Source organism: Cervus canadensis, chromosome 13 (genome assembly GCF_019320065.1).
Source record: "Cervus canadensis isolate Bull #8, Minnesota chromosome 13, ASM1932006v1, whole genome shotgun sequence".
NCBI classification, from domain to species: domain Eukaryota; kingdom Metazoa; phylum Chordata; class Mammalia; order Artiodactyla; family Cervidae; genus Cervus; species Cervus canadensis.
In genome coordinates this window covers 15,116,016-15,188,104 of record NC_057398.1, presented here as the reverse complement: position 1 = coordinate 15,188,104, position 72,089 = coordinate 15,116,016, and the positions used below count along the sequence as shown (strand labels likewise).

Sequence of the window (72,089 nt, the reverse complement as noted above, 5' to 3'; positions counted from 1 at the left end):
CATCTCCTGTGGTTCCTGCACTGCAGGCGGATTCTTTACCACTCACCCACTGGGGAAGCTCAATCAGGATGCAGGGGGAGCTAAAGTAGCGAATTTGCTGACATAATACTCAAAGGTTAACGACACATACTTATTTCCCAACTGGAGAGGGTTTAACTGTAAGTCACACAGGTTGATACATACATGGTTGGATAGGATGAACATGAACTTGGGCAAACTCCAGGAGATAGTGAGGGACAGTGAGGCCTGGCATGTCACAGTCCAAATGGTCGCAAAGAGTCAGACATGATTTAGCGACTGAACAACACATAGGTTGCTAAGCATTAAAAACATTATACTATTGTTGATGATATTGCAAACCGATCATATTCCCCCCCCCCAAAAAAAGAATGGGATGCCGTTTAGACAGCAAATCTGACAAAAGTCCAAAACAGATCAACCGATCAGCCTTCTTTTCCTCCAACAAGTATAACCTTTCTCTGATTTAGGAACCTGACTGGCTCCCCCTTTTCTTCTCCAGTCCTACCCTCTCGATAAGGTGGTTCCTTCTCATATTCAGGGCGTGGCTCAGATAGCACCCCCTCAAAAAGCCCTTCTCTGACCACCTTATACATGAAGCACTCTCCTACCCAACCACTTCATCCATACCCTATTATTCTGTTTTACTTTCTCCTTAACGCATCTTTTAAAAGCATCTGGTTTGTTTTTGTTGTTGTTTTTCTTTGCTCTCCCCTAGTATAGGCTCCATGGACCCAGGGTCTATTTCTGTACACAGCATTTCAAAAAATGACAAAGCTGATGTTCTTAGACTTGTAGGTCAGTTTAGGACATTTGCACTTGGAATTTCACATGGCCTTATAAACAGATGTCACCCAAAAGCTGGACTGGGCTGAAAAATTGACTACCTGGAGGATCCTTCACATGGCAGCAAGCCAATGCTAGCTGTTGGTTGCAGGCCTTAATTCCTCTCGATGTGGACTTCTCCTTGGGACCGCTTCAATGACCTCATGGCATGGGGGGTAGCCCCCAGGGCAAGCAATCCACATGACAATAGCAAAAATTGCTACGCCTTTTATGATCTGACCTCTAAAGCCACATACTCTCACTTCCACCCATTCCACTGGCCATGGGGGACAGCGTGGGAGGAGACTGGTATCAACCACCAACTGGCACTTGACTAGAGAATCTGCCAGCGCAGAACAACAACAACAAGGGCATTTGCCATCTGCCTCTGCAGAGATTGAACTCCGCGCTGCTGCAGCTGACAACCTTCAACACCCCCTAGGGGGATTCAGGGTAGTGAACGAGGCCCTCTGTGCTCCAGGGAAACTGGTAGGACAGGTCTTTAGACAGTTAGATATTTTCTGGATTCATGATCCTAATGCTTGCATCTCTTCATAATTAGAAAAGCTCCTCATGACTAGCAGAAAACCTTCAGTCAAGTAAGTGCTTGATTGCATTGAACTCCCCCTTCACCAAAATCTTATATATTGACCTTGCCCCCACTACCTCTTTGGAGCAGTGTCTCAGAGCTCTCTGAGATGCTGTCTCCTGGGCTGCAGTCCTCATTTTGCCCCGAAATAAAACGTCACTTGCAACTCACACATTGTATATCTTTTTAGTAGACACTGGGAAGTAGTGGGCACCAGGAATGAGGCATGGATCATGGGGAACCACCATGGAGGTCAGTCACCACACTGCTGGTTATAGTCAGTTCACTATTGAAATAGCAGGCCTTTAAGGTAAGGCAAGCAAATATCCATACACCTCATATTTTTACATATTACTTCAATATTTGTGTGTGTATGTGTGTGTGTGTGCATGCTCAGTCATGTCTGATTCTTTGTGACCCCATGGAGTGTAGCCCACCAAGTTCCTCCATCCATGGGATTTCCCAGGCAAGAACAATGGAGTGGGTTGCCATTTCCTTTTCCAGGGGATCTTCCCAACCCAAGGATAGAATCTGCGTTTCCTTGTCTTCCTGCACTGGCAGGCAGATTCCTTATTTAAAACACTTTAAAAGAAATAAAATTTTCTACTTTTCTATGGAGCCTGAAAAAAACACATGAATTTCTTCTTAGTAAAAGAATTAGATGTAAAGAATCATAAAATGGCTACTGTTGTCTCTTTCATTTTTGGTTTAATAATAGGTTGCTGGATTTATTTTACTATCTACTTAGTTGGGGATGTGCAGTACTCAAGTTCTTTGAAGTGTAAAAGTGAGATTAAAGGCCAAGTTCAAACTGAACCGGGAGTTCAAACAGTATTTGAAGCAGGTCCCCAGACAGGATCTGTAGCCCATGTGTCTTTTGAGACAATGATATATGCAATTCTTCCACCAAAAATGACCTCACTTGTTACCAGTTGATTTTTCAGGGGTCTGGAAACCACAGTGTATTATTTTACCACCCAGGGTGAAATTAACAACAGACTGTAGCCATGTGTAACCTTGATCTTCTCAGGGATCAAGGCCAAGGAAGGTAAATATAGTTGTGTGTTGTTTTTTTTTTTTTTATGTTGCTGAAAACAAGAATTACCTGTCTGGATTTTTTAAATTCATAATCATTTTTTACAAGCTGATGTGAAGAATAGCTTCTCCTAATTATTTCAGATAAGACTCTTGCATTTCTAATATTGCTAATTCTATATGAATAAACTGATCAATCTATCAATAAATTAACCAAAACTACCTAGAAAAATGCTACTTTAAAAAAAATGAAAAGCAAAGGGTTGGAAAAGAGAAAATGGAGCCAAATACAAGATGTTAATAAGACTAGTAAGTAGAAGTAGTGAGATTTAACTAGAATGAGAACCCCAAAAATCTGCTATGGAGAAATGATTTCAGAAAGTAAAACATAGACTATGTTTTTTTTCATCTGCTGCCCCTTTGGACAACCAAAAGATAGAGCATTCTTTTTAGAGAAACTATTTGCTTTCTAGCTCAAAGTTATAGAATGTCAACGCAACTTGTTATCTAAAACTTGACAGCTGATACACAGGTTAGATGTGGGGTGGGGGTCAGTCATGTCCAGCTCTTTGCAACCCCATGGACTGTAGCCCACCATTCTCCTCTGTCCATGAAATTCTCCAGGCAAGAATACTGGAGTGAGTTGCCATTCCTTTTTCTAGGGGATCCTCCCAACCCAGGGATCAAACCCGGGTCTCCCAAATTGTGGGCAGATTCTTTACCATCTGAGCCACAAAACCACACCTATTAGGGGAAGCCACACCAAATGTCAGATACCTAATTACAGAGAAGAGAGGAAAAACTTCAAACTCCACTTCACTTCAGGGCAGAAACTTACCCTCTGTGCCTTAAGTCACATTTACTGTTATACTAGAAGAAAAACTCATTAGCACATTTTATGCTACCACACATGAATCCCAGTGTAACAAAGGCATCCTAGAAAATTCTTTCTCTAAAAACTCAAAACAGCTGGTGCTAGATGGTTGAGAATGCAGGCAGCTAGCTAACGGTTTGAGAGTATCAGCTGAGTAGCCAAGATCAGAGAGAGCTGAGAGAGGCAGCCAGAGAGTAGGGCTTTCTCAAGATCGTTCTGGTTCAGCAGACGGACTGCTTTTTCACTCAGTTCAAAAAAGGAAGAGTTTCATTTTAGACTGAACCCCAGGAATGTAAGTCCAAGAGTCACCAATGAGAACTCTCTCTGGAAAAGAAAACTGTTGCCTTCCTGATTTGATCTTTCTATAGTCCAGACATGAAAAAACCAACCTCTGCTTCTATGTTAAAGCATCGGCAAGGGTAGTCACAGCTCCAACTAGCTCCATGTTACAAGGACCTTTCACAGGCACTCATGCCTCTGGTCTTTGGAGGTGTCAGCGGAGACCGATCTTCAGCATCTCCAAATGACGCCGCTGTGAAGTAAAGCCTCTCTCTGGGGAGGCGCTATCACTTCAGCGTAATAGCCCATTAGCCTGGTGACACTTGACTTGCATTTCCAGGTTCTCCTAACCCCAAAGTGCACATGCAAGCTAATTCCCTCACACGGTAGACTGAGCAAAAGGCACAGGCCTGCACATTAGCCGGCAGCTTTTGCAAAGAACAAACATGTATATTGTTTCCCATCACAATGGCAAATGCCAAACTCCTACTTCTGCCTTTTCAAAAAAGGAAAAGGTTGGGGGGAAGGGGTACACCTTCTAAGGAAAACCTTCACTTACTTATTTTGCACGCATGAGAAAAGTCAATATATACACTCATGCCACAACTATTTCACCCCAGATGTCCACAGCAATGGTTTTCCCAGCTTTCAGATCTGGAACTATCTCTTCTGACATAATTCTCTGGGTTCTTTTTCTTCTCAGCACAGCCCTTCTTTCGGCTGTTGTTCATGAAACAGATGGCACTTTTTTTTCAGGATAGAGGTTATACTAGTCAAGGTTCTCCAGGGGAATGGAACCAATAGATAGCTGGAGAGTCAGAGAGAGAAAGAAGTAGGGAGTAGGGGGAGACAAAATACATATAATATATACCTCTATATAATATGTTTACTTCCTATCTATCTGTTGCAGGGGGGATATTAAGGAACTGGCTCATGCAGTCATGGATATTGGCAAGTTCAGAACTTGTAGGGTAGGCCAGCAGACTGGAGACTGAGGGAAGAGTCAGTGTTGCAGTTCACGTCCAGCGGCAGCCTGATGGCATATTTCCTTCTTGCTGGAGGAGCGCAGTTTTCTGTGTTGTTCATGCCTTCAACTGACGAAATGATGCCCACCAACATTATGGAAGGCTTTACTCAAAGGCCACTGATCTAAATATAAATCTCAGCTAAAAGCACCCTCAAGAAACATCCAGAATAATGCCTGACCACATATCCAGGCACCACTGACACATAAAATTAACCATCCCAAAGGGCAAACAAATTTTATAATTTGTTATAGATATGAACCATCAGTCTATTAAGCAATGATATGAGACAAGGCTAAATCAAAAGTACTGAAAAGTTATATCTAAGTACAAATTTTGAAAAAGGCCCAAAAAGCATCTTAAATAATGTGGCGACAGATTAAAGGTGTTTTATTTTTCATGGTATCAGTCGGGGAACTACAAATTCACAGCATGCTGTGGCTAGAAAGGTCTTTAAAAATCAGCCTGCCTGGCACTGGGCATAGATGAAGAGACCAAGGCAAGGTGGACAGTTCAAGAAAATCTGAGAATGGGGTGGTGCATGGCATAGTTGACGCAAAAGAGCAAACAGCTAAGAAACCAGATAAAACTCACACTGGAATGCCTTATGTGGAATGTTTCTGAGATCAATATCACTCTCCACTGCCTAAAGATACAACTTCTGGGCAACACCAAGATAGAGAGAGAGACAGCTGAGCAGGGTGCTGGATGATTGGACCAAGCTGACCTGTTATCAAAAGCTGGCCTCTGTGTATCCAAAAGACAGGCCATCCAGGCATGGATAACTAAGAGTTCAATTACTGCCTTTATTTTGATAAGCTCCATGGGAAAATGAGGCTTTGGCCACCACCATGCCAACATCAGCAAAGGCTGGCTAGTGGATCTGAGGTTTCTGTGCTTCCCAGAGGGACACTTAATAATCTGTCTCTCATGGGGTAGGGGTGGGGGTGAGATTCAGCAAATATTAGTAAGTTACTCTCCCTTCCTCCTCAGATAGATGCCAGCAGTGGGTCCCTTTAGTTCACGAGCATTTGCACAGGCCTTGAAAAAAGGTTATTAAGATTCAGCACCATTATGAAAGGGGCCTTGGCAGAATCTAATCTCTGGGAGACAGCAAACTGGCCCAGAAGTGGGGCTGTGACCTTCAGTCACCTGCTGGCCTTGCTGCAATCTGATGCCTAAGAAATGGGGATTCAGTACATCTTTGATGCCCAGTCAAGGCTTTGAAGTTGTGTCAAGACCACAGGACAAAGGCAGCACTGTTTATGCAAATCTAGAAACAAAAGAAGCTAGACTCCAAAGCCATTAAAAGCAACATCAGAAATGCAATCCCCAGGGGTGATTAGAGGCCCTGCACCAGTGTGAAACAGAATGCCTGAAAGTGAGGCTGGGCAGCACACCAAAACACACACTGGGAAGGAATCCTGGGCAGCCACAGTCTGCCTGAATGTGCTTTGAGGCCTTGATGTCCACAGTTCCTTGGCCAAGGGGCAGCCTCTGTGTGCCGCAGGAAGGAAGCCCGGGCCACCACTGCTCTCCACCTGGGGCACACAGGCCCGTCCCGAGAAGTTCCAGTTTGTGCTCTCAAGGCCAGCCCTCTTGCTGCCACGTCCCCTTGGCAGTTCAGTCATCATGTGGCACAGGCCTTCTGCAGGAGACAGCTCTTCAGGGGAACATCTTTGGGCACCATATACAACAGGGTGAATGCTGGTGATAAAGAACCCTCCTGCCAATGCAGGAAACTTAAGAGGCAACAGGGCAATCTCTGGTTCAGGAAGACCCCCTGGAAGAGGACATGGCAACTCACTCCAGTGTTCTTGCCTGGATAATCTCAGGGACAGAGGAGCTTGGTGGGCTATAGTCCATAGGATGGCAAAGAGTCGGACACAACTAAAGCAACTTTCATGCACACAACAGTGTGAAATAAAAATGAGCTTCTGAGAAAACTTAAGACTTTTTTTTTAGGCCACTCCCCAGAAGATCGAAAATTCAGCCGAGGGTCCAGGAAACATCAATCGTGCAGTGTTACGTTTCATGAAAATTCTTTAGATTTCATTACTTCCATGAAGGGGCTTCCCAGGTTGCTCACCTGCCAATGCAGAAGATGAAAGAGACACAGGTTCGATCCCTGGGTCAGGAAGATCCCCTGGAGGAGGGCATGGCAACCCACTCCAGTGTTCTTGCCTGGAGAATCCCATGGACAGAGGAGCCTGCTGGGCTACAGTCCATGGGTCACAAAGAGTCAGACACGACTGAGTGACTAAGCACTTCCATGAAGGGGCTACTGACATCAGATCAGGAAGGGACCCCAGAGAACATCTGTCTCATCCAGGGGTTCTCAAGTTTGGCCACACAGTCCCATTCTCTGGGAACTTTTCAAAATAGGTCACTTGCCCTGATCCTAGCGCAGAGATTCAGACCTAAGTGATGCCTAGGTGGGGCCTAGGTATCAGTATTTTATATATATATATATATATATTTTAATCAAATGATTCTAATAAGCAGCCACATTTTAAAGCCACAGTTCTGGCACTTCTCCCTTTTGTTATGGAGCAGAAACTGAGGTCCAGAGAGAATAAGGGCTTGTTCAAAGTGACACAAGTGAACAGTACCTCCCTGTCCACTCACAGAATTGAAGTGAAAGTCGCTCAGTCGTGTCCGATTCCTTGTGACCCTGTAGACTATACAGTCGATGGACTTCTCCAGGCCAGGATACTGGAGAGGGTAGCCGTTCCCTTCTTCAGGGAATCTTCCCAACTCAGGGACGGAGCCCAGGTCTCCCACATTGCAGATGGATTCTTTACCAGCTGAGCCACCAGGGAAACCCACAAGACAACATAAATTAGAAAACGAGGACATCTGCACACTGGGGGAGGGGTGGGAATGAACGAGGCTGCTTTGGGCTGGAGGCCACGGTCCTGGAGACCCCCAGTGCACTGGGCCTCACCTTCCTTCCCAGGTGATCATGATCTTCTTGGCAGGAGGCACTGAGCTGTGGGAGGCAGCTCACATTTCAGAGAAGGGGAAGGACTTGAAAAGAAAGTGGGACACATACACTTGAGGACATTTACAGTGTTACCTAAAGGACATGATAAAACAAGGGTGTAAACAGTATGAGATGTAGCAACTGAGTTGTGATCGTCCCCAGAGATGGCTGCCTGTGGGTGAGGTTGTAATAACGATACCATACCAACCCTGAACATACCATTGTGCAGCAGTGGCAAACTCAGAAAAATCTTTGGTATCGCGGACTCGAATAGCGTGAATTTCCGAAAAGTTCTATTTTGGTTTCATAACCAGTGCAGATGCCAGGTTAGGGACTTTTTAATGTCATAATATTAAGGCTGAACTTCAACTCAACTGGGCTTTCCTGGTGGCTCAGACGGTAAAGAAGTCGCCTGCAATGCAGGAGACCTGGGTTCAGTCTCTGGGTTGGGAAGATCCCCTGGAGAAGGGCATGGCAACCTACTCCAGTATTCTTGCCTGGGAAATCCCATGGACAGAGGGACCTGGCGGGCTATAGTCCACAGTGTTGCAAAGAGTCAGACATGACTGAGGGACTAACACTTTTCACTTTTCAACTAAACTTATTTAATAGACTGTTTATTCTTTTCACACATGAGTTTTAATGGCATGCCAAAGAGAAAATCAAAGGTAAGAAAATTAAATACCAGCACAAAAGAAACAAGATAAGGGGATATGGGTCCTGAAGTGGGTCACATGACTACCACTCATTAGAAAGAAACACACTGGTTTGATTTCCCTCTAGACTATTAAGAGATGTTCATCAGTAGACAGCTTTTCTTCTATAAACCTAAATACTTCATGAGCTCATGATGTGAGATAAGTGAAGTTGCTCAGTCGTGTCTGACTCTTTGCAACCCCATGGACTGTAGCCTACCAGGCTCCTCAGTCCATGGAATTTTCCAGGCAAGAATACCGGAGTGGGTTGCCATTTCCTTCTCCAGCATGATGTGAGATAACTGAGCAAATAAGAGGGTTGGAGGGAGTGTCATTTTACATCAATTCCCAGTGCAAGGCACTTCATATAATGGGCAATCTGAGGCACTCCCTTAAATTAAAAAAAAAAATTTTTTTTTTAAATAGCCACTATTGGAAGGAGGGAGGACATGTGCTTGACTCTGTAAGAAACACAAATGATGCTTCCTGGCAGAGCCTCTTCTTCGTAATCCTGTACATTACAATTTCTCTTAATAAGAAAACCCCTTGGCCTTCCTGATTGCTTAAGCATCTGGAACCTGGGGTTTAGAAGAGTCCAGCGTGTGCCAACTTTCCAAGCTTTGAAAATCCAATGGCCTGTACTTTGGATGCATATACAGCCCTCAGTCCCTCCATGAGGGCCCCTTATTCTTCACAGGGCCTTCAAGGCACTCATCTCCTATAGTTCCCAGACCCAGAGGTGCATATAAATCACTTGTGCACATGTTTAAGATACAGACTCCAGGCCTGAGGCTGGGAGAGATTAAGGGCAAGAGGAGAAGGGGGTAACAGAGGATGAGATGGTTGGATGGCATCACTGACTCAATGGACATGAGTTTGAGCAAGCTCCAGGAGCTTGTGAAGGACAGGTGTGCTGCAGTTTATGAAACTGCAAAGAGTTGGACACAACTTGGTGACCGAACACAGAGTCTAACAAGATTGATGAAAGGCAGAGGGGAGACTTGTGATTTTCTAAAATATTTTAGCATCCTGGCTGTTCTGAGCCAATTCTACAAAATGTATCTGAAATGCAAGACACGGTCTGACTGTCTGAATGCACTTCCACCCCACCTGCTTCCAGCAGAGGGAATGCAGCCCTGGGAGAGCTGCATATAAGCTTACTGTTCTGTGGTACAGTGATGACATGAAAAATCCTGATTCCACTTGGCAGCAACTTTCCACTATCTTGGCGGGTCTCAGCCATAATCACTGTGGTGTGTGGAGCTTGGACAAATTATGGGGCTGGCTGGAAACCAAGAAACGAAAAAGCAGTCCAGCAGTCCAGCAAGGGATTCTGTGTTGGAAATGCCATGGCTCCAAATGTCCATGACCATATTTCTCACGGATAGCCCAGAAATTTAAGTTCCACTGTTGGAGCTTGTTGGAAATCCTACCTTTCCCAAAACCCTGAAAAGTGGCAATTTCTCACTCAACATGACTTTTAGGGAGAATGTCAATCAACACACAACCACACATTCCTCTTTCTCACAGAATCATTTCTTTCCCTGTAAGAACAGGAAAGTTGGACATGGTCCACTGTCCTCCCCACCTCCAAAATGTATACAATTGCTCTCAGAAAGCAAAGCAGCTGGGGAGTAAGAGTTCTACTTCTTTGTTGTCTAAAATGGAGGCACTGTGGGCTACCTCCGTGGTTTTCCTGGGCTTGACAGCTATCTGAGCCTATCTGGGCTGCTCTAACTAAATACTACAGACTGGGCAGCGCATATACAGCAGAAATTTATTTCTCATAGTTCTGGAAGCTGGAAGTCCAGGACGAGGATGGCAGTATGTTCGGGTTCTGGTGAAGGCCGTCTTCAGCGCTGTAGACTTCTTGCGGTGTCCTCACGTGGCGGGAGAGAGGAGGGAGCTCTCTGGAGACCTTGTATGACAGCACTAATCCCATTCTTGCTTCACCCCCATAACTGAAGCACCCCCCAAAACTCCCCACTGCCTAACACAGTCATCTCTAGGGGTTAGGGTTTCAACATATGAACTTTGTGGTCCATACAGATGTTCAGATCATGGCAGTGGTCAAAATGGGGAAAACTCCATTTAAGGAATTTCCTCTCTCTAGCCTGATATGTCCCTCAATAGACTTTGAAGTGATCCATCCTAGGAGGTAAGAAGAATACTTCCAACATAGCCAATTTATCCCTTAAACTAAGTACTCAGGAGACTGCTTCATTAGGGCGGCCTGCCCCCCACCCCTGGCCACAGCCTTCTGCCATCTTCTTAGGGGTGTGCAGCCTAGGATCATTACTTATGCTATCATTTACACTTTTTTTTTGAAATGTACATCTTCTAAGTGGTTTTGAAACATCAATCAAAAATATTGGGGCAAAGGACTTTGCATTATGTTTGCAGAGGAACAAAACCTCATCAGCCAAACCAGTTAAGTCAGGGGAGAGGCATCAACTTGCTAAACCTGACAAACAACTAAAATAATTACAGTTACTGCCTCAACTAAATGAGAAGTGTTACAAAATAATAAATTTAGCCTTGGCAGGATGTCATGAAGCCATTATGGGAAGTCTGAGTCTGACAGGATTTCTGTACAGTGCTCCTAGGGAGGAAAAGAAATGCCCTCCAGCCAAATCTAAGGTTTAATTCATGCAGGAGACTTGGCTAATGTCACCGACCACAAATGCTCTGTTTTCATGGCTCTGAATGGCAGCAAGTTCCAGGGAATTAATTACAGCCACTCCTATTTATATTCTGCATGGCTTTTCAATTACCACCTATAACGAAATGCTTTTTTACCTTTATGAACATTCACACACAGCATTCCAACCATGGGAATGGAGAGCCAAGGGAAAAGTAACGCAATCCTGATCATTTTACCACTAGGTCACTCGCTGGCAGCTTGCCAAGCCTTCTGGTTCTAGAAAGCGCCACTACTTGAGCCCTAGGGATCCTGAGAAGCCTGAGCAGAGAGCAGTGGTCACCACCCAATTGCCTACAGGGGTCAGGCAAGCCACATTCAAGAGTCAGACAGCAGGAGCCAATCACAAGTGCACACAGGGTGGGCCTGATGGGGACATGACTGCCTGGACAAAGTCCAGGGGACAGGGGCTAGCCAGTCCCACAGTTGTTGCTGTGTACAATTTTCAGGGGGATTCCCCAGTGGTCCAGTGGTTAGGACCCTGCGATTCCACTGCAGGGGGCACAGGTTCGAACCCTGGTCAAGGAACTAGGATCCTGCATGCCATGTGGTGCAGACAGAAAAATAAAAATATAAAAAACAAATTTAAAAATTAAATGAAAGAGAAACAGTCTGGAAAGAAAATGCTTGAAAACATTAAGTGTCAGTCGCTCAAATGTGTCCAATTCTTGCAACCCAGTGGACTGTAGCCCGCCAGGCTCCTCTGTCCATGGGATTCTCCAGGCAAGAATATGGGAGTGGGTTGCCATTTCCTCCTCCAGGGATTGAACCCAGGTCTCCCACATTTCAGGTAGATTCTTTACCATCTGAGCCACCTACGTGGGCCCTAACAGATTTAACTTAAAAAAAAAATCAGCAATTTGATATGCTGAGAACATGAATGCAATTAAATGAACAAGTCACTCCTTTGAGAATAAAAATGTCAAGACATATACAGCATACACATTTTGTAATTCCTGATGAAATAACAGCCATGATTTAAACACTTACAGTGCAACCTCTTCATGGTAACTGGTAACCTCAGATGGCATCTGGGGAATAGAACTAACAACCGGGCTATGGGCTGATCATTTTCTCTCAAACTTTAACTCTACTGTATATTGTTACATGATTTGAAGAAATGTGCAGAACTGAGCCTTATAATAGTTCTACTATACTCCCTAGATAAGCCTTATAATGGACCTACTATAGTGTGTCTTAGACTTGAAGACAGTGCCTCACAATCATAGGACCCATGAGGACATGTAAGTCCTGGGAAAAGGACCGAGGCACAACCAATAGCCTTTCTGATTACAAAGCTTTCATTGTTCATTCCTCTGACCACCGAGACAGTCAAGAGAGAGGGCCACGGGGAGCGTGCTTATATACCTGGAGTTGCAAAGAAACTCAGCAGTAGAATCACAGGGAGAACCGAGTTGAAGACAGATACGTGAAACCAAACCCTGCCTAGAAAAATCGAATGCTCCTTTAAACCAGGAGCAATACTGACTATAAAACATTCAGCATTATAAAATACTCAACCACTGAGCAACAAAGGGCTTAAAAATCTAGAAATCTGTTATTGCATCCCAACACTTATTCATTATATAGTATACTGGGGGAGCATCCCTTAACTACTCTGTGCTTTGGTTTCTGCACCTGTGGAAGTCAATTAATAAAACAGATCCAGGACAATCTAGGCATCCATTTTAACTCTGCAAGCAATTTGTCTGAACTTGAGCAAAAGGATAGGTGACTTCAGTTTTTACCCAAAGGAAACATGTAATTCTGAGGTCCAATCCTGTTTTGAAATTGTAGGATGGGAGGAGGATTGATAGTTTTCTCCAACTATTTGGAAGAAACTTGAGTTTATGTGTCAATCAAATCCAAGACCACTAATGAAAAAGGCTGAAAAGCTGACCCTCTGTCTTACCAAAATACTGCCATCACCATGCATATGAATAATGCTGTCTTATTCATTTGTCACGAAAAATCCTTGATAAATTTTTCTGTTGCTAAATAGCTGAGATCCTAGCAAGTGACCTGTATATTTATGTACGACCCATATATTTAGTCTCATTCTATTCCTATAAAATCTACCAACACAGAACAGAGTTTAGTAACTATAAAGTGCCTAAGCTAACTGATGAAATTAACAAGACAGCGGAAGGGAACCACCGAGTCCTTGTGTCATTCAAGCAGAAGGGGCCATTCTTCTTTGGAAGAAACACTGGCACTCTTATCTTTCTAAGTTGGGTCAACTGACAGAAGCAAAAACTAGAACTAATTGGTCCTTTCTTGATCTTAAACAGACCATCTGTACTCAGTCTGAGACATTAACTGCCTGAATCGCATCCTGGCTCCACCATGCACTAGCCTTGTGAGCCCAGACAAGTTTAAATTCTCTGTGCCTCAGTCTCCTCCTGTGTAAAGTGAAGACGATGATGACACTTCGTAGCTGGCTTGCTTTCAGGAGTATATCAGTTATCATACCAAAGTGTTTAGAACAGCCCTTCCATAAATGTTAATTTCCATCATGCTGATAATTTTTCTTGTAAGGAGGAAAATAAACAGAGCTTGAACATATTTTCCTCTTTAAAATTTTTAAAGAAAAGAGAAAGGAAGAGAAATGTAATGGCAATGAGACCAAAAGGAAAAGACGTATAGGAAATAGCAACTATTATCTATTTAGTAGCATAAGTGTAAAAAACATTGTACTACATTACCTCATCTGCTTGCTACAATAACTCTTTGCAAGCATGCTAAGTTGTTTCAATCAAGTCTGACTCTTTCTGGCCCTATGGACAGTAGCCAGCCAGGCTTCTCTGTCCATGGGATTCTCCAGGTAAGAATACTGGAGTGGGTAGGCATTCCCTTCTCCAGGGGATCTTCCCAACCCAGGGATCGAACACTTGTCGCCTGTGTCTCTGGCATTGGCAGGTGGGTTCTTTACCACTAGTCCCACCAGGGAAGCCCAATAACTCTTTGAGGAATGTATAATTATTAGTCATTTCCAGATGAGGCAGCTAGGCTTAGAGCTTCATTGATGTGCCCATGATCATAGAGGAGATTTGAGCCCTAGTCTATCTGACTCTAATTTTCATACTCTCCCCTCCAAACTAAACTACCAGGCTTGGGGGGAAAAGGGCGGGGGGAGGAGGCAAGGGTAAGGTGAGGAAAATAAACTAATGGATAGAAGTGGATTCAAGTACCATATATGTTTTCAGCCATGAGCTGAAACTTCCATCTAGAAGTAAAACAAAAACACTAAATGTCAAGACGGTAATGAAAAAAATATGACATCATTCTCACTGCTGATGAAAACTAGCATTAGTAGTAGTTTGGAACATTTTATAAACCACACTTAATATTTGTATATCAAGTTCAACATTCAACAAAATGCTACTGGTTGGGCATTAAAATGTAGATATAAATCCAAGCTAATCCCCAAACACTGAACAGATAAAACTGCATGCAAAACGTCAGGCTCAGTACCCTGAACAAGTAGAAGTTTGTCACTGTCAGTGTTTATGTCAACAGCAATATCTCTTTTTTTAAAAGCCATATGACGGTTTCCAAGTTAGCATACATATTACTTTTCAAAACTCCACCAAATGAAATGCCCAAATTGTTCTGTAATTACACGATGGTTACTGCCTTGTGACTGCAGACTGTGAATCCCAACTGTCTTCCCACAGGGAGCAGTAGGCTCTTCAAAACACAAACGAATGTATCTTCTGGGTCTAATGTCTTTCCTTGGGCCCAGCTCCATTTTTCATCATCATATTACTGGGCACTGTCCCCCTTAATCATAGGTTTGGGAAGGAGGGGATGAGGTCAGCCTTCCCTCTACTGCTAAGGCCACTATTCATGGCTCCACTGAACTGAAGAGAACCCACTCATGTGCACTGACTCAGGTCACAATGCCGACCAGTCCCCTTCATCTCAGCAGAGCAGTGATCTCCATTAGCCCAGGGCAGGTTTTAATTAGGGCACAAGGATTATCTTAGTTATCACACAATTGTGATATCCGAAGGAAAACAGTTTGGTGGGGTTTTGAGATCAGACAGGTAAATGATGTGACAAGTTCTCCCTTTCACTGGTACAAAGTATCTCTAAAATATAAACTTTCCTTAATTCAGTTGAATACAAATAAAGTTGATGCTGAGATAACTGCACTCATCCTCTGAAGAACTTTTCAGGTCAATTTGTTGGTTCTCAGTGCAGATCTGGTCAAGAACTTTAGCTGAGAGAAAAACATCACACTACTGGGAAATCTGGATATGATCATTGAACCAGGCTCTTAAGTACTCATACAGGAAAGAAATCTCATCAGATACTCCTCCCGCCATTGTTAAAGGTAAGCAGAAGAAGGAAAAGAGTGAATCTGCATAGAGTTACTAAAATAAGATGTATTTGAAGCTGGCAACCCAGTCCCTACACTCAACATGGTTGTGTTTTATAAAGTTCTGGCCATTTTTGACGCTGCCTATTTTTGACATCAGCATGTGTTGGCTCTGCAGAGTGGATACTAGTCAATTTGCCATCTCAGAATTTTGAGTAGTGTGTGGGACTGGGACTGGAGTAAGTAATTGGTAGAAGCCCCTCAAAGCTGCAGCAACCTAAACTGAGTTACTGCCTCTCTGGAGGGTCATTACCCATCACCTTCCCAGTCAAATAATCTTCTAGTGCTAGCCATGAAGTCAGCAGCTCCAGGGTACAATGCAACGAGTTTGGAGATTTGCAAAACTTAGACCTGCCACTCACTTTATCTCCCCTGACAGGAGGCTCTGGTTAATGTCCCAGCGCCTTTTTCTTTTACTTGCTGCTCCCTCTTTCTGGAACCCTCCTTCCTTCCCAGGTTTTTTGTGGATTCCTATTTGACCTTCAAAACTGAATTCAAACTGTCAACTATCCTAAGAAAAAACAATCTTCCATGACACACAACTGCCCTAATCTGATTTAGAAGTCTTTTGTCACTCTCCCAATAGCTACAGAAGCCATTCAGATCACCTTACACTGCCTAGGATTAAAAAAAAACAAAAAACAATATTTATCTGTGAGGAGCCACATCTTACTCAACCTTTTCCTGCTTGAATAGGGCATGGTGTCTGGTTCTCACAAAAGCAGGTGATTAGGAGCACATATTTACATGCTTGTACAACCTCTTTTGTATCTCGGTTTTCTCATCTGTAAAAAGGTATAATAATAAGACATGCCTGATGGGGTTATTGTGAAAATGAAACCAGAAAATGAATTGTAAAGTGCTCAGAAGAACTGTGAGCTCTTATTATTAAATATCTGTGAAATTAACAAGCCAATATAATCTTCACTAAGTTAGTTACTTTAGACACAATATCTTCTATGAAGTGGAGATAATCTTATTTCTCCATAGGATGGTAGCAAACCTCAAAGGAGATAACACAGCTGGTGACAGTACTTTGAAAGCTGTAAAGGACTATTTAAAAACTGGCATTTTATTATTTTTACTTAATAAATGATATAACATCCTAAGCCAGAACTCAAAGAAGAGTCTTCAGTGGCTGGCTAATGCAGGGGTTGCCCAAGGCCTTACCCAAGTTGTGGGTTTCTTTCTTAACTTTCCAACATTGACCATAAAGGTACAGTCCCATAAACCACGAACAAGGGTAAGGGAAAAGAGATCCCTAAGGTCTACGCAGAACTGGAATGCTCTCTATCTAAGGAGAACACCAACATCCATAGAATCTGGAACATCCAAGGAACTGAGGATGTACAATCACTGCTCAATGATTCTCATCATATCACACAATCTATGGAATTTAAGAGCCAGAAAAAAATTCTGAAATCACTTATTCTAATTCCCTCATTTTACTGATGAGGAAACTGATATCTGTGAATTCCAAGCAACTGGCCCCAAATCAAGGTCAAGCTAGTGACAAATCAAGTCTCTTAATGTGTAGCTTATAGGTTTATACACATTTTGTTTATGTCATATTCCCTTTGTCCTTTTGGAGGTGGTCTTTATAAACAAACTAGGGTTAAAATTCCCATTTTAATCATTTATTAATTCTGTGAGTGAGTTACTAAACTGATCCAAATCTCAGTTTCTTTGTTTGTAAAATAAGGATCATAGTACCTCTTAAAAGTCTGCATGTCTGTGTGCTCAGTCACTCAGTCGTGTCTGATACCCTGTGATCCCAAAGACTGTAGCCCTCCAGGCTCCTCTGTTTGTGAAATTTTCCAGGCAAGAATACTAGAGTGGGTTGCCATTCCTGCTCCAGGGGATCTTCCTAACCCAGGGATCAAACCTGCATCTCTTGCATCTCCTGCACTGGCAGGCAGATTCTTTACCACTGTGCCAAGTTTACTATATGATAAAAGGGGTAATTTCTGTACATTGGATAGCAAAACCTGTGCCTCATACTCACTTCCGCACTCACTAATTTCCTAGTAACTATTGGGATGTTCTTCAAAATTAAACAATGCATAAAGACAGGCCATACTGTAAAACATCTCTTTTGAAGAAAGCATCTGAGAACTGACACTTGCAAAATTTTCCTTTGGTACTGAAATGGTTAAAAAAAATCCTCTGGTTTAAAACCTGGCTGCAACCAATGTTCCCACTTTGCACATAGCATGCCCTCCTCCGTGGCGGCCGGCACGTATACTGGGGTGTATAGTGAGGCAGTGTATAGCACAGTGCGGTACTATATCTCATGTTTGCTTTCTCACCTCTGCCCTTGCCCACCAGGTACCCTTGGGCTGCCGGTTCCAGCGACTGCTTTATCCTTCCTTCTCCCTTTTTGATCCACCAAGGCTTTAAGGATATCTTGTCTGTGGACAGCTCCCTTTATCAACACAAGACTGAAACCGTTCCCCAGTGACCAGGGCTCTTATCTTTCTCCGGAGACCAAAGGCCTCTTGCCCATGTATCTGGTGGCTTATCTCCTCTGGTCAGCGTCCACTTCCTCCTCCACAGGCTCCTTAGCGGCTCACCTGGGCACCAAATTCTCACCCTCCGATACCTGCTTTTATACAAAGATGTGGGGACAGGGCCAAGTTCTAAAGTTGAGTTGGGCAGCCACCCCCACTGATGCCCTGACCCTCCCCGCAGCAAGCACCGGGACCAGGCCCGGGTCGCTATTCTACGAGCATCAAAACTTAGCTGTTTGCCTTCCTGAGGCTGCTCAGTTCCCAGGACGCAGTACCCCAAGGCCCCCCGGCGATGTTTGCGTCTGCGACGGGATTGGGCCCAGGCAGGAAGGCAGGATGCGGGGACTGGACAGCTTGGAGCGCTCGGAGGAGACAGCATCCACGGTGGTGGAGTGGTTAGAACGCAGCGGGTTCCACCTAGCCTTAACCTCTGGTTCCTGACCGCTTCTCCCCTTTCCCCTCACACCCGGGGAGAACCCAGAGCCACTTTTCCAGCCTCAGAGATGAGAGCCCGGCACCTGGAAGCCAGGGCGGCGAACCCCAGCCACTCCGGAGTCCCCCGTTGCCAGCCGCAGTGACGGACCACGTCGCGTCCCAAGCAGTCGGTGGCGACGACAGGCGCCTTTATTCCCTCACTCCCGGACGAGGAATGAGAGGTGGGGAAAAAGGAATCTTCGCGAGTGCAAAGGCGGAGAAGCTAGCAGTTTTGCGGCGTCTCCCCAGCCCTATCTGGGAGAGGCACGAGGTCACCCCGATTCCTACCGTCCCCGGGGGAGCTCCGGGCGGGCTGCTTCTCCCCAGTAGCACCCGTTGCGCACACAGACGCGCGCGTCCTTCCCGACCGCAACCGCTGATCCGGCCAGGACCCGGGCAGGCAGCGAGGGGTGTGCGCACCAAGTCTCCCGCGCGTCGCGAGCGGTCTCCCGGCCCCCCAGCCCGGCGCGGCCGGCTCACCAGATGGCCATCCTGCTCTTGGGGTAGTCCAGGCGCTCCAGGCAGCCGAGGAAGTGAGGCAGCGTGTGCGCAGCGTTGCGCGCGAGGACGACCACCAGCACGGTGGGTCTCTGCAGGGGCGACTCGGGGAAAACCACCGCCTCCTCTTCGTCGTCCTCGGAGTCCGCCTCGGCGGCGAAGCGCCCCCGGCAGCCGCCCCGCAGCAGAGTCCAGGAGAGGAGCAGCAGCGCCCAGGCCAGGGGGGCGGCGGGGCGCGCGGCCATGTTCCGGGCCGAGGCGGGCGGCGGGACGACCCGGCGCGGATGCCCGAGGCCGGCGGCGAGAGGCGGAGGGGAGGCGGCTGGCGCGCGCGCACTGGCACGGCCTCGGCCGCCGGGACCCTCCCGCTGCAGCCGCCGCCGCACCGCCCAGGCCCCGCCGCGGGCGCTCCGGGGTACCTGCGGCCGCGGGCGCTCGCCTGGACTCAGGCTTGCAGACAGTCGTGTCGGTGCGGCTGTTTGTCCCGAGTACGGCGGAAAGTTCCTCTAGTTCAGGTTCAGCTTGTACTGAGGTCTGTGGCTTTCCCCAGGGCTGTGAGGTGTGGCCGTGTCTGCCAATGGGCGTGTGAATGCGTGTGTGTGTGTGTGTGTGTGTGTGTGCGCGCGCGCGCGCGCGCGAGCGAGCGTGTGTACATAACGGTACGACTCCAAGAAAATTTATTCTGCTTTTGCAAACCGCAGTCTAAAGTCCTTCACAGTGATGCAATGTACCCAGTTTTTCATAATGCACCTATTGACTAAATGGGTAGAGTTCTAAAATGGAAAGTCACCCAGTGATTCATTACTATGATAAACAGGTTTTGTTTTGTTTTTTTAAAACTTCCACGAAGGCAGAATATTTGTATTTCCTCACCCTCAAGTGCTCTTTAAATTCATTTTTGACTGAGTAGTCTCCCCAGTAAGATCTAGTTGGAAGACCTGGAGAATTTTAGAGCCAGACCGAACCCTTCAAATTAAAGGAAAGCTCTTCATGGGTCTGTCCTTTACCTGACAACTCAGGGTCCTGAACTTCTGAAAGGGTGTCAGGTTAAGGACCAGATTCACTTAAGATGGTTTTCTCTTTCTTTAATGACCCAAACTGACAAATTGTGACAGACAGGGAAAATCTGTACAGGTTGGAAGAGAAGGGAGGATAAGGAAGAAAGAAGGAAGGGTAGAAGAAGAACACAATTAGCAGGTAAAGTGAAAATGCTAGGAAATATACCATCAAAGGATATTTAATTTTGAACACAATGGAGGAAAGCTAGTAAAGAAGTTCTTTACTGGATATCTTTTTGTGTGGAATTCTTTTTTGGAAGTTCTTTGTGTGTGGAAGTTGGAGCTAAATTTTTGTCTCACACGTGTCACTTATTCTTTGTGTGATCTTGGAGACTTGACCTCTCTGGACATCAATTTCTTCCTATGTAAAAGCCTTTTAAGTTCCTGCCTTATTTTCTCATTTGACAACCATTTATGAAATTACTAATTGTCAATCATTCAGATGTTGAGTGTTTGAATCTTTCTTCTCCAGAGAAAGGGGCAGAAGGTGTGAATCCTTCTTCTCCAGAAAAAGGCGCAGAAGGTGTCCTGCCATTTTTATCTGTCTGGATCAGAGTTGGAGGAGAGAGTCTTGGCTGAATCAACAAGGCTAGTTTTTCCTGCACCAAAATACCTTTTGGGGGCTTCCCAGGTTGGTCAGTAGTTAAGAATCCACCTGCCAATGCTTGCCAATTGCAGGAGGCATGGGTTCAAACCTGGGTCAAGAAGATCTCCTGGAGGAGGAAATGGCAACCCACTCCAGTATTCTTACCTGGGAAATCCCATGGACAAAAGAGCTTGGTGGGCTATAATCCATGGGGTTGCAAAGAGTAGGACATGACTGAGCACACACACACATTGTTTTTTTCACTACTTGGATTTTTTTATTCCCTTGTCTTAGCCAGCCTAAAATCCTACAACATAAATGTTCATTCAAATTGACAAGTATGCCAATTTTAACACTAAAACACTTGAGAGAAGAATATTAGGCAATAGCTTTGGTATTCCTACATTTGTGTGAATTAAATCAGAGTTCCTAATCTCAATACCTAAACTGAGGTACACTATAGGAAGCTTTAATGAAGGGAACAGAATGGGATCCTTATATGGAGTATGGCACCCTTAATGACAAAGCAAGTTCTGTCGATTTCTGATATGTGGGCTTGAGCACTTCAAGTCCAAGTGGGAAAAGGATATGGAGGGTAGCGTGAGAAAAAGAGCAGTGGCTGAAATGGGAAGGGATAAAATTAAACTGTGCCACTTTCAAAGTTTTTTCTAAGCTCTGGCCCGTATCCAAGAACTACATAATAGTTACCATAGAAAAATGATTTTCAGTTCCAAACACATTTATACAAATTTAAAATACATTCTTTTATCTCATTTAAAAAGACTAGATATGTTTCCTAAATTGTCTTCACTTATTTGTTCCAACATTTTCTCAGTGCCTACTGTCCCAAGGCATGGGTGCTGGAAATCAATGGATAAGTAAGATATATTGAATGAATGAATAAATACCATAAACTGGTAGGAAAAGAGGATAAGGAAGGGAGTGAGGATGGTTAGGAAATGCCTCATTAAAGAAATGCCTTTGAACCGAGTATTGAAAAATGAGAGGCATGTTTTAGGAAAATGATAGAGGGTTGGGAGAGGTTGGAATTTCAGGCTGATGGAATTATAAAAGCCAAAGAATGAGAGAGAGCACAGAGCATGAGGAATGGCAATGAGAAGAGCATGACTGGCGGGCAGGGTAGGAAGTGGGAAGAGAGAAGTCTGGACTACCACATGACTTTTATATAATTACATATATAAGCTTTTACAGAAAAGCTAAAAACTTGGTTAAAATGGAAAAAAAATGGGCTAAATATCTGATGTATAGTTGGCTTACACAGTGCTTTCAAATGTCACATAGAATATATGAATATATGATATTGAATGGTCACAACCATATGGCAGAGTTGCAGACTCCAGGTGATTAAAGTCTCAAAAGCAAAATTTTAGTTTAAATATACAGATTTTCAAACTCAATAATTTTGAATTTATATGGTTAAATATCTTATTTTAAACTGATAAAAACCATGCTATTTTATAAACATATAAAAACACACTAAGGACATATAAAAGCATATAGTTCTTCCCAGGTGGTGCTAGTGGTAAAGAACCCACCTGCCTATGCAGGAGACATAAGACACGTGGGTTTGATCCCTGTGTCGGGAAGATCCTCTGGAGGAGGAAATGGTACCCCACTCCAGTATCCTTGCCTAGAGAACTCCATGGGCAGAGGAGCCTGGTGGGCTACAGTCTGTGGGGTCGCAAAGAGCTGGACATGACTGAGTGATTAACACACACACACACACACACACACACACACACACAACTTAATATCAAAGAAAAAAAACTAACCTGGTTAAAAAATGGGCAGAAGACCTGAATAGACATTTTTCCAAAAAAAGACACACAAATGGCCAATAGGCACATGAAAATGTGCTCAACATTGCTGGTTATCAGAGAAGTGCAAAGCAAAATCACAGAGATATCATCATGAGATGGCTGGATGGCATCACTGACTCGATGGACATGAGTGTGAGTAAACTCTGGGAGTTGGTGATGGACAGGGAGGCCTGGTGTGCTGCGATTCATGGGGTTGCAAAGAGTCGGACACGACTGAGCGACTGAACTGAACTGATCATCTCATACCTGTCAGCATGGCTATCAGAAAGTCTGCAAATTACAAATATTGGTGAGGATGTGGAGAAATGGGAACCCTAGTACATTTTTTGTGGAAATGTAAATTGGTGTAGCCTTCGTGGAAAACAGTATGGAGGTTTCTCAAAAAACTAAGAACTACCATATAATGAAGCAATCTGACTCAAGGGTACATATCTGAAGAAAATGAAAACACTAATTCAAAAACATACATTTACTCCAATGTTCACAGCACCATTATTTACAATAGCCGAGATATGAAAGCAACATAAGCATGCATCCACAGATGAATGGATAAAGGAGATGTGGTATGTATATATACAATGGAATATTACTCAGCCATATAGAAGATAATAGTTTGCCATTTGCAACAACATGGATGGACTGGGACAGTATTATGCTTAGTGAAATAAACCAGACAGAGAAAGACAAATATTGTATGTGATCACTTATATGTGGAATATAAATGAACATAACAAAATGGAAACAGACTCACAGATAAAGAAAACTAACTATAGATTACCAGTGGGGAGAGGGAAGGGGGGAGGGCAAGATAGGGATATGAGATTAAGAGGTTCAAACTACTATGTATGAAATAAATAAGATATAAGTATATACTGTACAGAACAAGGAAATATATCCATTATTTTATAACAATTTTAAATAGAACATAATGTATAAAAATATTGAATCACTATATTGTACATCTGAAACTAATATAAAATTGTAAATCAGCTATAATTTTAAGAGGGACAAAAAGAAGAAATTAGACTTTATGGTGCAATTAGTGATCCAGTTTCTCTTTATACCTACATGTGTATATGTGTACATACATATACATATACACATATTTGTTGCCTCAACTCTGCATTACATCTGTAATGTCATCTCTGTCCATATGTGCATGACTTGCTACTTGATTCCATTGGCTTATTTATCTACCCTTGTAGAAATATCACATACTCTTAATTATAGACCTTTATAATAAGTTCTCTCAGTTTGTTCATCAGAAGGGTCTTGGTTATTTTTGGCCCTTTGGGCTGCCGTCTATGGGGTCGCACAGAGTCAGACATGACTGAAGCAATTTAGCAGCAGCAGCAGCAGCAGCATGCTCACATTTCGGAATCAGTTTATCAAGCATTAGGCAAACCCCTATTGAGACTGTGATTGAAATAACTAGAACTTACAGATCAGTATTGTAAAGTTGGCAGTTTCCTCCAAACTGATCTATAAATGCTATTAAAGATCATTAGAGAAGACCTAAATTAATGGACAGACATACTTCTCTAATGAGCTTCAGGAACATTTATTATGTTCTCCATAAAGGGTTTGCTCATCTTTATTCTAGGTACCTTATTTTTGTTGTTTTGTTCCAAATGTAAGCGGTATTTTTAAAAATTAAATATACTATAGCCTGATTCTTAAAATGGGGAATTTGGATTGCATTCTTAAATTTATGAGAAATGGAGAGAAGATATTTTGATTATTCTAATTTCTTTTCTATATGTATGAGGTTCTTCAAACAAACTCATGCATATGAATAGTAAAATATCATAGCATCTTAAATATTTTACTAAAAGTATAAACATCTTACCTATTCTCTGGGAAACAGAGAATGGGAAATTACATGCTTTGTGTACAAAGAAAGGAACAACATACATATGAACATTCCTACAACCAATGAATTAAAGCTGATCCAGAATGCTAGCCTGCATTTTTCAGCTTGAGATCACTGTTGTATATAACACTGTGTAAAAACGTTTTCTTTTTAACACATTAAACATTCACATCACAATCAAAAGTTCGGTTTTCCTCTGGAGACTAACTGAATTAATGTCTCGGCCTGGACTTTATAGACTTTTTTGCAGGAACTAAATGGTCTGGCTCAGATATCAAGACGGGAAATCAGTAGAGCAAGTGCCAGATTACACAGAATTTGATATCACCCAGTATACTCAGGAAGAATTTTATTTGTTGTTACTTATCTAAGCTTTTTTCCTAAGCACTTTGGTTCTCTGATATATTAAACCATGGAAGCATTTATAAAAGGAGAAATTCCTCAGTCTATGAGAGGTTGAAACTCTAACCTGCTCTTGGGTGTATTTTACTCTGGATTACCACAGTAGTAGACATTGTTCAGTTCAGTTCAGTTCAGTTCAGTCACTCAGTTGTGTCCGACTCTTTGCGACCCCATGGACTGCAGCAAGCCAGGCTTCCCTGCCCATCACCAACTCCTGGAGCCTACTCAAACTCATGTCCATTGCGTCGGTGATGCCATCCAACCATTTCATTCTGTTGTCTCCTTCTCCTACCAGGCTATTTAAGTATTCCCAGATCTTTTTCTTTCTTTCTTAGCTACTCCAAATCACCAAGATTTATTTATAAATAAGTTTCCATTGCTTAGTATGGAAGCCAAGGGACAATCTATTCTCATTCTTCAACTCTCTGTAACAGACAGTGACATTAAAAGTCAGAAACATTTAATATTCAGCTTAAATAGATCACATTTTTTCTAACAGAACTTCATTTATTTGCCAAAGGATAGCATTAACCTGTTGCTTTTTTTTTTCCAGTTGATATATCTTTCTGTATACTTTTGGGATTCTCTAACCTCTCTGCCCCATACATCTTTTTTTTTTTTCTTCCCCTTAAGTTTAAAATCTTCCCCTGAAGATGTCTGAACCTGTTCACATAATACCTAGTTCCATTGGATCTCCTTATTTATAAAATTTCCCCTTTCCTCATATGAGCAATAGAATGCTCCTAAATGCTTCTAAATACCATCACCTGAACTGATTGGGATCTTTAGAGGAGAGAGAGAGAGAAAAATCTACTTACATCTAATTACTTGAATTACTGTCAAGGAACCTACTAATTTCAGAGTTATTTGCTTCTTTAGGGCTTAGCAGCTATTTGAAGAGGTAAAGGTTAATAAGTTCATTCAAATGTAATACATTCTAGGGCAATTTATGAATCTTCATGTGTGGTTTTATATCACAGGATACACTTCTCTCTATACATAATACATTTTTTAATGCATTCAAGCTTTTTATCTGGCTTTCAACAGTTTGACTTCAGCATGGACTTCACTGTGTCTATTTTACCTGGTATTCATTTAGTATTTTGTACCTGTAAATTTCTTTCATCAAACTTGGGGAATTATTAACTTCTTTATTTTTTTCTATTCCATTCTCTTTCTTTTCTCCTTCTAGTATTTCATTTACATATATGTTGGATTGTCTGATATCACGTAGCAGTTCTCTGAACTCTGTTTATTTTTTTTTTAAAAAATCATCTTCTCTTTGTTGTTCACTTTGGATGATGTCTTGGATGATTGCTGTACCTTCAATTCATTTAATTTTTCCTCTGTAATTTCCATTTGGCTGTTAAATTCACCCAGTGAATTTTGTATTTCTGAAATTTTAATTTTTAGTTTCAGAATTTCCATTTGATCCCTTTTTTCATTTTCTCTAATGAGGTTTATTTGTTTGCTTGTCTCCTGAGAGTTTTATTCACTGAAAACATGTTGTGTTTTACTTCACTGAGGATAGTTAAAATAATTAAAGTTTTCATCTGTCAGTCTCAACATCTGATTCATCTTAGGGTCAGATTCCAGAAAATGTGATCCACTTTCTTGATTTTCATATGTCACTAGTTTTGAATTGTATCTTGGACTTTATGAATGGTGAATTGTGGATGTTCTGGATTGCATTATTTTGCTATGATGAGTATTATTTTCTTTTCATTAGCAGGTGATTCTCTTGACTAAATATAAACCATAAACTCTCTTTCTTGGGGGACAACTCTAGTCTCAGTTCAGATCTTTTGTTTTTAACTGAACTGCTGGGATTTTGTTCTAGGTGGTTCAGGATCTGTCAGAGATGAAAGCAGAGTTAGGGGGTCCTTTCTCTCTGGCTCCTATCCTTTGGGGATTTCTTGATCTCTTCAGCTTTCAAAGTTTCCTGGCTTCACTTTTTTGGTTCTCCAGATAAGAAAAACGGAGAGTTTCCCCACATGTGCCCCTGCTGCTGAAGAACCTGCCTCCTGGACTGTACTTTGTTGTTGTTGTTCTGTCACTAAGTCCTGTTGGACCCTTTGCAATGCCATGGACTGCAGCACACTAAGCTTCCCTATCCTCCACTATTTCCCAGAGTTTGCTTAAACTCATGTCCATGATGCTATCTAACCATCTCATCCTCTGCCACCCTCTTCTCCTTTTGCCTTCAATCTTTCCCAGCACCAGGGGCTTTTCCAATGAGTCGCTCATCCACACTTAGCTCAAGCTAAACTCTAAGGAAAGGGAAACCTCCCTTGTTGTGCTTCATCACCCTCCAAGCAAGCTTGCTCTCCTGACTAGGCTCAGGAGGCTCTGTTCGCATTCCAAGGTATTCTGGAATACCTATTTTTGTATTACGTCCTTTTAGGTATTTGACCTAATACCTGTTTTCTATTTTTGTATTATGCCCGATTTTTATAGATGTTTTCTTCTGGGGGTACAGTCTCAGCCTGTCATATTTGGAAGCAGAAGTTCTATCCCTGTCTGGTACTTTGACTCTTGAGAGAGTCATTTCTTGCCTTGATTAACGCAATACCTCCTAGGCAGTCCTGCTTCCACCCTTGACCCCTAAGATCTAGTCTCAGCACTTCAGGCAGAGGGACACAGGAAAAATAACAGGAACTTCTGGCGTCCCCCTGTTTCACTCATAGTAAATCCATAAAAGCTTAAAATGTCCTGCCCTGCCTGTCTGAAACTCCTCAGCCTTCTTGACTTCCACGTCACACGCTTATGCTGGTTTGCATCCTCCTTTTCTGACGACTCGTGTTTATGTTCAACAACTCGTGTTTATTCTTGCTCCTCCAATCCTAAAAGGTCGGTTCACCCTAAATATATGGTTCTTGACACTCCGGTCTCTCTCCTTTCCACTTTCTTCTCTGGAGATCTCATCCACTTCCACACTTTGAGCAGCTGTAAACGGCGCTGATGTAAGGAGAATTAAGAGCTCCTGGACCTTCTCCACGCTAGCACCTACCCAGATCCGAATAAGCTCACACGGAGACTGGAGCGCGTTCGTTCAGGTTCTAGTTGTGTTGGTCTGAAGGTGGGGCTGATCCTCGCAGCACCTGAGTTCTGCGCCGGCGCAACACACGACGCGGAGGCGGAACCGAGACGCGTGAGTCTCTGCTTCTGGCCGGGCGCGGAGAGCACGGCGCGGTGCACCACGGGCGCGCCGCACGGCAGGGCATGGAGGAGCGCGGGGAGTCCCAGCCGACTGCGGGTTGCGGCGATGTGCGCTCCGGCGACGATCGCGGCGGCGGCAGCGCCCACCCGTGGGCCCCCGAGGACGCCTGGATGGGCACGCACCCTAAGGTCAGCAGGCGCGAGAGGAGCAGGGCGCCCTGTCCAGGCCTGCACCCAAGGCGGGACCCCCGGGCCGTGCTCCCCCTTGGGCCCTTGACTCCCCACCCGATGGGATCACAGAGTTTCCGTGCGAACCTCACTGAAGGGGATTCTTTTTGCTCACTGATCGCTGCTGGCAACATTGTTTTTGTTTGTTTCAATGAGTTAAACTATTGTTCTGACACCGCCCCCTTCCGCCTCGCCTCCCTCCGACCATTCTTAACTGGAGGGAACATCGTTAGCTACATTGCCTCTGGAGCCAGATAACAGCCACACCAGTAATCTGAGTTTTGCTGCTTAGGGTCGTTCTTGGGGATGGTCTCATTTAATCCTCATAGTAACCAAGCGGAACCGTTTGTGAGCCTTGAATAAGCTGTAGTAGTCTACCATGGTCAAGGTTTTAGGCCCAGTCCCCCTTTGTCTCTGTTGGCAAATTGCTGCCCTGGACCAGCTATGGCCCAAGCAATGAATGGATATGAGTTTTGCAAGAATCTCAGGGACTACATACTTTGGTCTAGTAGCTTGAATAGAATTGCAGTCTTCTGCTGGAGAGCAGTATTTCATACATAGTGACCTAAAAAACATTCCAGAAAAGGAAAAATTTGAAGATCTTTTCATCTTCTCTTGCTTGATTTTATCCTTCTGCTCTGATCCCCTTACACCCTCTCAGGGTGAGAAAAACAAACGCTAACATGGAGATATTATTAAGTGCCATCAAAGAACCAAAATATGGAGAGGGAGCATGGTGGTCAGGAGCATGAGTTCAGACTGCCTGAGTCTGAATCCTAGTTCTGTCATCAGCTTTGTGATTATTATTAATTTTTTTTTGCGGGGGTGGGGGGACGCAAAAAAAAAAAAAAGTTTTATCTCATTGTTCCTCAGTTTTCTCTTCTGTAAAATGGAGATAAGAATAGTATTAACCTTATCAAGTTGTTAGAGGATTAAGACAGTTAATATTAGTAAAGCACTTAACACACAGCAGCCACTACCTAAATATTTAAAGTAAAACACCAGTAATAAGTTTTAAAAGCTACTTCTAGATTTGATGTTACTGTTTAATTTTCATACTTGCAGGGTTTTGTTTTTTTTTTTTTTCTTTCTTTAAAGTCAAACACTTTATAGGCTCAAACAATCAAATACTTTCTTTTGGTTTTTCTTCTTGAAGGATCTAACTGATCTTAAAAAAAAAAAAGAAAAGATATTAATTGTTTGATTTTCAGTTCTGCATTTGCATTATTCAGTTTGAAAATTACTTAGGTCAATCCAATAACATAGGATCAGATTTATCATCCTCAAACACCACTTTGGTTATGTAATTCTCATGTTTAGAGAATTTCCTGAAGGGTAAAATTCATACTTTTACGTTGGCCATCAAGACCTCGCTACCTGGTCCCCAGTTGCCTTTTCAGTGTCATTTCCAAACTCATTTGAGGTTGAGGAGGACAGTTAACAGCACTCCTCTTTTCCTGCACCTGTACACACTTTGTTGCATGCTGATGGGAAGTGTGACTTTAGTGCACCCAGGTGGGTCTGCAGATGCCTCACCTCTGCATTGACCCTGCTCCCCACCTGCCTAGTCATTGACAGAGCTGGAATACCTCAGGCTTCTCCTGCAGGGGCAGGCCCTGAATAATATTCCTTCTGTGCTGACCAACAAGTCTGAAAGCCGCAGCAGCTTGCTTGATCCTTCCTTTGAAACTCAACAGTTAATGAACTCCCTGCTCTTGAGTGAGCAGGGGCGGGGAGAGAGGCCAGGAGTGCTCTTCTAGCACACCTTCTCCACCTGCAAATGAGACCAGGGAAACAGAGGCTCCCACTAACCTGCCCTGACAAAAGTCCTGTTAAGATGTCTCTACTCCCGGCAGATAGGTTTCTTTCTAGGCCTTTGAATCCATGGTGCTTATTTCCACTTTCGTGTGATTACTCACACTGTCACTCTTTCTCTGTTTATTCAATTCACACATGTCCTTCAGGGCCCAGTTTGCATCCCACTTCTGCCAGGAAACATTCACCAGCCAAGCCACCTGAGTGCAGCTCCTTTGACCTCTTGTCATTTTTTTTTTTTTTCCATTCACTTGGTTTTTAGTCACTTACTGTAATGTATTATTATTTATCTGCAATTGCAAGTGTGTATGTGTTTACCCTAGCAATCCATAAGTTTTTTTAAGAGTTAGGGATCAGGGCTTAATTGCCAAGAAACTCCCACTATATCTTTAGGAGAGCCTTATACATTATCTGTTGACTAGTTGTTAATTGAAAGAAAATGCTGAGAGATTCTTCCTTCTCTTTTTGACAATTACATTTTGATTTTCAGTATTTAGAAATGATGGAATTAGATATAGGAGATGCCACCCAAGTTTATATAGCGTTCTTGGTTTACCTGGACCTCATGGAGAGTAAGTAACTTGTTTATTATTGTTTTGTTATTGGGGCTATTGGTGGGGGAATGAGGAGTTGTGTTGGGATATAGCGTTTATGCATTTGCTGTTAATTTTGTCAGTGTTGTGATTTCTTTATTCATTAGCACTGGGAATTATGAGTAACAGAAAATACTAGAAAGATAAAGGGACATAGCATTATAAGTGATGTTTGCTCAGCTGAGTATTAGGTAGATTTTAGACCTTTTATCTTTTATTTTTGATAAATATTGTTGTCCATTCAATGATGCACTTTCAGGTAAAAGCTGGCATGAAGTAAACTGTGTGGGATTACCAGATCTCCAGCTCATCTGCCTTCTCGGTACTGAAATAGAAGGAGAAGGGTTACAGACTGTGGTACCTACGCCCATCAGTGCTTCCCTCAGCCATAACAGGTGGGCAGCTGATTTTGATCTTTGTTTAGCAGGTTAGTTCCTTTCCTGCATAAAGCACTAGGAATCCTTAAATTAGAGGTAGTAATATATTTTAAAGGCTTCCTGGTAGATCAGGGGTTAAGTATCTGCCTGCAACACAGGAGACACGGGTTCCATCCCTGGGTCAGGAAGATACTCTGGAGAATGAAATGGCAACCCACTCCATTATTCTTGCCTGGAAAATCCCATGGACAGAGAATCCTGGTAGGCTATAGTCCATGGGGTTGCAAAGAGTCGGACACGACTTAGCAACTGAACAACAGCAACAGTATATTTTAAAAGGGATTTGGGGTATAGGAATCATGGCTTTATTCTTGGTTATTTGAGAACTAAGTTAAATATGAGTGTTGAACAAGTGTTTATTTACTGTAAAATGTTACTGTATTTTTCATGCTCATTGGGAGTGGTTTCATTTTAGATATTTTTAACTTTATAAAAAGGCATGTAATATTTTGGGGCTTGCTTTATAATGTTAAGGTTATATTATAGTGTCTTTTGGCCAGGAGGGTGGGCCGCCGTATAGCATTCCATCGTGTGATTATACCATAGTGTTCACGTCTCTTCTGATGATGGAGTGTTGCTCATGTTCGACTTTAGGGGATAGTTTCAAACTATTTTCCAAAGTGGTTGCCTCAGTTTACTTTCCCCTGCACAGTAAATAAGATCTTTGGAAGCTATATGGTCTCTGACATTTAGTATTCTCTGACTCTTAAATTTTTGCCAGTTGAATGGCTTGTGTAACTATGGTCTTAATGTGCAGGTCTCTGATGCTGAACATTTATTTATATTTTTATTATTTCCTTGCTTGAAAAATGCATCTTCACATCCTTTACCTGTTGGATTATTTGCAGTTTCCTCACTGACCCCTAGGACTTCTTTATATATTCTTGATATTAATCCTTTTGGTTGTGTTTCCCAGATTTAAAAATCTGTCTTTCAGGTATCTTTTGATGAATAACAGCTTTTAATTTGAATATAATCATACTTACTAATTTTAATAATCAATATCTTTATGTCTAATATAAGAGCTATTTCCTAAGTAAAGATTTAAAAAACGACGGTCGCCTGTATCTTCACTAAGAGTTTTGAAGTTGCTTTTTTTAACGTTATGAGAGGAAGGCTAGGGACCCTGTTTTCAGTTGTTTTCAGTTGGATGACTATTTTTCTCTGCCCCCAATTACTGAATATTCCCTCCTTTCCTTATTATATGACATACATCTTTGTGCAGCTTTGATTTGCTTCTGGCCTCTCTTTATATTCTATTTGTCAATATATTTATTCTTAATGCCAGTACCAGGTTTTCCTAATTGCTTGCTTCATAAGAAGACCTGGTATCCTGGTAAAAAGTCTCCTTTTCTGTTCTTCTTGAGAAGCTGTGACAGTTAGCTTCTGAGATGGCTTCTTGTGATCCAGCCTTCTGATGGTCACACTTGTGTAATTCCCTTCCCTGGAGTGTGGGCTGGAAGTAGTGACTTGCTTTTTTGTTGGGGGGTAGTTGTTGTGCACTGAGCAGCTTATGGGATTTAGTTCCCCAACCAGCGATCAAACCCGGGTCCTCGGCGGTGAAAGCATAGAGTCCTAACCCTTGGAGCACCAGGGAATTCCCAGTGTCTTACTGTTAATAAATAAAATTTGGCAAAAATGATGAGATGCTACTTCTAAGGTCAGATTATAGAAGACATAAGGCTATTTGGGGTCTTTTGTGTTTCCATACAAATTTGAAAGTTTTTTGTTACTAGTTCTGTGAAAAATTGTTCAGTTGCTGAGTCATATCCGATTCTTTGTAACCCCATGGACTACAGCTTGCCAGGCTCACCTGTCCTTCACTGTCTCCCAGAGTTTGTTCAAACTCATTTCTATTGAGTTGGTGATGCTATCTAACCATCTCATCTTCTGCCGCCCCCTTCTCCTTTTGCTTTCAGTCTTGGCCAGCATCAGTGTCTTTTCCAATGTAAAAAATACTCTTGACAATTTGATAGAGATTGCACTAAATCTATGAATTGCCTTGGATCATATGGTCATTTTAACAGTATTGATTTTTCCTATCCAAGGGCATGGTATATTTTTCTTTCTGTCTGTGTCATTTTCAATTTCTTTCATCAGTGTCTTATAGTTCAACTGACAAGAGCATATCTATCTATATGTGTGTGTGTGTGTGTGTGTGTGTGTATATACACACATATATACATGTGTGCTTAGTCTCTTCAGTCATGTCTGACTCTTTGCAACCCAAAGACTTTAGCCCACCAGGCTCCTCTGTCCATGGGATTCTCCAGGCAAGAATACTGGAGTGGGTTGCCATGCCCTCCTCCAGGGGATCTTCCCGACTCAGGGACTGAATGCAGCTTCTCCTGTGTCTCCTGCATTGCAGGCGGATTCTTTATCGCTGAGCCACGGGGAAAGCCTACACACACGCGCGCACACACACACACACACATGCACACACGCACACACACGTGCACGTGCACTGTGTACCTGAAATATTGTAAATCAATGATACTTTGAGAAAAAAACAGTGACTTCTGTTGGGCACTCTCTCTCTGACTTGTTTGTTCTGAGGTAAGCCAGCTGCACTGAGAACTGTCCTAGAGAAAGGCTGAACGTAACTAGTAATGGAGCCAAGTTTCTGCTAGGTGGGAAGGGGAGGATTCAAGAAACTCCTGGAAGAGAGTAATCTTGAGCTGGAAGAGGAGCACCCAAACCTCGGAGGCTGTGGGGCAGGTAGAAAGGACAGATAAAGACATAGGTATATTTTAGTGGGTGTATAAGTAGGGAAGAGGGCTTGGAGCTGTTGTTCAGCCACTAAGTAATGTCCGACTCTTTGTGACCCTATGAACTGCAACATGCCAGGCTCCTCTGTCCTCCAGTATCTCCCAGAGTTTGCTCAGATTCCTGTCCATTGAGTCAGTGATGCTATCTAACTATCTCATCCTTGGCTGCCCCCTTCTCCTTGGCCTTCAGTTTTTCCCAGCGTCAGGGTCTTTTCTAGTAAGTCAGCTCTTCACATCAGGTGGCCAAAGTACTGGAGTTTCAGCTTCAGCATCAGTCCTTCCAGTGAACACCCAGGACTGATGTCCTTCAGGATGGACTGGTTGGATCTCCTTGCAGTCCAAGGGACTCTCAAGAGTCTTCTCCAACACCACAGTTCAAAGGGGAAGAAGGCAGAGCACCTTAAGTTCCAATATGAAGCACTTTGATGAATACTTATTTTTTTCTTAATTCTCTATGAATGCATATAGAATTAATGCATATTGATTTAGGAGAAAGACCGTGGACTAAAGCCAAAAGACCTGGATTCTGGTCTTGGCACAGATACTTAACATTTTGTTTGATGATTGGAGACAGACAATTCTTGAGTTTCACTTTGTCTTTTATTGAAGGTTACAGGTTATCAGTAGATAATATGTGAGATCCCTTCCAAATCAAAGCTACCATAATTGGTTTACATAAAATTGTATTAAGCTAATTTTTAGATTTCTATTAAATATTTTTGGTATGTGTGATTTGTTATTAGAATTATCTTTTGATATTTCAGGCTATTCATACTATTCTTTGAGAGGCTTCTTACTATGAGATTTTTCTATGTGTTTTGAGAATCAATACACAACAATTTAACTAGCTTTATTTCTAATAATGCTTCTGTCTAAGAGATGTAATAATTCACTCCTTCAGACTCTCCCTTTGTGTCTTTAAATTACTGTAACAATGTCATCCTAGCTAGTATTATTGTTATATTATTTATTTGGACAAGGAACTATCATTTAGAATTAACATACATTTAATCCTAAAAAGCAAAATGAATATAGTCTGTTTGAATCAAAATCATTTCCTAAATCTAGAACTATAAATTTGCCCAATTAATTTCTAGTTTTTCCCTACTTATGACTATTGCTTTTCTAGCTTTTTAAGCTTGTTTTCTTCTTTAAGTAGAATTAGTTGGAAGGGTAACTTAGTAATCCATTTTTGCGCTCTATAAATAAAGCAGAGGGCTTAGTCTGTGTGTCTTATTTTTATATAAATATTCATGATTATATTAGGCAGTGGAATGATAATACAGAAAATAGCACAAATGGGACCCAATACACATTAGATTTATTATGCTTTTTATGGCATAAAATGTTCTCAACTCAAAGAGTGCAAATAACCTTTAACAAATAAAGATTTGTGTGTTTGATTTCATTCCTCAGTTTTTAACAGGAGTGATATTTTTGGGTAATAGGCAAACTTTAATCTGTTTTTACTCCCATGTGTACTTTCTGTATAAAATGTTACATGTATAACAGCAATGGTGCAATTTCAGACAGTTGTGGTTAATGTAGGAATTTTCCTTCATTAGTAACACAAAGAAAATTATTGACTTTGACTCTCTGGCCGCCTTGTATAGGGAGGAAGCTCATTAAGACAAGTTCTGAAAGTATTTGGGTAGGAATTTATGAAGGCAACTCACCTTAAAAAAATGCGTTTTTTTGAATTTAAGAGAATAAACAGTTCTTTATTTGATAATAAACCACCTATAAAAATAAATCACTGGGTTCACTTTAAAAATTATTATTGTCAGATAATATTGCTTGAACTTTTTAGTCTTTACCTAGCAAATACTTATTGACTGTTAGGTCAGGAGGTGGTCTGTGTTAGAGATACTGTGCTGATCAAGACAACCTATTTCTTTTTTTGAGGCATAATTGATTTGCAACATTGTATTAGCTTCAGGTGTACAACATAATGATTTGATATTTGTATATATTGCAAAAGAAATCACTGTATATAATTACAGAGTTTTTTTTTTCTTGTGATATGAACCCTTAAGATCTACTTTCTTAGCCACTTTCAAATAATTCAATATGGTATTATTAACTGTAGTTACCATGCTGTACATTACATACCCATAACTTATTTATTTTATAACCGGAAGTTTGTACTTTTTAACTCTTTTCACCTGTTTTACCCACTGCCTCTGGCAACCTCCAATCTGTTTTCTGTGTCTATGAACTTTCGTGTGGGTGTAATTCCACAAATGCATGTGATCATATGGTATTTAAGACTTTCTCTTGAAAGTAACATTCTGGCTCTAGTTGTTGGCTTGGAAAATAAATTTTATTTCATTTTTTGGTAATTGTTAGATGAGATCTAGGAAAAAAATTGTCCTTCGTTCAGAGATTTAATTAACAGTAATTTGGGACCGCCTCCACTTATTTTATTGTTAGGTAATTGAATAACAGGGCTTCCTTATTGGCTCAGTGGTAAAGAATCCACCTGCAATGCAAGAGACATGGGTTTGATCCCTGGGTCAGGAAGATACCCTGGAGAAGGAAATAGCAACCCTCTCCAGTATTCTTGCCTGGGAAATCCCATTGACAGAGGAGCCTGGTGGCCTACAGTCCATGAGGTCCCAAAAGAATCAGACACAACTTAGTGACTAAACAACAACAACAAATTGAGTAACAGGAGTAGTGGAGTACTGATGAACATTTTACATAAGGCTGTCTCAGGACCCAGAAGGACAGGAAAGGCCTCCTCAAAGTGCTAAGAGACCATGTTTCAGCAAGACAAGTGGAAGTAGTGACTGCCTGCCTATTATGGAATCTGGTTCAGAGTAGGTGCTTAATGGCATGGGCCAAGGCCACTAATGAACAAATGAATATCTAGAACTTATGAGAAAAGAAGGGATGGGTGGGAAATGAGGGAAGAAGGGTTACATACATCTGGAAGGACATCACTGTTTACACTTTTTTGCTGTTATGAATTATACTGTAATGAATAGCCCTGTAAGTATATCTTTGTTCTCATGTGTGAGAGTCTCTCTAAGGTAGAAACTTGGAGGTGAAACGGCTGGGACATACAGCATTTACACCTTCATCTTTACTACTTATTACTAACCTGCTCTCCAGAAGGTTATCAGTTTATAGTCCCACTGACAGTATAGAAGTTTCCATAGACTAGGAGAAGAGATTTACTGATGTAGAGCCAACAAAGATTCAATCAGAATATGTACATAACTTCTGTGACTCGAGGGAAAAAGCAACCCAGATGAAAAACATGGGCAAAGAATATGAACAGCAGTTCACAGAAGAGGAATTAATCAGGGAAATACAGATGTAAGATGTGCTTGTTCATGTTTTAGCTTAATGATGCAGAAGCTTTTCAAACAGTTTATGATGTTAAATTTGACAAAAGAAAGATCTGGGAGGATGTTTGAACAGGCCTACAGCTAGCTCATGACTTGCTTTGGAGTGAATTAGAAAAAAGGGACTCTCTTGGGCATACAGAAAAAGTCTTCACCAGGATTCAGGTTTGGAAAGCTCCATCAACCAGATTTCAGACACCCTTGTACCTGGTACCTTTGTGCAAGGTACAGTCTGTACAATATACATGATTCCCTAGCCCTGAAGCATGTCTGTTGAGCCCCAGGTTTCCAGAAGGCTCTCTTAAAAATTACTGCTACATGGATGGTGTTGTGGAAGGACTTTATGCAGGTGAGTGATGCAGTAGCTTATTCCGTGTGGTTATAAGAATATTTTGCATTGGTAGAGAATGTTACAGAATTTCAGAGTACCTTCACTTGTTTCATTAGCTCTAGAACCTGTAGTGGTATACAGGCATATATAAATTATAAAATAGAGGTATATAAGGTATATATAAATTTCATATATAAAAAGCTGAGATTGAAAAGATGTTTTTATTTATGCTCTACTGTCTCCAAAGATAATAAAGGATTCAGTGTGTTGCACCAGGATCTCCAGGTAGATAACAAAGTCTCATAGCTATCATTCTTCTTACTGAAAGGTGTTGCTGAACCATGTAAAGGCATGGGATTCTTGGCCTCCAGAGGAGAAGAATTCAATCCGGGGCCAGAAACGAGGCTGGATCGCTCAGGGCTTTTGTGCGATAAAGTTTTATTAAGGTATAAGGGAGATAGAGAAAGCTTCTGACATAGGCATCAGAAAGGGGCAGAAGGAGTACGCCCTTGCTAGTGTTAGCCATGGAGTTATATACTCTCTAATTAGTTATTACAGTGAATCAAAAGAATGTCTGGAGGTTGTAAAGACCTCACTAGACCTACTCCCATAATTTACACCTTAAGATAATAGGATTAGCCAGAAGGTTTTTTCCAGAGACTGTCCTCAGGCAGGGTACATTATTGTTATATAATCCTAAGGAATGTAGAGGGGAAAAAGTTTGTCCTTTCTTCCTCCTTGAGAATTCCAGACCCCCTCTCTCCTTGGGGACCCCTAGACTTCTTATCAACCTGCCTAGGAATTAACTCTCTCATTATTTTGCTGGTGACTTTAAAATCTTTTACTGGAGAATAAAACCAGATACAGAAAGCCGCACAGTATAAATGCATAGGCTGAGTTACAAAGAGAACATTTTGAACACGTAACCACCACTTAGTCAAGAAATAAAACCTTTCCAGCCATCTCAGAACTCCTTCAGTGTGCCCTGTCCTAAGCATAACCTTTTCCTTTCCCATTATTCTTACTTTTATGATAATAACTTTTATTTTGGTATACTCTCGTATGGTGTACTCATGGTGCATTTTAATGTTTCCCTGTCCCCTGTATTTTCTGCAAATTGGCAGCTGGAATCAGGGCTTCAATTGTTATCATATTAGTAAGACTATAGCTGATGGTCTGTTCTTTTATCAGGAGGCATGTAATGCCCTTTTATTTTTTTATATACATTTTAAAATCAATTTAATTTCTACAAATAAAGCAGTTCCTTATTTGTATCTCATAAATTTTGCCCATTAAAAAATGTTTTGGTTATATCCTGTAAATGTCTCTTAATCTGCAGTAGAGATCAGCAAGCTGTCCATAAAGCTCTAGATAGTAAATATTTTGAGATTTGCTGGCTGTTTGGTCTCTGTTGCAACCCCTTAGCTCTGTCACATTAGGGGGAAAGCAGCCCTAGACAAATATATAAACAGATGGGTGTGGCTGTGTTCTTATAGCTTTATTTACAAGAACAGAGGGCATCCAGATTGATCCATAGACTAGTGGTTTACCACCTCCTGATGTGTGGGTTCTGCCTCTGTCCTCTTTTCCTCACAATTTTCCTGTTAAAGAACCTAGGCTGTTTGACATACATACTCTCCCATAGTATGGGTTTGTCAATGACTCACTCATGGTGCATTTCAGCAGCTTTCCCTGTCCTCTGTATTTTCTGCAAATTGGCAGCTGAAACCAGCAGCTTGGTTAGATGCAATTGGATCACATTAGTAAGACTCTAGCTGGTAGTCCATTCTTTCATCAGGAGACAGGTAATGTCTGGTTTTCTCTCTGTGTGATCTTAGTAGCTACTGATGCTTAATGCCTAGCTGTGACTGGTGGTTTTAACCTTTATTTTAACTTTTATTTAACCTTTATTGTTTTCCTGACCCATGATTCCAGTCCACTTTCCTTGAACTGCAGTATAGATATACTAGAGCTTTTGTTTATATATTGTTCCCAGGACCTCTTTGTGTTGACTCCCTGCTTTGACTCTCACCCAAGAAAGCATAGTAGAATGTGAGTAGGTGAGAATGGTGATATATTATGGGGAATATTAATTTTATATTAAAATACAGCCTGCCAACTTTGTTGTTGGAAATAAATCACCACACACTCGCACCATCAACCTGAGCACAGAAGCTGTAAATCACTATCCTAGACTGTGCTGCTTAGCTGCTTGATTGTGGTGCTTTTTTTCTGATAAATGTTTTGTATTCTTCACAAACCTTAAATGACATTTTTATTACTAGGGAATTTGGGTAGTATACAAAGCCCAAGAGCCAGAGGGGTTGGCAGTTGCAGTGGGTGCACGTGCCTGTTATCCACAAAGGGTACAGTGTACCTAAGGCTTGCTGGCTGTTTCCTTTACTGAAGCCCCGAGTTTTAGAATCTGTTGTTTGTAATACTGGACCACACTCTGTCGTTTTCATAGTTAATTACAACTTAGTTATGAACCATTTCCCCAGGGATAATAGTCTCACCGTAGTCCTTAAAACTATGGTAGTAACTGCTGAGTGAGAGAGTGGCATATATATTTGAAAAGCTTATTCTTTCCATTATTTACTTTATGGTGTATATGTTTTGGTTGGCCAAAAAGTTAATTCAGGTTTTTTTCAATAACATTTAATAGAGAGCCCTCAATGAACTCTTTTGCCAACCCAATTATTTGGTGACTCCTTAAAAGGTAAGGGTTCTAGGCAACATTTAATGTTGTATCTGCATCAGTGTCTCAGAATGCGCAGACAGTTTTTGTATCCATTTCCTACTCATTTTCCCAGAGTTGGCCCCTGTTGGTTTTATGTATGTAGTTTCTGGCAAGAATACAGACAGACTCCATCATAGACCAAATGAGTGTTTGAATAGCAGTGAGTCAATGCAGTATTTTGAGCACAAGTACAGTTTGTGATCATTGTTTCCGCTAAAGCAATTATACATAAAATTTGTGTGCATGTCCCCACTCCTGTCCGATTCCTTGCGGCCCCATGGACTGTTGCCTTCCAGGCTCCTCTGTCTATGGAATTTTCCAGGCAAGAATACTGGAGTGGGTTGCCATTTCCTTCTCTAGGGGATCTTCCCAACCCAGGGATAGAACGTGCATTTCTCTTTTTTTTTTTTTCAAACTTTAAGCTTTTTATTTTGTATTGGAGTATAGCCGATTAACAATGTTGTGGTAGTTTCAGATGAACAGGGAAGGTACTCAGCCATACATATGCATGTATCCATTTTCCCCGAATCATGACTCTCATCCAGGCTGGCACATAACATTAAGTAGAGTTCCGTGTGTTATATAATATTGGGCTTCCCTGTTGGCTCAGACGGTAAAGTATCTGCCTGCAATGCGGAAGACCTGGGTTTGAACCCTGGGTCAGGAAGTTCCCCTGGAGAGGGGCATGGCAACCCACTCCAGTATTCTTGCCTGGAGAATCCCCATGGACAGAGGAGCCTGGCAGGCTACAATCCATGGGGTCACAAAGAGCCAGACATGGCTGAGCGACCAAGCCCAGCACAGCCCAGCACAAGGAGCCTCCGCACTGTCTCCATGGTGGCGGTACCAGTTTACATTCCCACCAACAGGGCGGGAGGGGTCCCTTCCCCCCACGCCCTCTCCAGCTTCTGTTGGTGGTGGATTTTTTGGTGATAGTCATGCTGACTCCTGCATTGGCAGGCAGATTCCTTACCACTCATGCCACCTGGGAAGCCTTATACATAAAATTTACTCATAGTTAAAACACTCTGGCATATCTTTCAAGTCTCAAAAGGTCTTATGTATGCTAGTCCCTTGTGAAAATGCTGATTTAATACTAATTACTGATATCCAGTAGGAGAATAGAACTGGTAAAATGCTTGTAGCCAATGACAAGTGGGTAAATTATGCTGATGGGAATATGAAACTGGGAATATGCTTCTTAACAGGAGGGATACTACTACTTTTTCTCTCATCTAAAAATACTTTCTAAAACTAATGTAAATAATGTTTAGCTTACACTTTAAAATACTATATTAAGTTCTATATTTGGATGGTATATACATATGTAAAGCACTTTGGATTGTTTCTTGCTAAAGCAAATCTAAGAATTCATGTAGCAGTTTTGGTCAGTGACTGTAGAGGTTATGATAGTAGTAAATTCATAGAGGCCAAAGAGATCTGATGAATTTAAAGATAAGACAACTGGAGGAATCCTAGTGAAAGCCAAGGGCCTTTTTCTGAGCTGAGGTAGCAAATGAAGTCAAATTTGTGTCGAGAGAGCTTAGTTAGCTTTTCTTTGGACCATCCTGACATTGATATTTGTTGAATGTCCCTAAATGAATGAAGTATATTACAACAAAATTAAGGTAGTTTTATAGCCTTCTGTAATAGTGCTAATATTGTGGGTAGTTGTATATGGGAAAATACCTTCCTTAAGAAACTTACACAAGGACCCATAGCAAATTGTGAGGGGAAAAAAATATTTTTGTGTTTTTTAGCTGTCAGTTTTGTTTTATTTTCCCTGGTAGAACTTATGTTATCTTCCAATTTCCATATCAATTTAGTAAAACATGAGAGATGTGCTGAAAACTCAAACCCCAGTTGCCATACTTTAGGCTTATCTGTTTTTATATATAAGTTTTTTTAAAAAGCTGAGCAGAGAATTTTTTTTAAACAGCCGAGCAGAGGATTTTTTATAATTATGAGATCCAGAGACAGTTAAGATACTGTTTTTTTTAAATGCTCAATACATCCCTTTTGTTACAGAAGGCTATAGTTCCTTGCTTAGTAATACCAATGCATCATTCATCCTTTTAAACCTGACTAAATTATAAATGACTTTCTTCTCTCAGTGCTAGAGAAGGATACTGGATAGCTTGTGAGGATGGAACCTCTCCGATGACCGTTTTATCCCTCCACTTCCACAAATTAGTGGTGTTTCTTTTGAGGTATGGTGTTAATCTCTCTACCAGTTTACCTGAAAGGCAGTTTTTCCAAATGTTCTCTTTCTTAGCACCTTCTGGCCTGAACATCATTCTGGAAATTTAGGGGAAAAAAAAAGCCTTTAGCATTTCATATACCAGATTGGTCATCTGCTAGTTCAGCAGCCATAAGGCTAAAAGTCTAATAACTTTTGTCATTTGATTTGATCAGAACTCTTTTGGCGAGATCTTTCTATAATTTATGCTTTAAGAGAAGTGAAAAAATTCATTACACATAGAAATGAGTGTCAGAGCCAAAGTTAGACTAGAAATCCTGTGAGTTTTTAATCTGATGCTTAGCTTATTAAACTGTATTAACCTGTTTCCTACAATGTTGTTGTCACGGTTTTCAGTATTTCAAAAGAATACATTTTTCCTGACTGCAGTTCTTTTTACTTTGTTGGAGTTAATGTAGCTTTTAAATATAGTTTTTAAGGCCTGTAAAGAGTAATTTTTCTTTTTTTAAAGGACATGATTATTTTAAAAATATTTTATTAGCTGTTTATGTGTTCTCACAGCAGTAACCCAAATAATAAAAATGGACTAGTTGTTTATTTTTAAATCCATTGTACCCAGTGTTTTTCTCGAGGAAAGAGAAAAAATCTGTATTTTAAAACACAGATGTGTAGGAAAAATTAAATTTTTATTTATTTTTCTTATACTAAAATAGTATAACTTTCAGTAAAAAATTTTATGAATATCTATAATTATACTTTCTCTTAAAGCATTAAATATGATGAACATAAATGAATATTAATGGAATTATAGACCATCTAGAGTCAAAGAAGCATCTTTTTGTTTGAAGGGAAGGATAAAAAAGTAAATTGCATATTACTGCAGCATATTTTAGGTTGCTCATTCATTTATTAGGCATCTGTTGTGTATTGGGTTGCCTTTTCGGTTTGTTTATGATTTCCTTTGCTGTGCAAAAACTTTTGAGTTTAGAGAATTAACCTATGGTTACCAGAGGGGAAGTGTTGTGAGGCGGGATGGTCAGGGAGTTTGGGATTGACATGTACACACTTTCATGTATAGTTAGAATGTAGCAATTGGATAACCAACAAGGACCTATAGTAAGCATGGGAAACTCTGCTCGATATTATGTAACAACTTAAATGGGAAAAGAATTTGAAAAAGAATAGATACATGTTAAAAAAAAAACTCTTTATTTGCCTTCTTTTATAAATGGCAACACTATGCATTCTGAAGCTCAGGCCAGAAACCTTGGAGATATTTATCACTTTGTATCTATCTATACTTTATCTTTTAGAACAATTTTAAATTTACAGAAAACTTGAGCAGATAGTACAGAGGTTTCCCACATAAGTTTCAGTCCAGCACAGTGTTTATTAGTTATTATTGTGTTGCTTTAGTATGGTACATTTGTTATAATTAATGAACCAGTATTGATATAGTATTATTAAGTAAGGTCCATAGTTTTTCATTAAGGTTCACTCTTTTTATTGTACAGGTCTACTGGTTTTAACACATGCATAATGTCACGTATCCACCGTTATACACAATAGTTTTATTGCCCTAAAAATCCTGTGTGCTGCATATAGCCATCCGTTTGCCCCCACTCTGAACTGCTGGCTGCCACTGAACTTTTAACTCTGTAGCTTTGCCTTTTTCAGAATGGTATATAGTTGAGAGTTTTGATTAGGATTGTGCTTAATTTATAGATCACAATGGGAAGAATTGGCATCTTAATAATATTGAATCTTCCTATCCAAGGATATGGACTATTTCTCCATTTATTTAGATCTCCTGTGATTTCTTTCATCAGAGTTTTACAGTTTTCCTTAAACAGATCCTGTGTATATTCTTCTTAGTTTATACCTAAAGTATTTAACTTTTTGGATGCTATTGTAAATGGTGCTGTGTTTTTCATTTGAAGTTCCATTTGTTCATTCCTGATATATAGGAAAGCAACTGACTTTCATATATTAACCTTGCTATATAATCTCTGATTAGTTTTAATCCACCCAGTTCTCAGATTAATTTGTTAACAAATTCTGTCACTTCTCCCTTAAAAGTTTATCTAAAATCTGACCATCTCTCCCCTCTTTTGCTATACCATATTCCTCTGGTATAAGCTACTATCGTCTCACCCTCTGTACTATTGCAACCTATGAAGTGGCCCCCTTTTATTACATTTATTGCTACTCAGTGTATTATATATTATTTACTTTCTTCTTCCCCGCACTTCCTTGATGGAAACAGGAACTTTGTTCTGTTCATTGCTATTAATACTTCCCCTGTGCCTAACCTAGTACCTGATATTTGGTGTTAAATAGGTATTTGTTGGATGAGTGAGGGATATGACTCAGTTTCTGCAAAAGAAAGTTGCTGAATAATAGCTTAAAGAACATAAGGTTACTCCAAGCAACCTTACAAGAGTTTCTATAAAACTAGAGTGTCTACAAAATTCATCTGTTTGCAAGATTTTCCCACACTTTACGCGGTAACTAAAACTGTCTGTATCTGAGGAGAGAACAGTCACAGATCTGGAGAGTCCCTCTGCTGATTCTATGAATAGGCTCCTTACCTTTTAGTTAAGTTCTTTTTCATCCATTTCTTCACCACTCAACATGCCCGCCCCCCCCCCCCCCACTTCAACCCTTCTTTTGCCTAAGTGCCTTGGAAGAAAGACTTATAGTAATGGTGGAGTAAAGGGTTAATAGAACTAACAATTCCTCCTTTAGAACATTTTTAAAGATGTTCTTAGTTATAAGATTTAATTCTGAAGTGCTACATATTTTTGAAGGATACCCCATTATTATTTCCCTGTAAAAAATATTTCCTCTCTCCAAAAGTATATACTCTTTATTAAAAATTCATCAAGTGATCATTATTTTATATGAGGCCTGAAGTCTAATAACTCGTGAAGTGACTTCTGGCATTTGTCTGCCCTGCATATCAGGATGTGTGTCCTTATACTACCTCTGCTGGAAATCTGCTTCTGGTGAAACCACCCATTCTGGCAGCTTCTTTCAACTAGCATAGCATTTTTTTTTTCCTCTTACCCTCAAGAAAAAAAACCAAAAAACAAACTTGCAATTTATTTTAGCAGAATGACTTCCCACTGGGGCAAATAGCCACACAGGCACTTAATTGTTGAGTAAACCCCCTTGAAACTGTAGTCGCCTTGATTTTTTATGAGGAAGGCATTGGCATGATCCCTAAGCGGGTGGTCTGTTATTCTTGAAACCTTGAGGATTGAGCCTGTGGATGAGTAAGCCCCGTGGGCACCAATTTAATCTTGCATTGTGTTTCAGAGTTGCATAATGGTGTGTCCTTTCAATATATCATAATGAGACAGATCAGGGAGTTCATGTGTTTTATCGATGTAACTGAAGCATGTATCAATTTGACCACATTGAAGAGGACAGAAGAACATATTGCCTTCTGTGGGGTGAAATTAATAATAATTTTAACCCGTGATGCATTCTAGTTCAACAAGGTTGAAGTTAAAATTAATGTTGTCTTCAACTTTTTTGCCCTTTGTGCACATCTCCAGAGATTACTTAGTCTCTATTATAGGGTTCTTACCAAAAAAAACTATATATGCTAAGATTTATTGAAAGAATTTAAATAGCTTGAAGAGATGGCAGCAGCTAAATAATGTTCTCTGTGTGTTTGCCTCAGATACATTCTCAAGTTAGCTTTGTTAAACTTCAGAATCACTGTTTTCAGTATGCTGAGCTCCTCTCTAAACAGTTATAAGAAAGAAAAACCTGTTATAAACATCAAATTCTGTTACTGTTGATCAACAACTATGATACTGACTTACCTCTTTCTTAGGTGGGATTTTTCCCTTAAAATGTAATGAACTCAAAAACCTGAAGTTCTTGTTGTTAATGCATAGGTTATGTTTTACATATGTGAATTTCTATCAGATATGAACTATAAAGAGTTTTATTATCTAAATTATTATTTTAGATCTGTCTAATGTAACATCTCTACAATATCTTTCCAAAGAACTGAGTTTTTAAAAAATATGCATATAAGGAAACTTCGTTCTGTGGTTTCTAAATTAATATTTCAAACTATGAGCTTGTTAGAGGTTAAATGAGACTGTAGTATTTTAATAATGCTTCATGATCCTCAGCATCTTTACAATCATGTGTGGTTTTTAAAATAGAACTTTGAAACCTGTTGTTGTTGTTTATTGAGAAAGCACAGTCTATTGACTCAAAGTAACATCTTTAGGAGTTTATTAGTACCCCATAAAGGAAACAAATAAGACAGATCTCAAATAGACAGATGATGGCATTACCTTAAACGTGTCACAAATTGCCGTTGACTAGAAGAGATCTTGAACAAGAATCTTTGTGAGACTTCCCAAGTGTGTTTTGAGTAACAGAGGCAGATAAATGATTTAATTCTGTTATTACTGAGAAAATTCATTGGTAATTTTCCCCCACACACTTCCACGTAGGATAAACAGAGCTCTGAGATGGGAACTTCCATTTCATTTTTGACAGTGATTTCCCTCGACTCTGAAGACAATACCCCCTTTACAACTCTGAGCTAATTTTCAAATGTGAGGGTTTCCCACATGGGTGTTTTGAGTAAGTCTGAAAATGTTTTGCTATTTATATCAAAGAACTCTGGAAACAAATATGAATGAGATGGAAATTTCTATCCTAAATTTCAGTATTTGAGCTAGAATTCCCATGCAGTTTGCATTAGGGGGAAAAAAAACCACATGCCTGCACATACACATATACATTTCTGATTTAAATCATGTTATATTGGGAGAAAAAGAAAATAGGTAAAAATCATCTTAAGTTTTTTTTTTTTTTCCCCTTCCATCTGTGTCCCATCTTCATCATACCCTGCTGGTTAGGGACATTTAAAGGAACTTATTTGAAAGTTATGTGTCTTGCAGTGGCTTCAGAGTGTCACTTTCCATCAGTGCTCTGTAATAAGGTTTCTGATTAATATTTATGGTTGCTTCATCCAAATATCTCTTTATAAAGTAAACCTCTGATATGAACAGTAAGCTCGCTAATTGTCATACCATTCAACATAGGTGGAAATTGTTTTTTAAGAGGAAGGTAGTGATTACCATATTACATCCCAATTTTCAAAGAAGCAAATCTGGTATAGATAGTTGATAAAAATACTGTATTCAGTGACTACTTGTCAGTTTGTAAAGTCTTTTCATGTATGCCACCCCATTGATTATTACAGTAATCCTATTTGTAGACATAGAGATATACTATCTTCCGATTATAGCACCATTTGTTAAAAAGACTTTCTTCATTGAATTGCCTTTGTACCTTTGTCAGAAATCAACAGATCGGACTTACAGCGTATTAAGAAGTAATACAGATGATAATATTAACACAAAGGATGGGGCTGTGTAGAAGCAAGGAAATGACATCAGAAAGTAACTTGAAGAAACATTAATACCAGAAATATTAAATATGTAGGTTATATATTTTTTATCCTTTTTCCTCTTAACTTTTTTAAAGATATAAGATTGTATAAAGTAATAACACTGTACTGAGTTTATAATATATAGGCATAGTATATATGACAGTAATAGCACAAAGAAGGGAGAAAGGAATGAAATTATATTGGAGTTTCTATATTTGTTTTAGAATTAATCTGAGTAAATTGTGGTAAATTAAGGTGCATATAGTGTGATCTCTAGAACCACCACTAAGGAACTCAAAAAAGTACATCTGACCCTTGAACAATGCAGGAGTTAGGGATGCCAATCCTCTGCATAGTTGAAAATCTGAGGATAACTTTATAGCTGACCCTCTGTGTCTGCAGCTCTGTATCCACAGATCCAATAGACCAGGGATCATAGTACTATAGTGTTCAATACATATTTATTGGAAAAAAAATCCACAGATAAATAGACCTGCACAGTTCAAATCTGTGTTGTTCAGGGGTCAACTGTATAGTTAAAAAAAACACAAAGTAATCAAAATAGTACTCTAGAAAATATCAATTTAATCAAAAGGAGGAGGTAAAGGAGGAACAGAGGAATAAAAAAAAGACATGTGATATACAGAAAGTGAAAGTGAAAATCCCTTGGTCGTGTCCAACTCTTTGCAACCCCATGGACTATATAGTCTGTGGAATTCTCCAGGCCAGAATACTGGAGTGGCTAGCTGTTCCTTTCTCCAGGGGATCTTACCAACCCAGGGATTGAACCCAGGTCTCCCTTACTGCAGGTGGATTCTTTACCAGCTGAGCCACCCAAAACAAATAGCAAAATGGCATACATAAATAGAACAATATTAATATTATTTTAAATGTGAATGGATTAAACTTTCCAATCAAAGGACAGGAATTATAAGACTGGATATAAAAACAAGGTCCAACTACATGCTCTCTGTAAGAGAGACACTTTACATTCAGAGACAACAATTTTGGGAAAGTCTGAACTATTTCTTCTACACTGCTATAGTCTAAATGTGTCCCCTGTGTTTCGTATGGTGAAATCCTTAGCCCAGAAGTTGATGTATTAGGAGGTGAGATCTTTGGAGGTGCTTAAGCAATCAATGATGGTAGAACCCTCATAAATGGAATTAGTGGCTTTAAAGAAGACCTTACAGAGGTCTCTTACCCCTTTCACCACGTGAAGATGTAGTAAGAGGGTTCTGGCTGTGAACCAGGAAGAGGACCTCCACCTGAAAGAGACCATGCTGGTGCCTTGATGTTGGACTTTTCAACTTTCAGAACCCTGAGATATAAACTTCTATTGTTTATGCGCTGTGGTATTTTGTTATAGCAGCCTGAACAGACTAAGATACACATTATTCTCTCCTTATTTTCTTTCTGTAATATACACGTATGTTAAACTGATACTGCACTAAAGTCCTCTGATGTTTTATTTAAAGAAAAAAAATGTTCTCCTTGTATTATACTTCAGTTAAGTTTTTTGTGACCTGTTTTTAGGTTCATTAAGTTCTTTCTTCTGTTGTGTCTAATCTGTCATTGAGCCCAGTCAATAATTTTGAAAATATATTTTTAGATTCTAGAATGTTCATTTTCTTTAGAATTTTCATTCTTTTGCTTAAATTTTTCATCTTATCACTCATTTTGTCTGTGTTTTTTCTCAATACCATAATATTTATTGTAGTTATTTTAGAATCTTTACTTAACTCCAGCATCTAAGTTTTTCAACAGCCTTAGTTTTCTGATAGTTTTCTTGTATTGATTTTTTGATGTTGATTATTAGATATATTTTACACCTTCTTCACATAGCTTAGAGTTTTTCATGGGATGCTGGCCATTGTGTATGAAGAAGAGACTGAGGTTGATAGACTGATGTGGATGCTACCTACCCGCCCCCCTCACTCCACCTCCTAAAGAGCTCATCCTTTCCTCTGTCTGACAGGTAGAGTCAGGGTCTTATTTAGTCATTCAGATCAGAAGTCAAGAGGAATCGTAGCTGAGTTGCAGCTTTATAGTTATCAGTTCTGTTCTGGTTTCAAATGTCTTGAGAATGGATCAGGCCTCTCGCTTCAGCAGGGCCTAGTGATTAGGGCTTGCCTGCCATTTTCTAGTCCCTTCCCCAGCTTTTCATGCTGCTGCTTAAACACAGCAGAAGTCCCATGAGTAAGCATTGGTGGACTAGAGGGACTGATGTCCCTCAAGATTCCAACCCACCACATCAGTTCAAGCGTGGCTTTCAGATGTTGTGCTGTTTTCTCCTGGTCCCAGTGAAATCACTTTCCTATGACTGGCTCACTCCTCCAGCCACAGTGACCAGACTTAGCAGTTGCCCTTGAGGGTTAGAAGTGGCTGTGTCTTGGTCTCTAGTTTACCCAGGAAGGGCTCATTTCTCATTGGAATTTAGCTCCTTTGTACTTCTTTGTACTTTACCTCTTTTTTATGGCATTAAAGAAAAATGGTATATTTTTAAGCAAATGAGGTATTTTCTCTTTATTATCATAGGAATGGTGGTCTTTTGAGATCTTCTATATCCTAATTAGAAGTGAAATCTCCTTCTGCTCTGACTTTTGAATATGTAATAATGAAAAAAAGGAACATTACCTTGGTGATCATATCTTACAATTTTTATTCTTAACTTTTTTCATAGTGTAGAGTAGGGGTCAGCAAACCTTTTCTTAAAGGACCAGGTAGTAAGTATGTTGGGCTTCATGGGCAGAGTAGCAAAATCAAGGCTATTATGTAGGTACTTATATGCCCATTCAAAATGTACCATTTGAAGATATAAAGATCATTCTTAGCTCATGAGCTATAGAAAAACAGGTGACCAGAGCTTGCCAGGCCCTGGTGTAGAGACAAATGATAAAGCAATTTGAATGTGTGATGACACATAAGAGATGTGGGTTTGAACCCTGGGTTGGAAAGATCCCCTGGAGGAGGGCATGGCAACCCACTCCAGTATTCTTGCCTGGAGAATCCCATGGACAGAGGTGCTTGACAGGCTATAGTGCATAGGGTTGCAGAGTCGGACACAACTGAAGCAACTTAGCATGCATGCACGTTAAACAAAAAGCAAGCAAATATCAGATACTTTGAAGACATTACTACAGATACTCGAAAGCATTCTACTACATACTATTAACAATTTATTTTCTTAGAAAGCTTTGACCCTCAAAATTGGTAAAGCCAGTGGAAACAGACACTTAGGTGTGTTAAGTACAAGGTAGTGATTACAGTAATGTAGGTTTGCACAAGGTGTCTCTGTAGGATTGGGGAAAGATGATGCTTTGCTGACTCTTGAAAAGGAATTAAGATTTTTTTTCAGGAAAAAATTTTATTTATCCAATAATACCAGTATTACCATACTGTTGAATTGACTCTCTCAAGGTCATCTTAGAAATGGTTTGACTATGAGGTTTGACAAACTTAGAAACTCATTCTCTCCTTATGTGATTATATACTTGTGAATATTTAATGATAGGTAGTAGGTAAGCAGCCTTTTGTGACTGTTTTAAGAAACTAGTTATCACTCTGTAACATATTATGCAGTGACTAAATGGTAGTTTAGCAAGAACAATTCAGTTTCAGCTTTCTCAGAGGTTTATTGCTGTTTTAAATCACTTTTAAAATCTTGTCTCCTCCACAGATTTTTTAAAAAGTATTATAATTACTGTAGGAAGGCTATTTCAAAGCAGAGACTTCTTTTTAGATGCTTTATAAATTAAAGAGCTAGTAGGATGGGTGAAGAGTCACCACAAGAATTTTTACTTAAGAGTTGGGAGTAGAATTTAAGGGGACAAATTAGACTTTTGCTAAAGAGAGTATAGTGTTATTTATGTATTCAGTTGTAGCATGTTAATATGCTAGTAAATCTTTTTCTAATTCCAGAAAATTGGTTAGCTTAATGAAAAAAACATCTGATCATTTTTTATTTGCCTTTTTAAGAAGACTCCTCTGGAGTTTACATTTTCCTCAATTACTGAACACAGGTTTTGTTAGGTAGGTAATAACAATTTTTAGTTCATGATATGCAAAAGCTAACAGTGCTTTGAAGATCTTGATATTGGATTTAGTAGATTATTTTACACAGCAAGCAAACCAAAATCCTTCATAACATTGATGCTTGACATATAATTTTATTAAAAAATTTTTTTCTCTCTGTATTTTTCTTTTTGCTTTTATTAAGTATCAGGATATGTGAGAGCCACAGAAATATCTGTATTCATATCCAATAATTCTAATACTTGGAAAGACCAAGCAGAATTATTTAAAAAGAAACTACTACCTGCAGAAAGATGATTATCACAGTTTATCTTTATTAGCACCATCCTCCTCACACACACACACACAAAACTGAAAGAATATTACAGCAATAGGGGAATGATTGGATAAATTGTGAATCAATAGAATATATAACCTTATAAAGATTGCAATTTTGAGCACCATGTAGAAATATGGGGAAATGTTTATTATAGTCTATTAAAAAAAAAACCAAACAAACAAACCTGAATACCAATTGTTTTGCTGTAAGATACCAGGTTGGAAACTTGGAAGATGAGTAATAAAATTTTTTAGCCGATTTAGATGCACTAAATACTGTTAGTGTCCCTTTCTGTAGGTTCCCTAGATACAGTTTTGATTCTCTTAGGTATAATGATCGGGAGAGATGAGTGAATATAAAAGAGGAGGACTGAAAGTCAGTAGATAATGCTTATTTGTGGGATTTTCTGTATAAAAAGGTAACTTAAGTGTTTATATTTGAGCCTTCAGACATTTCCTGAGTCAACGTTATGGATATAATGTTATTATGTACCTTGTCTCCAAGATTTTACAGTATTTGACCTTATTATTAACTGAGTAACTGTGAATCCTGAATGTGTTATGACTCTATTTTCAGGATAAGGGAAATCTTGAAGGCATCTCGAAAATTGCAAGGTGATCCCGACTTGCCCATGTCATTTACTTTGGCCATAGTGGAGTCCGACTCTACAATAGTCTACTACAAACTCACTGATGGATTTATGCTGCCAGATCCTCAGGTCAGTTTGGAGGTGACTATCAGTAAAACAGTGAAAAAAGAAGAAAATTATGACATGATTTTAGGTGTGAATCCGTCCACTCACAGAACCATCGCTTCTTTTGCAATATGAAAATTCAAGGGAAAAAGGACTTGATGTCTCATACTTCAGAAAACTAGCTATGTTCTGTTCAAAGTAACATGTTCCTAGTTGTTTTCACAAAAAATTATTTGACTTCCTTACTCTACAGAAAATTTTATAGTTTCCCAGAGTACTTCATGAAGTCATAACACATTTAATTATTTGATGAGTAACTGGGGTGGAATATAAAGGCTTATAATAGTTTTAACCAAAAGAACATTTAAGGAAATGTTAAATTGGTTGGCATTTTGACAGGAACAATTTAATACATAAATGTGTTTTATATGATTTCTTTACATGCATTGTTAGCATAATTGAGATAATCATAATAAATATCTTTCAAGTTTTGCTTTAAATTACATTATCTTTTGGGAAAAAGGTCCATCCTGATCTTTTTCTTTTTTTTATGTTGCAGAATATTTCCCTTAGAAGATGACACCTATACTTCCCGATGTTTACTTTGTTCACACAAGACTGGATTAAGAACCATCAGCCTGGTTCATCTTTTATCTCAGAGATAGTCAGGGCTGACTTAGCTGATCCCATTCCAGAAGTTTTCTTTTTTGAAGAATAAAACTTTCCCATATAGAAGAATTTATTTTCTTAAAAAATAGTAAGATAGTTGCTCTAGAACTTTCTCACCTGGAGACAGTTTGATTATAGTCATATGCAGGTTTATGCCTGTGGTGTGTTCAGAAGGACAGGAAATTCTTGAGACCACCTTCTCTTTCCCTTACTCAGCTCTCTCAGTCTTTGGTCACTACAGCCAGTCTGCAGAAATGGAGAATTTACTTTAGTCTGCTTTTTCATCCTCGGTAGAAGGTGTTCTTTTGATTGGTTTTCATGGTACAATTAATGTTACTTCCTTCTTTGGTTAAATCAAAATTAAAAATATGCTCATCCAGTGTATAAAATTGCATGTCTAGATTAATAGGGACCAGAGAAGTGTTACCTACAAGAGCACTGGGCCTTTTTTTTTTTTTCTCCCATTCTTACTTACTACCACCATACTGTACATAGCTAGAATATTGTAGGAGAGATAGTAATAGTAGCGGACAGTGTGAACCTTAAAAACATCTTTCTTCAGTAGACCTAGTTTTTCCACTTTTTCTTAATTAATTGTTGCCTAGAAAGGTGTTTTAAAAGTTAAGGCAAGAGTCAGAAAAATTTTTCTGGAAAGGGCCAGAAAGGAACTATTTTAGGTTTTTCAGGCCATATAGGTTTTCTCACAACTTCTCAGCTATCTTGTTTGTAGAATAAAAATAATTGTAGACAGTATATAAATGAATGGATATGCCTGTATTCCAATAAAACTTTATTTACAAATGCAGGGCCATAGTTTGCCAACACCTGGTCTGGGGAAATAGTCAATAAACATACAAAAGTAATGAATGTTGTGTTAGGTACCCATTAAAAATTAGAAATGAGAATACTGTAAAACACGAGAAAATGCTTAGTAAAAAGAAAAAAGCAAGATACAAAGTGTATGAATGGATATGATTATGGCTGTGAATAACACACCAAGTATATAATAAAAAAAGGACAAAATAAATTCCTAACTGTGGTTATAATAGGAGGGCAGGGCAGTAAATGGATGGCTTTGTCTTTCTTTAAGATTTTACTTTTTCTTTGTTGGTATTACTTTTATAATAAAAATGTTTTAAAGTAAAAAAAATGTGTCCTGAGATCTATATTTGTTATCTATTTTTGTATACTAATATTACCGCAAACTTAGCAACTTAAAAATACAACACATTTACTATCTCAAAGTTGGGTCCTTTGTAAGGCTGCCGTCGGGGCTATAGTCCCATCTGAGGCTTTATTGGGGGAAGGTCTCCTTCGTCACTCATGTGGTTGGTAGCAGCTTTTTATTCTCTGCGGGCCCTTGCACTGAGGACCTCAGTTTAGTGGGCTGTCAACAAGAGGCCACCCTCTTTGCCACATGAGCCTTTCCAGCATAACTGGTTGTTTGCTCAAAGCCAGTGACAAGGAGAGAGTCAGCAAGGTGGACCTCATAATCTTACATATGTAGTCACGTATGTCCTGTCACCTTCGCCATGTTCTGTTGGTGAGAAGCAAACCAAGGCTTATTACACTAGAAAACAGCAGTAACAAGAATGGAAACATGGCCAAAAGAAGGAAAATTGTTTAAAGCATCATACTTGAGCTATAGTAGTTCCTGACTCCTTTCCTTTGATGTCAGTTGAATTTGACTTTTCTTTTTGATGGAAGGTCTTCGTCACTCCTTCAGGCTCCTCTGCTTCCCCAGAAGGCCTTGAAGATCTACTGATTCAGAACAAAGTGTGCTTCTGTGAACCCAGGTGGAAATTTGCAGACTTATCAGTTCTTAGGGTCTCTGCCATTTGATTCCTTTTGAGGCTTTTCATTGCAGTGTTAGAAAACAGTCTATTTTCAGAAAAATATATAAGGCTAAATGAACATTAAATTTATGTGTCAGGCCTGGTGGCCGGTGGGCCCCTAGGTAACTACAAGACCAGAAGCGCCTTGGGGTTGACTGTGAAAGGAGCTTTCTGTGAGAAAGCTCCAAAACTAGGTCTCAATCTCCCTGTATGTTCTGGAACGTTCCTCTCTTTCGTAATGTTCCCTGTGTGCTTGACAGAAGTTGCTCCATCCCAGGACAGCCAGATGCCTGCTCATGTGAAGAATGGTCCAGAACAGTTTGAAAATGGAGACAACTCAGCTCTGTTGGTCTCATTTTAGTGAAAAAAAGGTAAACTGATTTCTTTTGTATGATCAAGTAATTAACCTTGTATTAGATAATTGCATTTACATCTACTTCTCTTGTTAGACAATGGGCTCTTTAAGAACAGAATAAAGAACTGTGTCCTTAAAAATTTTTTAATTATAGTTGATTTGCAATATTAGTTTCAGATATATAACATAGTGATTCAATATTTTTATAGATTCTCCTCCATTTAAAGTTACTACAGCATAATGGTATATTTCCCTGTGCTGTATAGTGTATCCTGTTGCTTGTTTATTTTACACATAGTAGTTTGTGTCTCTTAATCCCCTACTCCTGTTTTGCCCCTCCCTCTCCCTTCTCCCTACTGGTAACCTCTAATTTGTTCTCTGTATCTCTGAGTCTGTTTCTGCTTGGGTATATTCACTAGTTTGTTTTATTTTTAGATTCCACATATAAGTGATAACAAACCATGTCTTTTTTTTTTAATACATCTGTGTATCTCATCACCTTTCACAAACTGGCATAGACTGAGCACTCAATAAATATTTGGTGAATAAATGAATGCTAATTGTAGATTTGTTTAGTTGTATAATGGTTTACTTTTTGCCTGAAGGCAAACTGAAATGATCAATTTGGACACCAGAGGGCACTGCTAAATAAGCACAAAATTTTCAGACTTTAGAAATGAATTAAGTTGAGAAGTGGTACTCCTGAAAATTTATTTTCAATCAGTGGAAATAAGATAAATAAAAATATAAATAAGTTTTATGTGCTCACACTTTCCCCCCACCACTCTTTCTTTCTGGTATGACTCCAAAATTACACTCTCTACTGACGTTAAATATGTGACTTGATTCATGCATTACTGGAAATATAAATCTATATTTAAAAATAAAAGCTTGTTTGGGGCAAGAGTGGGTGGGTGGTTTTTTTTTCCCCTAGAATATGGTTTTGTTCATACTCATATGCCATGATGCATTTCATTTTTTCCATGCAGAAGCCTAATATGTTAAATAAAATTTCAAGAGCAGATCAGGTAGCAAGAGACACCAGCTCTAAAACACTCACCGAACTGGCTAACTCCTGGTGGTGAGAGATGTAAATTGCTAGGTTACACCTATAAACTTCTCCACTAAAGGGACGCCCTCTCTAGATGGGAGCAGGATGGAGGAAAGGGTGTGCGATGGTTTCCCTCTAGTACTGTCTTTGCCTTTGTATTTTGGGGTCCCTCCTCAGTGCACCTTCTATGCTGGGACAGCTCAGAACACTGAGTGATCTAGGTCCAGTGACTCCAGACTGAACTTACTTTGCTTCCTTACCTGGGCTGTCTAGGAGAATGCAGTCTTAAACACTGCATATCTCTCATGAAGAACAGAGGGTGAAGGCACTTCGGAATTCTAAGCTACAACTAGAATAGAATAGTCATCTACAAAGTTCATGGAATCTGCAGTTTTTAAAAAAGCTGAAACAGCTTTATACTTTTATATGCCTGGAACCAAGTGACTTAATCAAAACTTCATGGTGTTTCATCTTCTCTCTCAGAGTGTTTCAGTTCTGAATTCCTCTCTGAGGTCACTTTTTCCATTGCAGCCCCAGCAGGAGGGCTTTCACGGCAGCAGCACCGTGGTTCCTGCCAAAGTTTATAGTTCTTCTAGACAGAAGCTCTTTATTCATCTGCAGTATGTTACCTTGACTGTTTACATGTGCGGAATAATGTTGTATTCTCTGAACAATTAGTACAATTTTCCCTCCTTCCAGACCAAGAGCTGTCCGTTCTTTACCACCCCCACTCCTGCAGCTTAATCCCCTTAATGATCTTTGAATAAGAGCTTGCTCAGGTTCACAAGGGAAGAAGATGGGAAAATCACATGACTTATTGGATGGGTCTACTTTTAAAATGTTTAGATGATTCTGGAAGATTAAAAAAAAAACATTTTAACAAAAATCAAACAAAGATTGGTGTTTTAGATTTCAGGATACTGAATGGAGGTAGTATTAGGGAGCTATTTAATTAAAGTTTATTAATTTATTAATATATTGATTGATCTTCAGACATTAACTGGACTTCTCTGTGCTTAGATGACTATGGTAGGAGCTGAGGTAACAAAGATTAGTGAGATATGATCTGTGCTCTTAAGGAGTGCAGATAGCATATTACAACTCTCCTGGCTGAAACTAAAGAGTGTTGCCAGTGTGAGTGAGGAATACCTATCATACAGCATATGAAGTTTATGCGATTTACTTAATGGTGAAGGGGTTCCACAAATTTTGGTAAACTGAACAGTTTTCAGAAAATCATTGCATGTTTATTATTTGTCTCAAAGGACTGAACATTGGACAGGATATAGAGAAACATTACCCAGTGTACTTCTCAAAGACTTTTTGTCTGACTTACAAGGAGAAAAATCTATGTGTACAGGTAATTTGAGAATGTTACAAGGCAGTATTACATATAAATGCTAAACATTAATTGTAGTCTTTTATTCACTACCAAGAGCTTCAGTACTGTTTATTTTGATTCTCACAGCAGAGCTGATGTTATTTACTTGCTTTGCTGTGCGAAGTCGCTTCAGCCGAGTCTGACCCTTTGAGACCTTACAGACTATAGCACTCCAGACTCCTCTGTCCGTGAGATTCTCCAGGCATGAATACTGGAGTGGGTTGCCATCCCCTCCTCCAGGGGATCTTCCTGACCCAGGGTTCGAACCCCTGTCTCTTACGTCTCCTGCTTTGGCGGGTGGGTTCTTTACCACTAGCGCCACCTGGGAAGCCCCATTTACTTGCTTTTATTACTTCATGTATAAAAGTAAATGTATGTATATGTATAAAGTAATAAAAGCTAGATGATGCTTTTATTGTTGGATGGTATCACCGACTCGATGGACATGAGTTTGAGCAAGCTCCTGGAGTTGTTGATAGACAGGGAGGCCTGGCGTGCTGCAGTCCACGGGGTCGCAAAGAGTTGGATGCAACTGAGCCACTAAATTGAACTGATGCATAGGCAATGTATTTATAAAGTTTTATCCCAAAGAATAAATACATTCATGTCCATGCTTTTATGTAGGCAAACCTAAAATAATATTTAAGGCTTAATGAGAAAGAACTCAGAAAGGTTCTTTGCTTGTTGGAACTAAATTTTGTGCTGGGACTAAGAGTAGACTCAGGGAATGTCTAAATGATGTTTTCACCCTTAATGAGGAAGGGTCTGGCACCCTAGATATCCCCCAGATATGCTTGCTATTGCTTGAAATCCTACTGTAATTCTATTCTTGATTATGAAGCTTTGATACAATTTAATTTGACAAGCATTTTTGCAGGACCCCATGGCAAGGCCCAGTGCTAAGATTCTGGGGAACTATAAGCCCAATTATTTTATTATTAGAATCAACAGATAAAGTTAATCAATTGAATTGTTGTATGAATTTCTAAATGTTTAATTTCTATACTTACCTCATTACAGACCAGAGGTATTTTGTGGGTAGATTTCTGTATTTGGACCACACTTTGAGTAGCATGTGTTAGAGCTCCTGGTGGTTCAGCTGGCAAAGAATCTGCCTGCAATGCAGGAGACCCTGGTTTGATTCCTGGGTTGGGAAGATGATACCCTGTTGAAGGCGTAAGCTACCCACTCCAGTATTCTTGCCTGGAGAATCCCCTTGGCCAGAGGAGCCTGGCGGGCTACAGTCCATCAGGTCACAATGTTGGACATGACTGAGTGACTAATACTCACTGCAGACCAGAGCTATTTTGTGAATTGATTTCTGTTTATGGACCACACTTTGAGTAGGATGTGTTAGAGCTCAGATGGGAGGTGATGAGAGCCAGAAAACCAACAGTAGCCCAGGTATGTCAGGATGGACAAGATTCTGATGCTGCTGGTTCACAACCTCGGAAATTTCCCAGGTGACATATGAAGCTAGCTCCTGTAGCGAGGGCAAGGAGAGACTGAAGAAAGAGGCAGGCCACTCAGATGGGTAGGTGGCAATTTTAATAAGCAAGGAAACTTACATATGAGGCTCATCTTGAGCAGCTACAAGACAGGCAGATCTCTGCACACACCCTCCAGAATGTTAAACGTTTATATCCAGTGCTTAACTGGATTCAGCCATGTATTCAGTCCAGATGGTCTCAACAACACATTACTATCTCAAGGCTGCACCCTTGAAACTGCTTGCACTGTGGCAGAGCATACCTTCGAAGGACAGGGAAGGGGTCAGGAGCCTTCCATTGCTCTAGTCCAGCTTGTGGGTCAACTGGGGGTCACGTGCTCTTGATAACAATTTCCAACAGATTCAGTTACAACCAGTGAATTAGTTAAACCAATGTTTATTTCTTGCTCACATTACAAGTCTCCTGTATATAGATGTGCCATCCTTACTCTGGGAATCAGGTCCACAGAGCCTCTTACAGCTGAAATGTTGGTTTCAATGACAGGAAGAAGGAAGCACGAAAGTGTCATGTATTGCAATGAATGCTTTCAGGAGAACTTCCCTGATGGTCCAGTGGTTAAGAATCCTCTTTCCAATGCAAGGGACACAGGTTCAATCCCTGGTCTGGGAAGATTCCACATGCCAAGGAACTATTTAGCCCATGTGCCCTAGAGCCTGTGCTCCCCAACAAGAGAAGCCACTGCAGTGGAAACCAGTGAACCACAACTAGAGAGTAGCCCCTGCTCCCCACATCTAGAGAAACTCCGAGTGCAACAACAAAGACAGCGCAGCCAAAAGTAAATAAATAAAAACTAAAAAACAAAAACAAAACTTCCAGGAGTAAACATGTGTCTTTCCTGCCCACATTTTATTGGCCAAAGCAGGTCACGTGGTTGACCATGATCAACCTCAAGAAAGAGAGGAAATGCATGTCCACCGTATTCCTGTACTGAGGACGGGGGATAATCAGAGACGAGCACTCCCAGGTAATGAAAAGGAGAGGAGAGATAGCAAGGAGGTAATTTTAACAACTGGTTAGCTGTCAGAGTGGAGAAGGAGAGGAAGTTGAGCCTCGAACTATTCTGAGTCACTTTCCTTGAATGTGAATATTTCAGGTTGCAATGGAGAGATAGGAAGAGGACTTTACAAGAGGGTCACAGAGGTGGGAAAGGGGCTGATCTACGGGCTTAGAGGGAGAGGAGTTTGGAAGACAAACTTTCCCCCACTCTTGTACTCAGGCTCTGGATTTAACATCTGAGCTAAGAAGGGAGACCTTTTATGTAACAGGAACCCAGGATCACTGTAGACCTTACTCTTCTCCCTCATCTGGTGTATTGTGGGCTGTTACACAGACTATGTTGTCTGGTCTTTACTTCTAATGATGCAGGGGTGGGGGGAAGTGTTTGCACCTGCAGTTTAGGGGATTGAGTTGAACCCCGCAAGAGTATTTCTGAAGGCCACTGGTTAAATATGGATGCCTGGATAGGGTTGGGTTTGTGAGGAAACAGGGCTTCTTTTTGGGGGGGTGGATAATTATCTAGTGGGATCACAGACCTGCGGTGTTCATGTAGACCTAGGAAGTTTTCTGAGTGTAGTATTAGCCTGGGCTAGGGAGAGAAGGTTAGGGGTAAACACCAGTCCTCAGGATTCCCATCAGTCCACGCTGGCATTGGCTGAGCTGAGTATCACCCTGCAGCGCCCCTGTTCCCCCCCAGTCAGCGCTGTGTCCTCCTAGCCGCTGGTCACGAGACCTCTCATTACTCTCTCAGAACTCTTGGGCACTTGGAAAAATATGTGGTTCTGACCCTGGACTCCATGGCATGTGGGGACAAGTGCAGGCCATGTTGGGTCCCCTCCATCTAGATACACTTTCCTGCTGGACTTTCTTCTCTGCTGTCTCAGTAAAATTCTGGGCAATTAACATAGAAAAGTTCTTCAGACTTGTGGTTGCCAAGAGAGAGGTGGGGGCAGGGGGGGATGGATGGGAGTTTGGGATTAGCAGATGCAAACTACTATATAGAGCATGGATAAATGACAAGGCTGTGCTATATAACACAAGGAATTGTATTCAATATCCTGTGATAAGCCATAATGGAACAGCATGTGTATGTAGAATGGAATCATGTTGTTGTACAATACAAATGAACACACTGTAAATCAACTATACGTCAATAAAATCTTTTGAAAAAAGATAATAAATAAAATGCTGGGTGAATGACCATAAGGGTCTGGGGTCTGTGAGGTTTCACCTGAGCCTGGAGGCAGCAGCAGGTGGTTGGTGGAGGGTCGGGGGTGGGGGACGCAGAACTGCTGTCCACAGATTCTCATCTTGGAGAGAGGTCTCCCCCTGGAGTGCCTGTCTTTGCTCTGCAGCAGGAATGCAGCCAGACGAGGTCAGGGGGCGCAGCGTGGGCTTCTGCTCAGTGACCCATTCAAGCGTCCACCTCTTCTGCATTTGCTCTCCCCTCTCCCCATTAACAGTTGTGTTTCCCCTCATTTTATCTTATTTTAGGCATAGGAAAATACTATCTATTTTTCTTCCAAATATATTGTTTTTGCCAAGATTTCAGGTTTTGAAAACTCAAAAGGCAAGAAGTCGCCTCTTTTGTTTTGTAGTATAATCCCATCCCCGAGGCAGTGCGCCAAGAAAGCCTGTGTGGGGAAAGGTTCACAGGTAATGGGAACTACAGAGAAGGGAAAACATTTCAGTTAATACATCAAAATATTTTCCTGCTACAATCGTCAACAGAAAGTGTTCATCATCATTGGCATACATATTTATGCTCACAAGAACTATTTGATTTCTTAGTGTATATCATATCTTACCAGTCAGACACTACCCTACCTATTGGTAAAACAGTACTTGACACAGAGTAAGAGCTCAATAAGTGCTTTATTTGATTACCTTCAAATGTTCACAAATGGACTACTCCTGACTCAGTCCTGCCCCTGCCATTCTGAGAGACAAAGCTGCCTCTCTACCCTGTCAGCCCTGTGTGGAAAGGGGAGCCCTATGTTCCTCGGGCCACATGAGAGATGCCACATGCTCTTCTAAATGTGCTTGTGCTATAACATCCATTATATTTTGATCTTTTGCCTTAGTAGTTTTAAGGAATCAAGACAGAGGTTTCTAAACAAAATTTATCCACTTAATATTTTATTACACATTCTTTTCTATGTTAAACCTGTGCATTTTTATTTATCCAACAGTTTTTTGGGGGAATGTAGACATGTAAACATTGCTAAATTTGGCAACTCTACTTAGAAATGGCAATTCACTACTCAAAATTATTAAATTATGGTGATTATACTCCTATTGATGACTACAGATGGGACAGCGTGGTTTTATAAATGGGAGAAAAATTGTTCACCTCTCCTTCCATCTCAAGTAAGACCATTGGAAAACTTGATTGCTATAAATATAATCACACAGGAGTGAGTACTTTTCCTGGACTGTAGGTTCTCATCTCAATCCTTTAGGTTTAAATGAATACAGTTCACCCACTTTAGCTCTTACTGTTCCACTTCTGTAAAGTGAAGGGGTTGGTGCAGACAATCTGAGATCCATTCTATCTAAAATGTTGGTCCGTCTGTAACTGAGAGATCTTGCTGGGACTTCTCTTGGCAGTCCAGTGGTTAGGACTCTGAGCTTCCACTGCAGGAGGCACAGGTTTGATCCCTGGTCAGGGAGCTAAGATCCCACAAGCTGTGTGGTGCAGGAAAAAAGATCTTGCTGTATAGATCTTCCTTTTCATCAACACTTTCATTTCTTTCTTCCCAACTTCATCATTGTATTAAAAAAAAAAAATTCTTCCAATCGTGAGCTTTGATAATCAACCATTTGAAATGTGCTCATGTACTCTTTTGAATTTTTGAAGCTCAGAAGGCCTGAAAGACAGAGTTTTGACTTCAGACCATTCAGAGTGACATGGGAGAGGTAGGTAATCTCTTGGAGCCTCAGTTTCACATCTGTAAAATCATGGACAAAATATGTTCTTCTAGGTTGTATTTTCCTTGCAAGATGAAATGATTATGTGAGGAAAAGCAAAGCCTGGCACATGGTAAGCTATCAGTGTCTCCTTCTTTTGCAGTCTCTAAGCCCTTCTCATTGATGTGCAAGTTGCCACCTTGGGAGGAAATACATGATAGTCAGCTGAGAGCCAGGCCCCCCAGGAGTGAGCCCTAGATGCACTCTCAGGTAGGAAGAGGACATAGGAGGACACTAAAGATAAACTTGGCCCCTTGGCAATTTTATCAGGCCTAACCCTGCTGCTGCTCTTGCTGCTGCTACTGCTGTTGGTGATGATGATGATAATGATAAAATGTTTTGGTCCCATTTCGGGGAACCCTTTGAACTCAGATAAACTGCACAGGAATGAGACAACTACCAGCTATGTAGTTGGCAGCTCACATCAAATAAGGGAAATTTCCACTGCAGAGAAGCTGTACTGGGATAATTCACTGGGGTTGAAAACAACCCGGTTAAACTTAGCTCAGCCCAGCATAAAAGCACATTGAAAAATTCCCTCTAAATAGAAGCTGGAATGTTCAGGGTGGGTTTAAGTCATGGGACCTGGCATGCAGCCTTCTGTTGATGGTAGGGATTGGGACTCTTCTTGAAAAAATGAATAAGTAAAGAAGCATGATATAATGACTAACAAATTGTATTTGCAGAGCCTGCTTACATAAGTGTAGGGGATGTAGGGACTTTATTTTGTTTTTCTCTGTGTCCCCAGAGCTTAGAACAGTGCCTGACACGTAGTGGGTGTTGCCTAAATATTTGAGAAAGGAAGTAAGCAAATGAATACATATAATGTTGAGTGGTGACAAATGTTCTGAAGAAAGTAAAGCAGGGTGCAAGGATAGAGTGCAACAGGAATACAACTCTAGAAAGAGAGGTCAGGAATGCTTTTCTCCGCAGATAACATTGGAGCAGAGACCAGAAGACAGTGAGGGAATGAGTCTTGCAAGGATTAGTCATATAAGGATTAGCCTTGTGAACAAAGGAAGCTGCAAGTGCAAATGTCTTGAGGACATAATAGGATCTTAGATTCTACATTTTCAACAAGGTTTCAAGCAGTGCTGATGCAGCTGGTCCACGGACCACACTTTGAGTAGCAAAGGTTTGGTCTAGAACCTGAACATGGAGTCTGTAGTTGATATGAGGAGGGCAAGGAACTGAGAGGCAAGATCACTGCATGAGAAAAAGATGAAAAGCTGCCTATGCAAAATAATATTATTATGTAAAATGGATATTAAAAATATCAGTAGTATTTTCCTCAGTGACATCCCATTTCAGGTGATTTAAATCCCCTTCTTTTTATTTAGATTGTTCCAAAATTTCTACTGTGTGTATCAGAAAAAAACTTTATTTTAAAAAGTTAATTTTAAAACAGGAAATGTTTTTACTTAAGACACTGAGTTCAAAATGTATGAAAACATTTCTAATTAAAATTTTTTACAGACATATGGGAATCGACTGGGGTTTCTTAGAAAAAGCTTCATAGAGGAGGTGGTTTTGAAATGAATCTTGATGTCTAAGTAGGTGATCTAAGTTTGAGCTCTTAGCAACTTCTCTCTTATGTTCCTGTCCTCAGGTGGAAATGGGGAGGTATGTAGGGCATGAGTGTGGAGTGTTAGTTATCTATTACTATATAACAGATTATCCCAAAACTCAGTTGCTGAAAACAACAAACATTGTCTCACAGTTTCTGTGGTTCAGAAATTTGGGAGCAGCTCAGCTGGGTGACTGTGACTCATCTTTCTGCTTTATTCTATTTATTTAGTCTCTAAGTGCAGTCCATACTCCAGGGGAGGGGAATTAGAGTCTAGCTTTTAAAAGGAGGAGTGTCAATGGATTTGTTCATATATTTTAAAGCCATCACAGGAGGAATGGTGTGTGATAGTTCATGGACATTCTAATTTTCACTTAAAGTGGGCTGTTACCATGATAAAATAAACATAGCTTGCTTTGTTAAACACTGGGCATACCTGATGTTTAGCAGAGTATGAGATGGAAAAGATGAAGGGTAAGAAGATATGATAAGTAAAACAGGGACCTTGGGTGGAATCTACAATGCAAACAGTAAGTCCCATAAAGAACTGAAGCCGAAGAGTAATAGGATCTTGCCTCTGTTTAAGAAATCACTCTGACTGCCAGTGTTTAGGACCTAGAGGGATGGAGTGGGTAAGACTGCACTTGGAGAGACATCTGGAATATTCTGTGTAAGAGATTGAACTAGGTTGGTTACACAAATGATATAGAAGAAGGAATATGAAAAAGATAACATCGGGGTGTGCCACACAGGCCTGGACTGTGCAGGCCTGCAAACCTGACGCTTGCCCAGCCTTATGACCAAAGAGAGAGCCCAGAGTTAATGACAGAGACCTCAGTGGTGTAACAGATGGGGGAGCTCATATATGTATATAGCTGAAGCCAGGTCCTAGAGCAGCCCCCAACCCCAGCTCCACAGCAGACGGTAGGCAGAACATGACAGCAGTCTTCACTGCTGGTGGGGCAGGGAAGATTACCAGTTAAAGGGGAACTGAGTTTGGTTCATTATTGTCAGAGAAACCAGAAGAGGGATGTCCTCCTGACTGCTCCTTTGATAAACTATCAGAGTGGAGATAGCTCTGATCTAAAGATTTGAACAGCTGGGGCCAGGGGCAAGTACACAGGCATTTACTGATTAGGCTCTATGATGTAGAGGGAAGGTCAGTCAGGTGAGTGGGGTGTAGGTGAGGCAGGGGCTGGTCAGGCAGGGGATGAACAAAGAGCAGCCATCTTGGAAACAGCCATCTTGAGTGGCTTAATCTTACACACAGTGAGGAGGTGGTTTGTTCTTGGTTCAGGAATTGCTTGGATGTGGAAAAGTAGTCAGAAGAGATGAGATCAGAAGAGAGAGAAGCTAGAATGATTCCAAGGCTTCTGGCTTAGGTGATTGAGAGGATATAAAAAGGAAATACTGGACACAGAACATATTTTGTCCCAGGAGGATGGTAAGGGAAGAACACAGATGTAGATTTGGAAATGTTTGATTGAGGTAATTGTGGAGCTAGAGGTGGAGACAGCTGTGGACAGTTGGATGGGTGGATCTGGAGCTTAGCAGAGAAAACTAATAGCAAGTAGAATCATCACAGACCTTCTTCCATGTAACACCACCGGGAAACACTGTGGAGAGTTCCAGTTTTCTCAGTTGCTTACGGTGGAGGCATAATAAGCTGAAGAGGAAGGAGCAGAGAGCCCCTTCAGAAACAGGCCTGGGGGTGCCTGCTTTCCTGGCCCAATGACCCGGTCACTTGAGAACAAGAGAGATGCCACAGGAGCCACACCAAGTGGGCATCTTAGAGGGGCAGGAACCCTTCAGCCTGAATACTGTACTGTCTCTTTGAGGGGGAGGAGAAGGAAAGTGTTGGATAAGATACCAAGTTGAGAATCCTTGTCCGGAGTGTGGTTGCTTATCTTGGACATCGTCTCCACCTCTGATGGCAGGTATCCTGTCAGTGCAGTGTGTCCAGCCACTTCTTTCCGTCACTAGATGTGATGCCTTGATGCCAGAGTTGAAACACAAAATACTTACAAGGTAGGCAATGAGCAGGAGCCAAGCCGGTGCAGAGAGTGATACATTTGGCCAAAGGAAGCGGTTGCCTCTCAGCTCCCGGACTTTTTTGTGAGGTGGCAACCTTGGCCTGGTTGCCAGATATTCTTATTTTTTGTGTGTGTGTGAATTTTTTGGTGAAGTTTTCACACTGTTAAATGCTGGGTAAATTATATTTAAAAACCAAAACCAAATAAAACATGTCTGCAGGCTTTAACCAACCCCTAGTCCGCCAGCAGTTGTCATTAGTCTGAATGCCTTATTTGTGTCCTTCTGTATCAGGCTTAATTGTGTTTTTCTATTTATGTTTCCTACTATAACCACTAGCTTTGTGTGGGTTGCTTTTATGTGTTTGCTTTTTTGTTTTTATTTTCTAAGAGAAAGTATAATGGGTCAGACCCTATATATTGATGAATCTTATTTCTGGAAACTGAACAGAACTGTGTGAGGTACTGAAAACCCTTCAGGCTTTCAGGGACCTAAAACAACAGACCACACAGAAAACAGCATATTCCTCTGGCAGATTCGGGCCTCACAATTGAGGTAGGAGAGGAATAGCCAAGATGCACTTGGCCACATCTTGGTGATGACTCTTCTAATAACCTCACAGATTATTTAAAGTAGACCCTGCATTAACAGCAGAATAAAACATCAAAGTCATTTCAAGAAGGTAGTAATTCTCATGATGAAAAAAACACTCTTTCCAATGCTCAAGGCTCTAAATATATATGTCTAAATTGAATGAAGAATGAGGTAAGAAAAAATACTGGAAGAAAACTAATGAGGGAAAATAGAGAAATACGTGGGATAAAATGAGTGTAATATGCATTACCCATGGATATTATGGAGCCATATGTCTTAGATTTACAGAAGAGAAGCACAGTTTCTCTCATCATATTCCTCATTCCCCTTCTTTCTTTCTTATCCTATGGGGCAGAGTTGCTAAAGATTCTAAGACACTGGACCATGTTTGCCAATAGGTGCATTAAAAGATCATGGACTACTCATTAAAAATTGTGGACAATGTTCACATGAAGAATTGCACACAAATGTTCATAGCAGCTTTATTCATAATAGCCAAAACTGGAAACAGTTTAGATGTCCATCAGTAGGTGACTGGATACTCAACATTAAAAAGGAACAAACTACTGATATACATATATATATGTAGGCTTCCCTGATGGCTCAAATGGTAAACAATCTGTCTGCCAATTCAGGAGACCTAGGTTCAATCCTTGGGTTGGGAAGACCCCCCTGGAGGAGAGCATGGCAACCTACTCCAGTATTCTTGCTTGGAGAATTCCATGAACAGAGGAGCCTGGTGGGTTACAGTCCATGAGGTCACAAAAGAGTCAGATATGACTGAGCAACTAACACTTTCATGTATATATATGATTCATAAAACATTCTGTTAAACAAGAGAAGTCAGAGCCCAAAGAGTTCATACTATATGATTCAATTCCTATGAAACTCTAGAAGAGGCAAATCTAATGTGTAGGGACAGAAAACCCATCAGTGATTGCCTGGGGCTTCTGTTAGTGAAAAGTGAAAGTGAAAGTCGCTCAGTCATGTCCGATTCTTTGCAACTCCATGAACTCCTCCATGAACTGTATGTAGCCTGCCAGGCTCTGCTGTCCGTGGAATTCTCCAGGCCATAATACTGGAGTGGGTAGCCGGTCCCTTCTCCAGGGGATCTTCCCAACCTAGGGATCGAACCCAGGTCTCCTGTACTGCAGATGGATTCTTTACCTTCTGAGCCACCAGGGAAGCCCGGCACTTCTCATAGGGCGCATGGAATACAAAACAGCATTAAGAAATTTTCAGGAGGGATGATGGAAACAGATTTTATCTTGATATTTGCAGTGGTTACATGTGTGATTATAGTTTCAAAACTCACCACGCTTACACTTCAAATAGGTATATATTATTTTATGTAAATTACACCTCTATACAGTTGTTTTAAAATAAAGATTTGAATTTGATTTGAATAAAGATTGCTTTCTCTCTGGTGCTCTCCTGTACGTCTTCACCTGTGCTGCAGAAGCAGTTGTTAAATCTAGCTCTCCTTTCTGCTTCTGTGTGGCCTGAAGGAGGGGAAACTCAGGGCCTTCCAGCTCAGGACACAAACAGCTAACCTTTTGCTCGTATCTTGCATCATGAAGCCTCATCTGTTTGGGTTTTTGTCTTTATTTATGGCAGGTGTGTATGTGCAGGCTCAGTTGTTTCAATCATGTCTGACTCTTTACAACCCCATGTACTGTAGCCTGCCAGGCTCCTCTGTCCATGGAATTTTCCAGGCAAGAATACTGGAGTGGGTTGCCATTTCCTCCTCCAGAGGATCTTCCTGACCCAGGGGTCAAACCCACATCTCTTGCATCTCCTGCATTGGCAGGTGGGTTCTTTACCACTAGCACCACCTGGGAAGCTGTTATGGCAGGTGAGGTGTGGTGAAATCTTGAAGTTGACTTTGGACTTTTGGGGAGAAAAAGTGTTCCCTTTCTAAGCCTTCAGACTCATGCAGGTGCCCCAGCCCAGCTTCCAAAGGCCCTGCACTGGGTTCAGAGCCTAGAGTTAGCTGAGACTGGAACCTTCCTTTGCTTTCTTTTACTGTTGTTCTGTAGGTACACAGCTCCTTCAGAGATGTTTTGGAGAAAGACAGCTGAGGTTTAGGACTTGATTTTGGTTATCCTTAAACTCTTGGATAAATACTATCTGAAGACCATAATTATTTCTAAAATAAATCTTCCTTAGGCATCCTGTGTTCATTCAGGATTCACTGCCTTTGTACATATCATTGCTACAAGCAGGAACGTCATTTTCCAGCCTGCATACGTCTCTGACTTGTCAGATACTTATTTTTCAAGAATCCAGCTTGAGTCATTGTCCCTAATCCTTCCCACCCACCAGTCTCAAAGCAGGCTATTTCTTGCTGCATGGTACAAAAGAGGAAAAAGCGGCTTGAGTGTCATACAAATCTGAGGCCAAATCTTGACCTGTCACTTAGGTTAAAGTTATTTAACATCTCTGAGTCCCAGTATGTGTGTATATACATATACATACATATATATATATATTTATATATATATAGTCACTGAGGTTTAGAGATTGATATACATATTTATGTGTTTTTTTCCATTCTAAAATGGCAGTAATTCCTACTTTTTAGGCTGTTGTTTAGATCAATAAATTGATTGATAGATTAGATAGATGATACGAAATAAAATACACAATTTGCCAAATGGAGATGCATAATATATTCTAGCTATTATTATTAGACACTGGTGGCAGAAATACCAGACTGTTCTTGCATCTGGGTGTGGACACATTTAAAAGGCCTGGAAACAATAAATTGTGAGTGCTGTGTGTCACTCCTGGGGCAAGGATTTTAGAAGAGAATGTCTCTTCTCCATCTCTCTTTCCCCTTCCACTGGCTGGAGGCAGAAGACAAAGGGACTCTAGGAGATGGTGGGAGCACAAGCTAGATGGGGCCACAAGTCCTTAAATTACTACCTAGAAGAAAGCCGTCTCTCACTCAGCAACATCTGCATTGGATTATATAAGAAGAAACAAGCTTAATTTGTCCTGAGTCCCTGAGACTCTGGGGTTTATATATTATGGCAGCATGTGTTAATTACTCTTGTGAATTTAGGAATGGGCACTTTGAAGTGAAGCTGAATGTAAGAAAAACCTAAAATGTGTTGCATCAACTCAGCAGTTGGCGGGTGGGTGGCACAGGCACTGGTGTGGAAGGCTGGGAAGCTGGCGACCAGTGGAGGTGATGGCAAAGCATTTGGTGAATCTGTTGCTACTAGTAATTTAAAAGGCAGGCCAAGTGCCTGATAAGCCTTTGTCTCCAAGGGAGAGATTGGTTATCACTCACTGCGTTTAACAAGGTATAACCCTGCTTATTTAACTTATATGCAGAGTACATCATGAGAAATGCTGGACTGGAAGAAGCACAAGCTGGAATCAAGATTGCTGGGAGAAATATCAATAACCTCAGATATGCAGATGACATGACCCTTATGGCAGAAAGTGAAGAGGAACTAAAAAGCCTCTTGATGAAAGTGAAAGAGGAGAGTGAAAAAGTTGGCTTAAAGCTCAACATTCAGAAAACTAAGTTCATGGCATCTGGTCCCATCACTTCATGGGAAATAGATGGGGAAACAGTGGAAACAGTGTCAGACTTTATTTTTTGGGGCTCCAAAATCACTGCAGATGGTGATTGCAGCCATGAAATTAAAAGACACTTACTCCTTGGAAGGAAAGTTATGACCAACCTAGATAGCATATTAAAAAGCAGAGACATTACTTTGCCGACAAAGGTCCATCTAGTCAAAGCTATGGTTTTTCCAGTGGTCGTGTATGGATGTGAGAGTAGGACAGTGAAGAAAGCTGAGTGCTAAAGAATTGATGCTTTTGAACTGTGGTGTTGGAGAAGACTCTTGAGAGTCCCTTGGACTGCAAGGAGATCCAACCAGTCCATCCTAAAGGAGATCAGTCCTGGGTGTTCTTTGGGAGGACTGATGCTGAAGCTGAAACTCCAATACTTTGGCCACCTCATGCGAAGAGTTGACTCATTGGAAAAGACCCTGATGCTGGGAGGGATTGGGGACAGGAGGAGAAGGGAATGATAGAGGATGAGATGGCTGGATGGCATCACTGACTCGATGGACATGAGTTTGGGTAAACTCCAGGAGTTGGTGATGGACAGGGAGGCCTGGCATGCTACAATTCATGGGGTCGCAAAGAGTCGGACATGACTGAGCAACTGAACTCAACTGAACTGAACTGAACAAGACAGAGATCTCAGATAAAAACTGGTTTGTGTATGAGAGCAGAAATGAAAGGGAGCGGATGGCATCCAGAAATTTGTTGCTTAATAGGACTGGAAGAGAAAGCTACTCTTTGGCTCCAATGAGTAGAAGATACAACTGAAAAAAGACTTTGAGCAA

General features: G+C 40.7%; 2 protein-coding genes across 2 annotated transcripts in view; one reads left to right on the top strand and one right to left on the bottom strand.

Moving 5' to 3' along the window:
* The window catches only part of COLGALT2 (collagen beta(1-O)galactosyltransferase 2), a 133,274-nt gene extending 113,798 nt beyond the window's left edge, over window positions 1-19,476 (bottom strand). The window contains exon 1 of the mRNA XM_043485329.1: window positions 18,876-19,476. Within this exon, the coding sequence (XP_043341264.1) occupies window positions 18,876-19,138 (263 nt within the window). The 5' untranslated portion in view covers window positions 19,139-19,476. The remainder of the gene's footprint in view (window positions 1-18,875) is intronic.
* Window positions 19,477-27,792: 8,316 nt separating this feature from the next.
* On the top strand, window positions 27,793-54,575 carry TSEN15 (tRNA splicing endonuclease subunit 15). The gene is made up of 5 exons (XM_043485798.1): window positions 27,793-28,001; window positions 30,346-30,427; window positions 30,708-30,843; window positions 52,639-52,780; window positions 53,316-54,575. Exons 1-5 carry the CDS (start codon window positions 27,876-27,878, stop codon window positions 53,334-53,336), a joined length of 507 nt encoding a protein of 168 aa, XP_043341733.1. The 5' UTR covers window positions 27,793-27,875; the 3' UTR covers window positions 53,337-54,575.
* The last annotated feature ends 17,514 nt before the right edge of the window (window positions 54,576-72,089 follow it).

Excerpts from the sequence above, each read along its gene's own strand:
- TSEN15 (XM_043485798.1), top strand. The coding sequence starts at position 27,876 with ATGGAGGAGCGCGGGGAGTCCCAGCCGACTGCGGGTTGCGGCGATGTG. Across the intron at positions 28,002-30,345 it reads GGATGGGCACGCACCCTAAG|TATTTAGAAATGATGGAATT; the intron begins GTCAGCAGGCGC and ends TTTGATTTTCAG. Across the intron at positions 30,844-52,638 it reads GCTTCCCTCAGCCATAACAG|GATAAGGGAAATCTTGAAGG; the intron begins GTGGGCAGCTGA and ends CTCTATTTTCAG.